This window comes from Phocoena phocoena, chromosome 2 (assembly GCF_963924675.1).
Source record: "Phocoena phocoena chromosome 2, mPhoPho1.1, whole genome shotgun sequence".
Classification (NCBI taxonomy): Eukaryota; Metazoa; Chordata; class Mammalia; order Artiodactyla; family Phocoenidae; genus Phocoena; species Phocoena phocoena.
Window position 1 is genome coordinate 27,567,787 of NC_089220.1, and position 69,879 is coordinate 27,637,665.

Sequence of the window (69,879 nt, forward strand, 5' to 3'; positions counted from 1 at the left end):
GATCTAACCCGGGTCCCCACATTGGGAGCATGGAGTCTTAGCCACTGGACCACCAGGGGAGTCCCACAATAAATTTTATTAAAAGATTGAATGGTTTAGTAATGATTTTGAGATCCCTTCCTGCTTAGGCACTCTAAGATCTTATACAATATCCCTGTGTAGTTTCTACTTTCTCTTCCCAAGGCATATCCATCTTTTTTTTTTTTTTTTTGCGGTACGCGGGCCTCTCAGTGTTGTGGCCTCTCCTGTTGTGGAGCACAGGCTCCACACACGCAGGCTCAGCGGCCATGGCTCACAGGCCCAGGTGCGCCACGGCATGTGGGATCTTCCCGGATCAGGGCACGAACCCGTGTCCCCTGCATTGGCAGGCAGACTCTCAACCACTGCACCACCAGGGAAGCCCATATCAATCTATTTTTATCCTTTAACAAATGCTAGTTCCTTTTGGACTAGCCTTAAAGACAAAGTGAAATAAAACACTTTAAAAAGCATTTAAAATACATTTCTGTTTTGAAAAATTGGGATTGGCTTAAGTAGATGACCTGTCTTTATGCTTCTGTATGTCTGCAAGGCCATCTGATTCCACTAGAACCATACAAGGAACATGAATTTGGTACCCCACATAACCCACCCAACAGACACTAAGCCCACTACTCCTAGAAACCTACTAGCCATACTTAATTCTCTGTCTTTTTTTGGCACTTGTATAAGCTCCCATGTCCACCCCAAGAACTTTGACAAAGCAAGAGAAAATACAAGTGCTAGTAAAAGTAATTACATAGTAAAAGTTGCTTTTACATTTTCAAGTTCCTTAAATGCTGGCATACTGTGGATATAAAAGTGCAGAGGATTCTTTTGGTTGATCTCCCCCGCTCCCGACCCCTAGCATCCATTTCCTCCTTTCTCCTAACAGGCTTTTCTCCATGTGTTCACTTTCCTCCCTTGCAGCCACGTGCTTCAGGGAAAGCCAACCACCTCTTCACGCCAAAGGATGGGGCTGGTTGGCTAAGAATAATTCTATCTGTCTTTACCAGTCTCTAATTTAGGAAAGAAAATGTAATTCAATCTTGGTCAATGACGTGAGGGATTAAGTTTGCTGTAGGCTTCTGGAAAAGTCCTTCCTATGCTTTCATTGTATTTTCTATTCATTATTCTTTTTGATCAGAGATCAGGTAAAGATATTCTAAGAATATACAAGATACATTTTCTGTTGTGTCCCTTTGTTTTTATCCATAGATCCAGCCCAGGTTATTTTAAACCCCTGTCTTGTCCACTTAGGGAAGTTTAACTCCAAGGATACCCCTTGGTGTATGTGGTGAAACTATTAGGAAAACAGTTAAAACCTCCCAAGTGTGATCTAGTTTTTCATATCTTGGTGAAGACGGAAACCCAACTGGGCTGCATAAATGGTTTATATCCATAGAAAAGGATCGAAAAGGTTTTGAAAAAACGTTTTAACCAAGCATTACCTAAACTGGGGCAGTGACTTGGGAGGCATGATCAGGATCCTAAGGGGGAGTGAGAATGTAAAGTGGGGAACCATATGTACTTTTTTTAAAACCAGATTTTACGTTGGAAAAAATTTAAGTTCATAGAAAAGATGCAAAATAGTACAGCAAGTTCCTGTATACCTTTCACTCAGATCTCTCCCTGATGTTAACGTCTTACATAATCACGGTACATTTTGTCACATCTAAGAAATTAACATTGGTATGACATTGGACTACAGACTTTATTTAGATTTCATAAAATTTTCCACTAATATCCTTTTTCTGTTCCAGGATACCACACTGCTTTTAGATCATGTGTAATTTTGATAAATTAGGGTTTCCAGTGAGCTTTTTCTGTGCCATGTATGTGGTCCAATAATCCCCTCTGACCAGTGCTGAGGAGAGAAAGTCATTGACCATGAGAATAAACAATACCACATAGGTAGTGTTTTGTAGCTTTGATTCCCAGAGCACTGTTAATTCAGTGGGAGAGTTGGCTTTGCTCCCAGGAGAGTGGTGTGAAGTTTCCTGAGAAGCTTAAGAGCTGATCCTGATTGAGGGTCCCTTCCCAGCCTCCACTAACACTGTGTGTTCACCTCATAGATTTTTTTTAATAGTGTTTATTTATTTTTACTTGTTGACAGTTTGCTTTATTTATTTATTTATGGCTGTGTTGGGTCTTCGTTTCTGTGCAAGAGCTTTCTCTAGTTGTGGCAAGAGGGGGCCACTCTTCATCGCGGTGCGCGGACCTCTCACTATCGCGGCCTCTCTTGTTGCGGAGCACAGGCTCCAGACGCACAGGCTCAGTAACTGTGGCTCACGGGCCCAGTTGCTCCGCAGCATGTGGGATCCTCCCAGACCAGGGCTCGAACGCGTGTCCCTTGCATTGGCAGGCAGACTCTCAACCACTGTGCCACCAGGGAAGCCCCACCTCATAGATTTTACTATATGGAACTATCACCAATTATTTACTTGTCTGTCTTCTTTACTAGTTTGTTTCTAAGGGGTCAGGGACTATCTTATTTTGGAATCCTAAGCATCCAACATATTGCTTGGCATGTAATAGGTTCTTTTTTTTAAAAATTTATTTATTTTTGGCTGTGTTGGGTCTTCGTTGCTGTGTGCGGGCTTTCTCTAGTCGCTGTGAGTGGGGGCTCCTCTTCGTTGCGGTGCATGGGCTTCTCATTGCTGTGGTTTCTCTTGTTGCAGAGCATGGGCTCTAGGTTCATGGGCTTCAGTGGTTGTGGCTCACGGGCTCTAGAGTGCAGGCTCAGTCAGTAGTTGTAACGCATGGGCTTAGTTGCTCCGTGGCATGTGGGATCTTCCCACACCAGGGCTCAAACCCGTATCCTCTGCATTGGCAGGGGGATTCTTAACCACTGTGCCACCAGGGAGGCCCCATGTAATAGGTTCTTAATACACATTTGAAGAAATTAATAAACCCTTGTTTGGTAACATTGATTATTAGGTCAACAGAAGTTTTGTTTTGAATACCATAAGTGTTGAGTTTCTCCTTCAATTTGAGCCATCTTAAGTTGAGTTTTTCTTCCCAGAATCTTAAACAAGGAACTATGAAGCATTCATTTAAGGTTCCTCTTTCTTCTGATTATATAAATAATTTATTTTCCTTAAAAAATAAGAGTAGAACTGAAAGTTATAGATGGTAGTAGAGTTAGAAATTGTGTTAGCTTTTGAGTATATGTGTGACAATTCCAGTTTCACCCCACTGGGCTGTAGATCTGGCTGTTTGCCTGCCACTTCATGCACAGTTAATGAAATAAAAACTTCCTAGACTTATTGAGGGAGACGGCTTGTCAGATTCAGAGAATTAGTTTAAAATTTTTCCCGTTACAGCCAAGATTCAGTGGCCCAGGGTCACCTAAGCATAAAAGCTGCCATGGTATGGGAACACAGGGGCCTGTTCTACATCTGTGGATTGGGCACAGTAGAGTCAGTTTGGTAAATAGAAAAAACATCAGGGTAGGAGGGAGTTGTAAATAAAGCTGCTGTTTTCTTGATTTAGAGTAAAGACTGTGACAGGGACAGAGATGAGCCAGTCTTCTATTTTGTTTTTCTCCAGGCATCCCATGAAGTTACAAAATGAGCAATGATAATTTCTTGTTTCATTTCTCCCTGTTTTACTAACATTAGCTTTATATACCTTTCTCCTACTTTCTTTGAACTATTCTCTATTCCAGGGGGCATAGAATAGTTTTATATATACTGTTCATTTAATTTTGAGTCTGAAGAACTCTGGATTATTTGAAAGAGACTGATGTAATGGAATCCACATTGAATTAAGAAATGTAGAATTACTTTTAAAAACAAGCATCAGGGGTCCAGAAATTTTATGTCACTTGAGGAGAACTGAGGGACTAAGATCTTGCCTACATTTAGAAATGCCATTTATTAGATTGAAGAAGTGGAACATCTGTTAAAAGATAAAAATCTTTCCAATTCTGAAATAGACTATAACTTAAATAGTGGTTCTTAATGTGGGAAGCTGATTTTGAAAGAAACAAAGGGATAATAAAACTGTGTGACTAATTATGAGATAAGTGGAATGCAGGTGTTTCTTAAAAAGTCTTGCTAAAAACTTTGACAGTGGATTTCCCTGGTGGCACAGTGGTTAAGAATCTGCCTGCCAATCCAGGGGACACGGGCTCGAGCCCTGGTCTGGGAAGATCCCACATGTCACAGAGCAGCTAAGCCCGTGTGCCACAACTACTGAGCCTGCGCTCTAGAGCCCGCGAGCCACAACTACTGAAGCCCGCGCGCCTAGAGCCTGTGCTCCGCAACAAAGAGTAGCCCCCGCTTGCCCCAGTTAGAGAAAACCTGTGTGCAGCAACAAAGACCCAATGCAGCCATAAATAAACAAACAAACAAACAAATAAAGAAAGAAAGAAAATTTTAAAGAAAACTTTGACAAGAGATTTTCTTATGCAAAACTTTTGGGTAAAACTTACAGAAGAAAATCTTTGTGACGTTGAGTTAGGCAAAGATTTTTTTAAAGAAATAAGACACGAAAAAGCACAAACTATAAAAGGAAGAAAAAGATTAATAAGTTGGATTTCATCAAGTTAGGAAAATTAGAAACTTTTACTCTTTAAACAACAGTTAAGAAAATGAAAAAGCAAGCCAAGAAAATATTTGCCGAATGTATATCTAATAAAGGACTTGTATTCAGAATTTATAAAGAACTCTTACAACTCAGTAGTAAGAAGACAGCTCAGTTTTTTAAAATGGCAGAAGATTTGGATACCAAAGAAGCTTTATAAATAGCCAACAGGCCCATGAAAAGATATTCAATATTGTTAGTCCTTAGGAAAATTAAAACCACAGTGAGATACCACTTCACACCTGTAAGAATGGGTAAAATTTAAAAGATTGATAATACCAAGCATAAGTGGGTATAGTAACGGGACCTCCCATACATTGCTGGTGGAATTGCAAGGTGGTACAGCCGCTTTGGAAAACAGTTTGGCAGTTTCTTGTAGATTAAATATATACCAACCACACGACCTGGCAATCCCACTCTTAGCTGTTTACTCAAGAGAAATGAAAACGTGCATCCACATTACACTTGTACTTGAATGTATACCCATAATAGCCCCAGCCTGGATAGAATGTCCTGTACTGGTGAATGGATAAACAAATTGTTGTACGTCCACGTAATGGACGACTACTACCAGCAGTAAAGGGGAATGAACAACTGATACAAGTAATGGTATGTATGGAGCTCAAAAGTGTTATGTCACACACAAAAGACTACATTTTCTATGTGATGTCATTTCTATGGCATTCTGTAAAAGACAAAATTATAGCAAAAGAAAGTATATCAGTGGTTGTGCAGGAGGGTGGAGGAGGGGGCTGACTGCAAAGGATCATGAGGGAACTTTTGGGGATGATGAAATGTTCTGTATCATGATTGTATTTTATATCATAACCTTATACAGTTGTCAAAACTCTTAATTGTATGCTCTAAATTGGTGACTTACTAGATATAAATTATACTTCAGTGAAACTGATTTTGACAGGAGATTTGACAAGAGATTTTGTGATTTATATAGGATTAGAGAATGGATTTAAATTAGTTTGGACCTGAATTTGTTATAGGCATTAAAATAATTTTGAAATAATAATATCAGTGAACTGAGTTACAAAGAGCTTACTAGTTATCAGTGTTGGGTCAAGTTGAGGTTAATATTATTAATGAAAATAGATGGAAATAAATACAAATTTTATTTGAAGAAGTTGCTAGATCAGAGAATGAGAGTTCTAAAGAACTAAGGGAAAAAAACTTGAGAGCTGATTTTGAATTCCCCCTCTGGCCTAAATCTTTACTCGGTCTAATACGGTTGACCATCAATTTCTAGAAATAGTCACTTCCTTTTGCCTCCAATAAATTACTTTTATTGGGTGGACCAAAAAGTACCTTCAGTTTTTTAAGTAAAAATAAAAGACACAGTTTTCATTTTCACCACGAACTTTATTGAACAACATTTTCACCCTTTTGTTCCACTACCTTCTGCCATTTTTCAGGCCATTTCATAATTCCATCTTCCCAAAACTTTTTATCTTTTTTGAGCAAAGAACTGTTCCAGGTGCCTTTTACAGTGTTTCAGGGAATTGAAATTTTTTCCATTAAGAGAATTTTGTAAAGACCAAAATAAATGGAAATCGGAAGGTGCAATGTCTGGTGAATACAGCGGATGAATCAGAACTTCCCAGCCAAGCTCTAACAGCTTTTGCCTGGTCATCAGAGACATGCGGTCTTGCGTTATCCTGATGGAAGATTATGTATTTTCTGTTGACTAATTCTGTATGCTTTTTGTCGAGTGCTACTTTCAGTTGGTCTAGTTGTGAGCAGTACTTGTTGGAATTAATCATTTGGTTTTCCAGAAGGAGCTTATAATAGAGGACTCCCTTCTAGTTCCACTATGTACACAACATCACTTTCTTTGGATGAACTGGCCTTTTGTATGGTTGGTGGTGGTTCATTTCGCTTGCCCCACCATCTCTTCCATTCCACTTTGTTGTACAGTATCCACTTTTCATCACCTATCACAATTTGTTTTAAAAATGGAACGTTTTCATTACGTTTCAGTAGAGAATTGCATGCAGAAATATGATCAAGAAGCTTTTTTCTCTTAACTTACGTGGAACCCAAACATCAAAGTGATTCACATAACCAAACTGGTGCAAATGATTTTCAGTTCTTGATTTGGATATTTTGAGTATGTCGGTTATCTCCCGCGTGATATAACGTTGATTGTTCTCAGTTATTGTTTCAATTTTATTGCTATCAACTTCAATTGGTCTACCCAACAGTGGAGCATTGTCCAGCAATAAATCTCCAGCACGAAACTTTGCAAACTACTTTTGACACATTTGATTAGTCACAGCACCTTCTCCATACACTGCACAAATCTTTCTGTGCATTTCAGTTGCATTTTTATCTTTCTTGAAATAATAAAGCGTAATATGCCGAAAATGTTGCTTTTTTTCTTCTGTCTTCAATGTTAAAATGGCTACACAAAAAATCACCAATTTTGATAAGTCTTTTTTTAAATGCACACTGATATGACAGCTGTCACATACAATCTAACAAAATTGTTTCAAATGAAGTTAAAGACAGCTAAGTGCTACTAGAGCCATCTTACGGAAAAAACAAAATGAACCTTTTGGACAACCCAATACAATTTTTCTCCTCTGAGTTTCTTCTCATTTTGATTTGCTAGCTCTTTTTGTGGGGCGAGGGCAGGGTATATTTAAAGTTGATCCCCTCAGGCTTCTATGATTAGTCTTTTTCTTGGTCTGCCTGCTTTCTCTGGCAGTCTTTTCCCATTCTCCATGTCTTTTAACTGCCCTCAGGATCCTGGTATCTGTAGCTTCAGATGCTGATTTCCACTCATCTTGTGGATATACTCGACTGGATATCCTATAGACACTTTAAACTTAACATGTTCAGTTCTGCACTCATTACTTTCCTTACATATTTGCTCTGCCTCCTTAATTCTCTACCATTATTCATCCAGGCTCCCAAGCATAGAAGATCCTGATTTGTCCTTGGCTTCTTGCTCTCCTTGATCTTTTCAGCCTTGCAGATCACCAGTCTGTTGCTTCTAACAGAAATAAAGCGTATGCTAGTCTCTCCCTCTCTACATCACAGCCAGTGCCTAGTAGCTCCCTTGGACCAGTATCCTCTTGTCTCTCAGCCATTGATCTGTCTTTCTCTTCAGAGTCTCTTTCACATTGCCCCCAGAGTTACTTCTTTTTAAATGTGTGATCCTCTTACTCCCTTAGTTAAAAAACATCTCTTGGGGCTTCCCTGGTGCCGCAGTGGTTGAGAGTCTGCCTGCCGATGCAGGGGACACGGGTTCATGCCCTGGTCCGGGAAGATCCCACATGCTGCGGAGAGGCTGGGCCCGTGAGCCATGGCCGCTGAGCCTGCGCGTCCGGAGCCTGTGCCCCACAAGGGGAGAGGCCACAACAGTGAGAGGCCCGCGTACCGCAAAAACAAAAAAAACAAAAAAAAATCTCTTGTGGTTTTGTTGTCATTGTTGCTTAGAGTCTAATAAAATGAAGTCATATTCCTTTAAAATTACAAATTAAATATTTCTGAGCTCTCATTCTTCCTATCCCAAGAATGTCTTTCCCTCCTGCCCCTTTTTGGAGGTTCTTCTTGATGGATCAGTATTCCTGGGTAAGAGGGTAGGCTCTGGAATCACACTGCCTGGTTCCTTCAGTTGTCAGCTTAGTGACTACAGACAAGTTATTTGAGCTCTCTGTACCTCTGTTTCCTAATCTCTAAAATATGCATAATAATATGGTTACCTTATATGGTTGCTGTGAGAGTTAAATGAGATAATATATGAAACACTTCAAACAGTGCTGGCATATAGTAAGTTCTCAATGCAGATGGATTCTTCTTTTTATCATTATACTTAAAGAAATCCAGAAAGCTTATTATTTTGGATTGTTGCTGTGGTTGTTTCCAAATGAGATTTCTCTGGATCTCTCATCTTTCCTGATGAGGAATGAATATAAATGAAAACTGTATAACTTGGCTGAACCAAGTTCCCTCAGGTACACTCTGTGCCATCTTCCTCATTTATTTGGGTTGGGCTGCTTGGGCATAAATCACCATCATAACCTGGCAACCCCACAGCTTGGTTTGCACATAAAGCCGTATCCCCCAGGGCTCTCGTGTGGTCCCAAGTCACCTGGGTCTAGTTGCCAGTCTCAGCTGGTCCTCCCTTCCCTTATATTCCAAGTCTTGCTTCCCAAGCGCAGCTGAATTCCTTTCTTTTCTCAGTGCATCTCCATTTTATATCTGAGGCAGCTGAAGATGAGCTAAGTAGCTTGTCCAGGATTGCTTCGTTGTGAGATTCATGCTCTTGACCACTGCACTGTACTGTACTTAGAATCAGTCACCCTGTATGGCCCAGGTGGTTTTCTAAACACTTTGCTTTTGTAATGCTTAACTTTTTATCGCTCTCTCTCGACTCAGTACTTTTACTTACAAAGTTTTAGCAAATAATTTTTTTTTATAATTGTATGCAGTGTTTCACAGAACTAACCCCCGAGGGTTTTTTTTTTTTATATAATTCTACAGCATTTCTATTGACTGATTGATTGGCTGTGTTGGGTCTTCGTTTCTGTGCGAGGGCTTTCTCCAGTTGCGGCAAGTGGGGGCCACTCTTCATCGCGGTGTGCGGGCCTCTCACTATCGCGGCCTCTCTTGTTGCGGAACGCAGGCTCCAGACGCGCAGGCTCAGTAGTTGTGGCTCACGGGCCTGGTTGCTCCACGGCATGTGGGATCTTCCCAGACCAGGGCTCGAACCCATGCCCCCTGCACCGGCAGGCAGACTCTCAACCACTGCGCCACCAGGGAAGCCCAGCAAATAATTTTAAGCTAAGAGAAAATACAGATATCTAGGGATGGAGGAACATAGCAGAAAAAATAAAATGTGAGTATGTGAAATGGGTGGTAACGGGGTAGTGTGTCAGCAGTTGAGGGGAGGCTGCAGTGCTTTTCCAAATTTTCGGCTCAGGTACCTCTAATGGTAGAGGATAGGGGGCATGTCACCCTTTGGGGGCTGGGAACAGAGCCCCAAGGAGCCTTTCTGCCTCAACTACAAAATATATATGAACGTTTTGAACCTACCCATGTTTTATCTTTAGGAATTCTTGCATATTTTGCATTCTATTTTATTATCTATGAGTTTGTTTTAACATGAGAATATTTTTTCTCCCCATTACCTCATCCTCTAATAACTAGATGCAGTGGGAATGTGTCTATTTATCCTCTGTCTTCTAGCACATTCTGGCATGCCCCAATGCCCACATCTGGGGAGCATGGAATGGGGTTATAGTCTAGTACAGCAGCATTCTAGCTTTCTGTTTTGGGGGATAGTCTAGTCAGGAGTATTATGTCACGGAACCGAGGAGGGTGAGCTCATCTTGTTCTGACTAACGAGGCTGTTCCTGGAAGGCTGCAGTCAGTTGGAGGCACCTCATTATCAGATCGCTGGGGACCAGCTGGAGAGAGTTCACAGAAGACCCACAGGAATGATTAAGAGACTGGAGGGGCTGACGGATGAGGAACGGATAGAAATGAAAATTGCATAACTTGGCTGAACCAAGGTAGCAGGAATATACAACTGTATAAATATCTCAAGAGTATTAACTTGATGGGGGAAGGCAATCTTTTATGGTGGGATTTCGGGGTGGGGAGAATAAACCAAGGGTGAAATTAAGCAAAGGAAAATGTAAACTAATAATCTAAAGTGTCTGTTGGTACACTTTGTTTCTTGGAACCTCCTTAGTTGGACCACTCTACCTTGTGGGCCTTTTGCTAATTGAATGATTTGTTTTTTTTAGTTTGACTTCCGTGGACTTGCGGCTGCTGCTTCTCTGTGTAGAGAACGCTGGAGACTACTTCTTAACAAAGCGAATGTCTTTCTTTTGTCCTGTCTTGTTTTGTGGGACTCAGTGGTTGATATTTGGAGCTCCTATGTGCTGCCACTATCTCTTTATGCACCAGAAGTCTGAAGTGGACTTTCACATAGTTTTCTTTTTTTAATTAATTTTTTACTGGAGTATAGGTGATTTACAATGTTGTGTTAGTTTCTACTGTACAGCAAAGTGACTCAGTTATACATATACATATATCCACTCTTTTTTTTTTTTTTTTTTTTTTTTGCGGTACGCGGGCCTCTCACTGTTGTGGCCTCTCCCGTTGCGGAGCACAGGCTCCGGGATGCGCAGGTTCAGTGGCCATAGCTCACGGGCCTAGCTGCTCCGTGGCCCAGACCGGGGCGCGAACCCGTGTCCCTTGCATCGGCAGGCGGACTCTCAACCACTGCGCCACCAGGGAAGCCCTATCCACTCTTTTTTAGATTCTTTTCCCATATAGGTCATTACAGAGTACTGAGTAGAGTTCCCTGTGCTGTATAGTGGGTCACAGCTTTTTAGAATAGCACTGTAAAAGTAGAAACTCAGTATGTATTGTAGTAATTTTAGAAACCCAGATACAGTATTTGGTCCCTGTGGTACTGGTTGGTTTCAGGAAATTATAGCCTTGATGAAATCCAAGCATGATTATATGAAACACGTACTTGGGAAATGATTGTATGAAATTCCTATTTGGAGTGTGGAAGGCATAAAACTTTTAAATAACAGTTGAAATTAGCCAGGAGAAACATTGGCATAATGTTGCCAGTTTTATAGCCCTTTTCCTAAGAAGGGGTAGTAGAACTGGAAGAAAGTGATTTTTATGCTTTTTTGATATATAAAAATGAGTTCATTTATACAACACATTTATGTACTTTTAAGACTAAGTCACCTATACCAGAGATTGGTAAACGTTTTTTTGTAGACGGTCAGATAGGAAAGCTTTGTAGGCCATACATCTCTGCTGCAACTACTCAACTCTGTGTTGTAGTTCAAAGGCAGTCAAAGGCAAAATGTAAACGAATAAACTTGGCTGTGTTTATTCTTCTTTTACAAAACTTTTTGTTTTTTAAACAAAAACCAGTAGCTGTCTGGATTTGGCCTGATGGCTGTAGTTTGCCAACTCCTCCTGCAATAGACCCTTGCTCCTGAAAGCATGGTCTGCAGACCAGCAGCATCAACATTACCTATGAACCTGTTGGAGATGCAGAATATTGGGTCCCTTCTCAGCTGACTGCTCTAGAGTCTAGACCATGTTTCCTGAACTTTAACATGCATAGGAATCACCTGGGTAGCTTGTAAAAGTATGGACTCTGAGGACTTCCCTGGTAGCGCAGTGGTTAAGAATCCGCCTGCCAGTGCAGGGACACGGGTTCAATCCCTGGTCTGGAAGATCCCACATGCCACAGAGCAACTAAGCCCGTGCGCCACAACTACTGAGCCTGCACTCTAGAACCGAGAGCCACAACTACTGAACCCATGTGACACAACTACTGAAGCCCTCGCGCCTGGGCCTGTGCTCCGCAGCAAGAGAAGCCACCGCAATGAGAAGCCTGTGCACCGCAACGAAGAGTAGCCCCCGCTCGCCTCAACTAAAGAAAGCCCGCGCGCAGCAACGAAGACCCAGCGGAGCCTAAGTAAATAAACAAACAAACAAACAAAAATATTGTTTCCTTATTTGAAAAAAAGGGTAACTTGCCTTTTTAGGGAGAAAAAAAGAGTATTTAGAAACTTTTTATGTGTTCCCGCATCATTAAGAATTTGGGGGACTTCCCTGGCCGTCCAGTGGTTAAGACTCTGTGCTTTGGGCTTTCCTGGTGGCACAGTGGTTAAGAATCCACCTGTCAATGCAGGAGACACAGGTTCGAGCCCTGGTCCAGGAAGATCCCACGTGCTGTGGAGCAACTAAACCCATGCGCCACAGCTACTGAGGCTGCGCGCCTAGAGCTCGTGCTCCGCGAAGCCACCGCAATGAGAAGCCTGTGCACCGCAATGAAGAGTAGCCCCCGCTCTCTGCAACTAGAGAAAGCCCATGTGCACAGCAACAAAGACCCAACACAGCCAAAAATAAATAAATAAATTGATTAATTAAAAAAAAAAAAAAGACGCTGTGCTTCCACTGCAGGGGGCACAGGTTTGATCCATCCTGTATGCCGTGTGGCACAGCCAGAAAAAAGAATTTGGAAAATACTAAAAGGTACAGGTAGAAAATAAAAACGTCTATAATTCAAAACACCTAGAGATAACCACATTTTTATGTTGCTCCTTCCAGTCTCCTGTATGTAATATAATATTTTAAAAATTGGGCTCATGATATGTAAATAAGTTTGTGCTTGCTTTTTCATTTAACATTTTATTTGTGAGTGATTCACTGTGATATTCCTTTAAAGTGTAAGTTTTTTAATGCTTATATAGCATTCTAATGGATCTCTTATAGTTTATGCAGTTCTTCTCTTCTTTGTGGCTCCTTTAAACTGGTTCCGATTGCTAGTTGACCCAGGTTTTGGCTGATGTACTTGGCGAGTCTATGACCATATTTAAAAATAATTACACATACTTATTTATTTTTAATTATAAAAGTTTGACAACTTGTTGGATCTGGTGGCTTTCACCCATTCTGTTCTTCTGGTCTTGTTAGCATTTTGTGTTTTCTTTTTTGGTCTCCCATGATAGAGAAGCAGTAGAGTGGTCATCAGAAGCATGGAGTCTGAATCCAGGTTGTCTGGGTTTGACTCAACTCTACTATGTACTGTGCGTAATCTTGAGAAAGTACCTTGAGAAAATGCCTCAGTTTCCTCATCTGTAGAATAGGGATAATTGTATCTGTGTCTTAGGGTTGTGAGTTAATACACATGAAGCACTGAGAACAGTTCCTGCCATGTGGAAAGGGACTGTCTCTTTTCATTTAATGATCAGTAGTTTCTTCTCGTGTTCTCTGGTGGCTGTTCTTGCCAGAAACCCCTTTCTGCTACATTTAGTTCATGAATATCTTTGAGTTACAGACTGACTTTACTGAACTTTGTTACTCAGTGACTTTATCTTGAATGTTCACAAAAATTTTCCCCTTACTCACAGTAGCAAATTTTACTGTTTTAAAGATAAAGTCAGTATTGTTTAACCGTGTCTTGGAAATGCATACATGGGCACAAAGGGAGTAGACTGCATAGGCTGATTGATTGGGTTTTAAAGCTCTTTGGTGGTTTCCTCTTTCCAGCTGAGTATTACCTTGATTCCTTATCAGGGCATACAAGGCCCTCTGCAGCCAAGCCCTGCCTGTGCTCTCCTTTCATTTCTCTTCACCTTGTTCCCAGCCCCATTAAAGTGAAACTGGGTGTGTGGTTGTGACGAGGCTCACTCTAAATCTGTGCTCTACTCTGCATCTACTGAAGGGTTGGAATCCACTGAAGTGCTGGAGCTGTCTTCTGGGGAGTGACACAGCTAAGCCCGTGAGATCGCCACTTGGCTTTTCTTGCGGACTTTTAATTGGGAAAACTTGGTCAGAGATTACCTGCCCTTGGTTATTTTTAGTGCCACAGGGTTTCCATTGTCTATTCTATACCTCCTCTTTGTTGTTTTCTGGGGGTTCTCTTTGAGAGATAAAAATCTATTCCACTGACTCTTTTTTTCTTTGTAGCATAGGATCCCGAGACAGCAGAACAGATGCACCCTTTGGCAGCCAATTGCACCCTGCACTAGAGAGAAGTCCAGGGATGTTATATTTTGGGATTATATTTCTCCACCGTGGAATTCATGCAGTTCATTCCAGAAACATTGACCCTCTGCTTCTGTGACACACCCTCGCTGAAGGTCTGATGGACAGACACTTTCTCTTGACCTTGCAGCTGTTTTCTTTCATGTGGAAGTTGGAAGACAAGGTGAAAGTGGCCAAAATTTACCTGCTTTGGTGGATAGGTGTGCTCCCCTTGGTTCTCAGAACATGGGCCCTCGTTTAAAGGTAAGGTGACAGACTAGTTAAGATTTACTTATTATTGGGATGTAGAACATGGATTCAGTGACCAGTTTCTAAGCCCTCTCAGCAGGGGATAGCATTGACGTGCACAGCTGCAGTTGGAATTGACTTTGCTCCCAGCAGAGCAAATTTGAGTATGAAGAAATCAATTCTCCATTTCTGGGAATAGACTTTTTCACAACCAATCTTCAATGTTAGGGCTAAAATTTATTTGACATTGTAATTATAAATCTTTTACTAAAAAAAGAACGCAGAGAGTTTTAGAATATGTATGTCAATCAACTTTCTAACATTCCCTTGAGACATTTCCCCTTTCCCTTTTTTGTAGGTAGTGTGAGCCAAAGGTCTGTAGTATTGAGCAACTTGCCCAGGATCTTTTAGTAAGCAAGTGATATTTTTGCATTAGATAATTGGTACTGCATTCCATTTTCCTTTGTAACGTTTTATTTTTATTTCAAAAGATTTAAAAAGGGGCTGTAAGCATTTGTCTTTCTAATTTTATCCTTGGTAAGATTGGGTAATGCTTTTCACACTTTCTTTTACCGGTTTCTTAAATCTTTTCTCTTCCCAAATACTTCACTATCCCTATGACTCCACTCTTTTTTATGATTCACTGTTACATGAGGTTAAGAACACTGGGCTTCAGAGTTAGACAGGCTTGAGTCACTTAACCTGCTGGAAGATGTTCAGCAAGTCAACTTTTCTAAGCCTAGGGTTTTTTTTTTTTTCAAGTCTCTAAAATAAGAATAATAATGCTTATTTACCAAGTTGTATTGGTGACAATTACTTGGGCTAACATGTAAAACACCTAGTACATTGTTTGGCCTGTGGTAAGTGGCTCAATAAGGGGGTTGTAAGTTATGGTGGGGTGGGAGCCGAGACAGGGCAGAGAGGGCACGACAGGTACAGTAAGAGGACAGAAAATGCCTACAGAAGAGGTGAATCTGGAATAAAAGTGATTTGAGGGGTCACCCTAAAAGGAAACCCTGTACTTAAAGACAAAGGCATGGAAGCTTTGTGATAGCATCCAGAAAGGAGGAAAATGCAGAAGGAAGGCAAGTTTAGAATGTGACCATGGGTAAAATTGAGAGATGGGTAAGTATTGTTGGGGAGTTTTTTTGAGAGGTATTGTAGAGAAGTGGGACAATTTATAAAGATCACATCAATGAGTGATGAATTGACAGAGCTAACTCCCTGATCACAAGGAGGCTTCACAGAGAAGAGAGGAGAGTTTGGAAAAAAGTAATAATTGGTATGCTGAGTTTTAAATAATAAAGGGAATTGGAGTAGAAATGTAGAATTGACCTTTTGGAAAAGGTCTAGGTGATCTAGATCAGTGGTGATGATTTGGTTGAGTGACGAGTGAATGGGGAAAAAATGGACAAGGACTTAACAAGGTCAAGTTCATTATTATCAGCCACGAGGACCAAGAAAGACTATGGCTGTTCCACACCGTTCCCCCAGTATCTGGCATATTAAGTAGGTACTCAGTATTTGTTGGATGAGTTATTTTAGTATTAATTTTTAAAATCTTCATTATAAAAGTTTTCAGACATAAAATTAGAAAAGTTTAAAGAACTCCCACATAGGCAGAGATTTTAAGTATGGTAAGAGAAGCCTTGCCTTTTGTAGTTCTGATGCATTTCTCATTGAATGAAGTGTGGACCAATAGAGAGGTTCCCTCAGTTTCTTACTGGCTCTGAAACAAAAGAGTAGTGATGCTGCTACTACTATTGATAATAATTATAATAATAATTAAAACTGAGAACTCACTGTGTGCCAGGCACCATTCTAGGCTGTTTACATGTGTTAACTCTTTTCATCCTCACAACACCCCAGTGAGGTACACACAGATATTAGTCCCATTTGATGGATAGGGAAACTGGCAGATTATAGGGAGATTAAATAAGTTGTCCGTGGTTACCCTGTGAGTGGCAGAGAACGGATTTGAACCCAGGTAGTCTAGCTCTAGTCTAGTCATGCCCTCATCCTCTATATTATTCTCTTTGCTCTGCTGTTTGATTTGAGAGTCTTGATGGCTATGGAGAGTTATATTGAAGTCCTATCACACTAAAGGAGATGGTGTCATAGAAATTATTAAACTTCATCTCTGTTTACGGCAATGAGAATTCTGAAGCTTAGACAGGTCACACAGTTGCAGCCCTGGAACTGGTCTCCAGGTTCTGACTTACTGCTTGTCAGCTGCCTCTCACAGAAAAGGTTGTTGTGGTTGTCAGAGACAGTACATAGGAATTTTCGCAGCCCTCATGATGTGTGCCATAAATTTAGCATTGCTCTATTCCTCTAAGGAGTAAGAGACTTAAGACCACAAGTCTGTAACATCACCTACATATACTTCATTTTCTACTGAGTGCTGTAACTTTACTGAGGGCTAAATGTTCACGTCCAGGATCAGATTGAATGACGTCCAACTGAGGGAGTATTTAAGACAATTAAACTGCTGGTTTCGGTTCCACCAAGTCACCTAGTATATCCTATAAGGCACAGAGAGTTGCTTTTTGAGTGATGATAGCAGCTTTTCAGCATAAGGTCCCAGGAGATGAGATCCTTGTTTGGGAAGGAGGCTCACTAGTTGTGATCTCAAATATTGAGTTAGTATATTGTCCTCTGGAGAGCAGCTTAATTCATGTGTATTGACAGTGCTAATGTTCCCCGTGTGGATTTCTTTTCTGGTAGGACTTTGGACACCAGTCTAAATGGGGATTTCTATGAAACTTGACATGGTCATTCCTCAAATTACCTACTCCCTGTGGATTCCATTGGATATATTGTTATCAAAGGATCTAATGGTCATTTTTGGTCACTCTTTCTCTTAAATTTTCCCAGCATAATCAGACATAAAAGCACACTTGGTTGGGAAAAAAAAAAAAAAAGTTGTTTTGGTCCCTCCCAAATCTGAGCATAGAAATTTTCAGCTGTCTTGTCTCTAAGTTATATATTAGTGCTGATAAAAGGTGCTGGGATGAGATAACATTGATAACCTTAATATATATTGACTTGAAAAGAAAGAATGAATCTAGTGCATTGTGGATTGGAGAGCATGTACAGTCTGTGCTAAGGTCAAAACTCAGTGGTAAGATAGGAATGTCAGTGTGCATTGCATTTTTCCTTGGCAGTACCGTGGGTGGTTCAAATGAGTAATAAGATTGAAGTCTTATTCTGGAGATAAGTCTAATAACAGTGTAAGTTTCCCCTCAGACTCTGGCCCCTATTTGAATTGTTCTGACTCTGGCAGGCATCACTTAGGATGAGAAGTACAGTCTCCTCCTTTGCTTCCTTCCTCTCCTTGGCCTCTCTGCTGAGCTCATCTTCCACAGGGCCTGTTGGTTTGTCTGATTGGTAACAGCAAAAGAAAATGGTTTCTCTTACATGCCCATTGCTTATTATTGGGATGACCCAGAGTTCATTTTAATTACATAATGCCAACATGATGATAATAATCCTTTTAAACATTTTATATAACTATTTCTACTTAGATGAATTACTTCCAGAAGGCAAACATAAGGGGAAAGTGACTCCATTATCTTCCTTGCCTGTGTTATTTAGTACCACTTTGCATGGGGGAGGTAAACTGTCTTGGGGCCCTGGATCCAAGAAGATGAAAGCCATGCTATTACATTTTGTAATTAGAAGTGGCTGTTTGTGGTATTCCTAGGGTGGTCGGTAGATTGGAAGTCTTTAGGAGGGGGAATGACGGTCTCTCTTTCTCTGAAATGTTGTAGGGCACCTGTCAAGCTAGAGAGAGAGCAGGGATAGTAAGGCTGAAGATGGTAGGCTCAAGCCACATGCTCTGCTTTGTCTCTCTCTGAGACAGCTGTAAGGAAGAGTTAGAGGAAAAACTAAACAAGTTTTCTTTTGCAGCTACAGCTGTGATCCTCGGCTGTCTGTTGGCATTGAAGGGACCTGATGTTTTACGTCATTGGTACGTTATAGAAAGAGCTCTCTATTATTTCTTTGTTAGGGTTGCTTATATCATTTTTTGCCTCCTTACCTCCCCCTTTCTCCTTGAAAATAGACTTAGAAATATTTCCAGGCATGCCAGAATGTACCTTCACAGAGTCGGCAGTGTTATTCATTCATTTGGGAAATATTTATTGAGTAATTATGACCAGTGCCAGATGCTGTTTCCTGTTGAGTCAAAGTCGAATAAGGCAAAAATCTGCCTCCATGGAGTTCATAACATGAAGGGGGAGAAAGGTTATAATAGATGAATGCATGCACGGGAGTTTGAGGGAGCCCAGAAGAAGGAGCCCCTAACTGTGGCGGGAATTGGGGAGGGCTTTTGCCAAGTGGCCAAGGAAGGGGAAGGCTTCCAAATGGAGAGAGCAGAGTGCACGTCCTTTTTACTATGTTAGGACCCAGTACACGACGGGAGGCTGGGGGCAGGCATCGTGTGTGGACCGTGGTGTAGAACAAGGGTTGGTAATCTTTTTCTGTAAAGGGCCAGGGAGTAAATATTTTCAGCTTCCCAGGCCATACAGTCTCTGTCACAACTACTGAACTCTGCGGCTTTAGGGCAAAGGCAGCCCTAGACAACAGTAAATAAGTGGGTGGGGCTTTGTTTCAGTAGAATTTTATTTACAAAAACAGGCAATGGGTGGGATTTGGTCTGAGGACCCTGGTATGGAAGTTCCTCTCTTCACCCACAGAGGTAGTGACCCAGGAGAGGGTGTCTTTGGAATTCTTGCTGGACAGATGACTGGCCTGTTCCACAGTGAGAAGCTGTAATGTGTAATTGGCGGGTGGTGTGTGTGTTTTCTCTTTTACATAGGTGGCATCACAGTGTCTGTGGTTGCATTCTTCTTCACAATTAAGTTCCTCTTCGAGCTTGCCGCACGTGTAGTCAGCTTCCTCCAGAATGAGGACCGAGAACGCCGAGGGGACCGGACTATATATGACTACGTGCGGGGAAATTACCTGGATCCCCGGTCATGCAAAGTCTCCTGGGATTGGAAGGACCCCTATGAGGTGGGCCACAGCATGGCCTTCCGAGTGCATGTAAGGGAATGTTTCTGTCTCCGTACCCACTGGGGTTTCTGAGTCAGTTGCCTTCCAGAATCCAGTTCAGTCTGTTGGTGGTGCTGGCCTGAAACGTTCATGTTCTCCAACACCTCCCCACCCCCACCCCCCAGGAACTTGGGAATTGTTGACATCTGAAGAGTCATACATTTCTCTATCATTTTGGTTTAATAGGTGCTTAGCTTGGAAGAAGTATAAAGCTTAATGTTACATTTTCAAAGTGAGAAAAATATTACTGAAAAGAGTAGGTGCTACAGATCAGGGGTTGGCAAACCGTGGCCAAAGGGCCAAATCAGGCCCACTTCCTGCTTCTATAAATACAGACTTACTGGAACACAGCCACACCCATTCATCTTCCTGTACTGCCTATGTATGCTTTCACGTTTGAGGAGTTAACCACAGTTGAGTAACTAACTGTGTATGACCCGCAAACCAACAGCTTTACTCTCTGGCCCTCTGCAGAAAGTTTGCTGCCCCTTGCAATGACTTCTCCACTGTAGCCTTGTGCTTAGCTCCATAGTCTGAACCCCACTAGCCCTGCCTAGTGCTTTTGTTCACTCAGTGCCAGTGGCACCCACTGACTTACCTTTACGTTTGGGTTAGCAGTGATAATATAAGAAAAAAGGGCAAGTAAGACAGGGTAGGCAGCATCTGTGGTTCAGAAGTGTCAAGTTGAAATGGACTCAATGGTGTATTTTACCCCTCTCCTCAGAATACATTAAGAATTTGTTCGTGACTTAATGGTTTTCTTTGAAGCATTGAGAGAATTTGTTCCCTCGTGTGTGAGCAGGACTGTAGGAGTGGGTGGATACAGAGATTTACCAGTCACCTCCTCCCTCCCCACACTCTCTCAAGTAACACAGGAAATGATTTTCTCCCCCTGATCAATAATGGGTGTCCCTCTTCTCCCCACTGCAGTTATTCTATAAGAACGGGCAGCCCTTTCCTGCACATCGGCCTGTAGGACTAAGAGTTCACATCTCTCATGTTGAGCTAGCAGTGGAAATTCCAGTGACCCAGGAAGTCCTCCAGGAGCCCAGTTCCAATGTGGTCAAGGTGGCCTTCACTGTGCGCAGGGCTGGGCGGTACGAAATCTCAGTGAAGCTTGGTGGATTAAATGTGGCCTATAGTCCCTACTACAAGATTTTTCAGCCTGGTAGGTTGTTTTTTCTTTCTTTCTCTCCCTCCGTTCCTTCCTTCCTTTTTCTTTTCCTTCCTTCTTTTCTTAAACAGTGCCTTTGTTGAGATTTAATTCACACGCTATATAATTCATACATTTAAAATACACAATTTAGTGGTTTTAAAACTTTGTAGACTTGTATAACCATCACCACAGTCAATTTTGGAGCATTTTCGTCACCCCATCACCCTGTACCCAGGTCACTCCGTATTTTCCCCAAATCCCTTAGCCCTAGGTAAGCGCTGGTCTGCCTCTCTGGATTTGCGTACTCTGGGTACTCCTCTACCACTTACATTGCATAAAAGCGTGATCGTAACACAGGTGGCCGTTTGTGTCTGGCTTGTTGCACTTAGCATAATGCTTTTGAGGTTTGTCCACACTATAGCATGAATCAGTACCTCATTTCTTTTATTGCTAAATAATATTACATTATATGGATATACCACATTTTATTTATCCATTCATCAGTTGATGGACATTTGGGTCGTTTTCCCTTTTGACTACCATGAATAATACCGATGTGAACATTTGTGTACAGTTTTTGTGTGCACATATCTTTTCATTTCTCTAGGAGTGGAATTGCTGTGTCATCAGCCGGGTAAGTTCTTAAGGGGTGAGGGTGCCAGAATAGACCAGTCTTCTGATTTTTGAAACCTTTTCAAGTAAAATCACCCTAATCCTACCCTTGCTGCCAGTATGTGTTTTACTTCTTACTGAAGAGTGTCTGCCCAAGCTTCTAGCATCTTAAGAATTGAGGCCTCTATCTCAACTTTTTTTACCCCCTTGTGTCCTTTGTGCCAGATAATAGATGTTCATGTGCTTTAAAGCCTAAAAGTATAATCTCTGACTCCTGGTTCTGCAACATACCGTTTAGTGTGCTGAGATCCTGGCTGCCCTGTTTGCCCTGCCTTGGCTTCCTTTGACGGTGTCATTAGATACTAGCCAGGTTGGTGTCCACTTTGGGAGTCAAACCATAACAAGAGGGGTCTTGAGAAGATTTGCATATGTTTGCATGAAAGGTCCTCAGTTTTCTTTCTCTTATAACAGAGGAAGCCTCTGGACAAGGTAGCTCCCAAGCCTTCTCTCTCTCCAGGTATTTCCTCCTTTGCTTCAGTGACTCACTCACAGACTCCTTTCCACACGAAAAGGAGTTGCCTCACCTTGCCTCCTTGCCACCAGTGGAGAACAGTTCATATCCTTATAATGTGTACCAGCCCTTTTCTTTTTAAACTAAAACTGAACTGTTTATTTTGACATGATTTTAGATTTTCCTACAGTTGTAAGAGATAATACAGAGAGATGCTCTGTACCTTGACCCACTTTTCCCAGTGGTGACATCTTACAGAACTAAAGTACAGTATCACAGCCAGGTTATTGACATGGATACAGTCAAGACACAGAGCATTTCTATCACCACAGAGATCCTTCATGTTGCCTTTTGACAGCCACACCCACTTTCCCTCCCTCACCCACCTGTTTTTTAACTCCTGGCAGACCACTAATCTGTTCTCCATTTCTGTAATTTTGCCATTTCAAGAATATTTTATAAATGGGATCATAACAGTATGTAACCTTTTGGTTAACGTACCTTTTTTGCACTCAGCATATTTCTCTGGAGGTTCATCCAGGTTGAGTATATCAGTAGTTGGTTCCTTTTTATAGCTGGGTAGTATTGCTTGGTGTGAATATACCATACTTTGTTTAACCATTCACCAGTTGAAGAACATCTGGGTTGTTTTCAGTTTGGGGCCATTATAAATGGTGGTTTTAATTTGCATATCCCTAGTGGTTAACAATGTTGAACATCTTTTTATATGCTTATTTGCCTTGTGTGTGCCCTTTTTTGATGAAATGTCTTTTCATGTATTTCATCCATTTTCTAAATGTATTTTTTGTTTTTTACTATTGAGTTTTGAGAGTTCTTTAAGTCCTTTGTTAGAAATGTGGTTTGCAAATATTTTCTCTCAAGCTTTAGCTTTCCTTTTCATCCCCTTAACAGGGTCTTTCACAGAGCAAGACTTTTTAATTTTGCTGAAGTCAATTTATTGTTTTCCTTTTATGGATCATGCTTTTGGTATCTGAGAACTCTTTGACTAGTCCTAGATTCCAAGGATATTCTCCTATGTTTTTCTTCCTAAAAGTTTCCTAGTTTTACATTTAATATTTAAGGTCATGATCCATTTTTAGTTAACTTTTGTATATTAGGTCAAGATTTTTTTTTTCTTATAGATGTCCAGTTGCTCCAGCATCTTTTGTTGAAAAGGCTAGCTTTCCCCTATTACATTGCTTCTGCACCTTTGTCAGGGATCAGTTGGGCATATTTGTGGGGATCTACTTCTGGGTTCTTTGTTCTATACCATTGATCTATGTGTCTGTCCCTCCACCAATACCGGAATCTTAATTACACAGCTATGTAATAAGTCTTGAAATTGAATAAACTGACTTTTTCCACTTTACTCTTCTTTTTTATAATTGTTTTAGCTATTCTAGATCCTTTGCCTTTCCATATAAATTTTAGAATAATGCTGTCTAAATCTACCAAAAAATCTTGCTGAGATTTTGATAAGAATTGTGTTAAAATTATATATCATTAGGGAAGAATTGACATCTTTGCTATGTTGAGTCTTCGAATTCATAAACATCGTATGCCTCTGAAATTCTTTTTCTTTTTAAATTAATTAATTTTATTTATTTATTTTTGGCTGCATAGGGTCTTTGTTGCCGCGTGTGGGCTTTCTCAAGCTGTGGCGAGCAAGGGCTACTCTTCATTGCAGTGCGTGGGCTTCTCAGTGAGGTGGCTTCTCTTGTTGCGGAGCACGGGCTCTAGGCATGCGAGCTTCAGTAGTTGTGGCACGTGGGCTTAGTAGTTGTGGCGAACAGACTTAGTTGCTCCACGGCATGTGGAATCTTCCCGGACCAGGGCTTGAACCCATATTCCCTGCATTGGCAGGCGAGTTCTTAACCACTGCGCCACCAGGGAAGTCCTGAATTTATTTCTTTAATCAGCGTTTTGTAGTTTTCAACATACAAATCTTATACGTGTTTTGTTAGATTTGCACCTAAGTGTTTCGAGTTTGTTTGTTTATTTTGCAATTATTCACTTATTTTTAAGGCCTGCTTCACTTGTAGGTTCCCAGGGGGGTTCTTGGTACTATATCTATAACTCTCAGTTCTGTTTTCTCCAAGTTTGTCTGTCATTTTGTTTAGTGCTTGCAGTGGTTAGGAATTTGTAAAAATGAGTTCCCAGAAGTTCATTTGAATTAATCTCTTTGTTTTCTTTCTTTTTCTCTGCCTCATAATGGTATTGTTTATCCCTAGGAACTGGGCTGGCACCCAGCTTTCTAGGACTCACTGACTGAGTAGATCTTTGTGCCCTAAAAATCACCTCTCTGACGTTATGTTCCATTGTCTTTGTTCCAGGAATGGTGGTTCCTTCCAAGACCAAAATTGTGTGCCATTTTTCTACTCTCGTGTTGACCTGTGGGCAGCCACACACTCTTCAAATAGTGCCCCGAGATGAGTATGACAACCCTACCAACAATTCCACGTCCTTGAGAGATGAGCACAATTACAGTCTGTCCATTCATGAGGTAAGCAGGCTCCCATCTTGCCCTGCCTGCTCCCACCTGGCACTCTCACCCTCTCTAGTTCACTTCCATCCATCTCCTTCTCCCTGACTGTTGTGCCTGCCTTCCTTCATCTGACAATACCTATCTCATTAGTAACTGTGAGACTTCGATTAGCTCGTAGATAGGAAAATTCTTTGTAGGAGTAAATTACTGTGCAAACAGGGAAAATTATGTACGGTTCATGTTGCTTTGTTTTCCTCCTGTAGCTCGGTCCTCCGGAAGAAGAGAGCACTGGTGTCTCATTTGAGAAGTCAGTGACATCCAACCGGCAGACCTGCCAGGTGTTCTTGCGGCTCACCCTGCATTCTCGAGGCTGCTTCCATGCCTGCATTTCATACCAAAACCAGCCAATCAATAATGGCGAATTTGACATTATTGTCCTAAGTGGTGAGTTGAGAGAAGAGCTGTGATTTAGTCCTCTTCTCAGGCCACTTGTTCTTTGCACGTCTGCATTCTTCTGACCAGCCCCACAAATATTAGATACTTGAGCCAAACTTGGTTTAGAGCTCTGTGGACTAAAGGTCTAGTGATAGGTAACTTTCTCCCCTGTCTTGCACTTTAAACCTTATTCCTTGTTATACTTCAGAGAATGAGAGGAATATTGTCGAACGCAATGTGTCCACCTCAGGAGTGAGCATTTACTTTGAAGCTTATCTGTATAATGCTGCCAACTGCACCAGCACGCCATGGCACCTCCCGCCCATGCACACAAGCTCTGCCCAGCGCCGGCCCTCCACGGCTCTGGAGGAGGAAGATGAAGACTCACCCTCTGAGTGTCACACGCCTGAGAAGGTGAAGAAACCGAAGAAGGTGTACTGCTACGTGTCACCAAAGGTTGGAACTCTCATTCTTGGGCCCCCCCCCCCAACCGAGCCTGCTTGTAATTGGTATTTGGTTACAAAATCCACAAAGCAACCGTCGGAGAATCAGAGCGAGATCATTGCCGTGTTGGGGTTCAGGGATACTGAGGAGGCTGCTTCAAGTTGAGCAGAAGGCCGTGCCTCCTCTTCTGTTGCCCATGTCTGGTTTGGCTGGATTACATCTCTGTCTAGAGAGTCTGTGCCTTGGGACTTTAGAGCACCTGTGGCGTTCTGCTGTTTGATTGCTTCTGGGAAGATTTTTCAAGGCATGGCTCTCAGAGTTTTAAAGAAAGCTACTTTTAACCATTAACAATTTCTCACTAGTGTAAAAATTACTGTTGGACCCTTGTACTGTTTCAGAATAATTTGATCTTTCATTCAGTGATTTGTGAAACCACAACAGATGTCATGATCCATGTACAGGATTGGAATAGAGAAATTTTGGCAGAGACAAGGAGGTGAACTTCCCAAGGCCCCTGAGCTAAGAGGCGCTTTGTCTTAGGGGTTTTCTTTTTTAGTGTTTGTATTTTGCTTATTCATACAGACCTCAGAAAAAGAGACTCTTGAAACATCCCATTACATTCCTTTAATTGCATAACCAAACCTGAGTTCTAATTCTGTTCTACTTTAGAACACTTTGCTATGCACTATTCATCATTTAAAAATCTAGCCTTAATTTGGCCTGGGGGAATGGCAAAGAGGGAAATGGTCAAGTAGAGATAAAACAAGATTGGCTGTGACCTGATAATTGTTGAAGCTGGTGATGACTTCATTGTACTGTTTTCTCTTCTTTAGTATGTGTTTGAAATTTTCTTTAATGAAGAGTTCTTTAAAAATCAAGAAAAAGAATCTGACCTACTACATGTTCAGATAACAGGGTTTTAAAATTTTTATTTATTTTTCAATATTTATTTTATTTATTTATTTTTGGCTGTTTTGGGTCCTCGTTGCCACACAGGGGCTTTCTCTAGTTGTGGCGAGAGGGGGCCACTCTCTTTGTTGCGGAGCACAGGCTCTAGGCGTACAGGCTTCAGTAGTGTGGCACGCAGGCTTAGTAGTTGTGGCTTGCAGGCTCTATAGCACAGGCTCAGTAGTTGTGGCACACGGGCTTGGTTGCTCTGCAGCATGTGGGATCTTCCCGGACCAGGGCTTGAACCCGCGTCCCCTGCGTTGGCAGGCAGATTGTTAACCACTGCCCCACCAGGGAAGCCCCACAGGGTTTATTTTTATTTTTTATTTTTTTGCGGTACACGGGCCTTTCACTGTTGTGGCCTCTCCCGCTGCAGAGCACAGGCTCCGGACGCGCAGGCCCAGCGGCCATGGCTCATGGGCCCAGCCGCTCCGCTCCGTGGCATGTGGGATCTTCCTGGACCGGGGCACGAACCCATGTCCCCTGCATCGGCAGGCGGACTCTCAACCACTGCGCCACCAGGGAAGCCCAGGGTTTTTTTTTAGATTAAAAAGTTATTGCATTGTCTTTTCTTTTATTGTAAATGGCAACAGACCTCTTTTTATTCTGACATAAAGGATTTTTATGAACTTTTTTGTATGAGACTCCTCCCATCCCCAACCCCCTCTTCCCCAGCAAATCCTTGGTGCCATTCAAATAGAGATAAAGCAGTGGGTGTGGGCCACTGGTGTTCCCTGTCCGCTGACTTGGAAGAAGTCTCTCTGAGCAGCATCTGGCTAAGCAGAAGATTTTGATTGTTTCTAGGTGAAATGTTATCTACTTATAAAGTGAAAACCTGATCTCAGATATTTGGAAATGGTAGTAAGACTTGAGTATTAAGATTATGAAATATCTATGTGAAATTGCATGGTGAGAGTAATACTTTAAATTTGCCTATTTTAAGATAGAGTTGATGTTTTCTATTTGATTTCAGTCCTAAGTTATCTTCTTTGTTCAGAGAGGAAAAGGGTTATCATGAGAAATGTAGATGGGGACTGATATTTGAATTACTATACTCAAATAGAACCTCTTTATGTATCATTCACTTCATTTTCTATATGTTGGTCCTCCAGCAATTCTCAGTGAAGGAGTTCTACCTGAAAATCATTCCCTGGCGCCTTTATACCTTCCGAGTGTGCCCAGGAACAAAAGTAAGTTGAACCTTACATCCGGTTCATGTAGAGCAGGCTTCAGCCTCCAACATCTCAACCTTTTCTTTTTTTTTTTTTTTTTTTTTTTTTCCAACCTTTTCTTTTTTCCTTGAAGGACTTTTGGTGTTTCTGGAAGTTCTCATTGTGCACACAGGATTTATTGCCAAATAAAGAAAGAGTTGTTACCTCCTCGTGAAGGATGTAGTTCTAGGAGGACACGTGCCTACAGAAACAGCAATTGGTAGCAAGTCAGAATACTTCAACAGTTATCTTTTTGTCCCTAAGACTAAGTTAATGGAGAGGGTGCTGGTAACTCTGACCTGAGCTTGGCTTCCCAGCGTGCCAAAGATAGCTCTTTTAGCACCAGTAGTCTCATCTATTAAAAAAATTTTTTTTTAATTTAAAAAGTGTTTTTTTTTTTTAAACTCTTCTGAGCTTTTGGAATCTAAAGGCAAATCATTTTCCTCCAGCCAGTTTGCCCAACCTATTCAGGTGCTCATTTGCTATTTTACATATCCTTCCTGCTTTCACCCTTCTTATATTTTACGTTGGAAAGTCTGTAGTGTTGCCTGTGATCCTTACTAAAGGTGGTCTCTGTGACTCGAGTAATTTAAAATAAAATCTGAATCATAGAGCACTGAAGTGAAAAACAAGGAGATGTACTCCTGGTAGGTACTTACTTGGGGAAAACAGGCTTAACTTGTTTTTGTTTGTTGGTCAGAAGGGTAGGGATGTGAAGGTTTTTTGCTGGATTTGAGGGCTTTATAGATTAACTCCTTTTCTTTTTTTTGTTTTCCTTTTGTTAGTTTTCATACCTTGGCCCTGACCCTGTCCATAAGCTGCTCACACTGGTGGTGGATGATGGCATTCAGCCTCCTGTGGAGCTCAGCTGTAAGGAGAGGAACATCCTAGCGGCCACGTTCATCCGCTCACTCCATAAAAACCTAGGTGAGTTTGGACAGAGATTCTGATGGGGTAGGCATTGACCCCAGATATCTGGGTGCCTCAGGGTGTAGAGGTGGCTGCACAGGTGTCTTATAACGAGGCTGTAATCATGATGGATCTTGCTGCTCCTTAGGAGGCTCTGAGACCTTTCAGGACAAGGTGAACTTTTTCCAGAGAGAGCTTCGGCAGGTACATATGAAAAGACCACATTCCAAAGTCATCCTGAAGGTCAGCAGACATGCCTTGTTGGAATCGGTGCGTAAAGTTTCATCCCTGTCAAAAGTTTCCAACTAGAAACCTCTGTGATATTTGGTTATATTCTGCAGGTTATCTTTTTTTATGAAACCCACATCTCTCTCTTCTTTAAACGTATTAAAGATGGTGTTCTATGCATTTGATTGTACTGCATTTGGGGCAGATTTGTTGGAGGTATGTTATCGAAAGGAGAGACTAGTTGACACATTGGCTTTAAAATCAGACTGAACTAGCTCCTAAACAATTTCATGGAACTCTTACTAGTCTGAACTAATCAGATTGCTTCCCTCCTCTTTGCCTTCATTATGTCATCTGTAAAATAAGAGAAGATGCAGACAGATGACTATTTAACTTAAAAGCATTAAGGGCAGGTGTTAAGTTGTTGTTATAGAAGAAAGTTCCTGTTATTGAATCCCAGGAATAGAAGAGCTCTTGTGGGATTAAAGGAAATGATTTTTGTTGTCACTCTGGCCTGATGGAAAAGGAACACCTGATGTGTGTCTGACTCCACTACATAGACACTGGCATAGTTCTTACGTTCCTTGAGAATGAGAAGGCCTTGGTCCCTGTCCAGAAAGTGTTTGTGATATTTAGCTCTGGTAGATGCTGCTGGGAACCCCTTTTCTCAGCCACATTCTCCTTGTGGCATGGCTTCCTGTTCTGAACCTAGCCTTGTGGCTAAAAATGTCTAGTGGATAGACTGTACTTTACTGAAAACCAGGACTCCTTGGTTCTGTTGCTGACAGCTTACTGATCTGAGCCATTGTTACTTCTTTATTTAAGAGTTTTCTCATTAATAAAATGAGGATTATTAAAAAAAAAGAAGTTTCAACTTTCCAGTAAGGCAATGGTATAAATATGAATTAGATTATTTTTTTAATTTTTGATTTCTTCTGGAGATATTTACATTTTAAATATAAGATGGTGGGCTTCCCTGGTGGCGCAGTGGTCGAGAGTCTGCCTGCCAGTGCAGGGGACATGGGTTCGTGCCCCGGTCCGGGAAGATCCCACATGCCGCGGAGCGGCTGGGCCCGTGAGCCATGGCCGCTGAGCCTGCGCATCCGGAGCCTGTGCTCCGCAACGGGAGAGGCCACAACTGTGAGAGGCCCACGTACTGCAAAAAATAAAAAATAAAAAAATATAAGATGGTAGTATTAAAGCTTATTTATGAGTAATATATTGCCTCCAGGTACTTGTGGTTATTACATGGACAATGGCAATGTTCTTGTGTTTTTGTCTTTAACACCCAAGAGAGACTGGCCAGTGTTCTGACAGTTTCCTTTCTTTTTCTTTCACTGCTTTTCAGTCTCTGAAAGCCACTCGGAATTTCTCCATCTCAGATTGGAGCAAGAACTTTGAAGTGGTTTTTCAGGACGAAGAAGGTCAGTTTTGAAATTTCATATTCATCTTTTTTAACTCTCCTTCCCACTCCTCCTTGTCTCCTTACCCCGCATCCACAAAAACAAAAGCAACCCCCCTACACATACTCGCCACCCCTGCCCCAGCTTCTTTTTCCTTGGGAAAAAGAAGTCATGAGTCAAGACAAAAAGGGTGGCGTTTAATGGCTAATAGCGTGGTAGACCTTGTAAAGCACATACATACAGGGACTTGGAGGGAGAGTTTGAAGCAGAAGGGTAAAGTAACCTTTGTAGAGAAATGTCAGTTTCCTAGGCTCTCTGATCTGTATCCCCACACTAGGAGGCATTAGCTTAGTGATCAGAATACCTTTAATCCTACAGAAAGAGGGGATTTCAATAAAAGTCCATAGCTGAGGTGGGATGGAATGGGGGACACCAGGGTGGTGGAATGCAGGAAGTAAGGATCGGAGAGTATAAAATGATGAATAAATGAACAAAAGTGATAAGAGGTGGTAGGCCAGAGTCACTTTTTATTTTTATTATACTTTCAGCTCTGGACTGGGGAGGGCCTCGCCGGGAATGGTTTGAGCTAATCTGCAAAGCACTATTTGACACCACCAATCAGCTCTTCACCCGATTCAGTGACACCAACCAAGCATTAGTGAGTCTGTGACTTCCGCGTGGGTGGGAGGAAAATGTGGATTGTGTTATAATGAAGAGACTAATAATAAGAGTTTGAACTAATCAGATTGCCTCCCTCCTCTTTGCCTTCATTATTTCATCTGAAAAATGAGAGAAAATGCAGACAGATGAATATTTAACTTAAAAGCATTATAATACAGTGGCTATTCTACTCCTTAGTGTTTTAATAATTAAGCCACTTTTCTCAAAACATACCTGAGGTCTTCCCTGGTGGCGTAGTGGTTGAGAGTCTGCCTGCCGATGCAGGGGACACGGGTTCGTGCCCCGGTCTGGGAAGATCCCACATGCCGTGGAGTGGCTGGGCCTGTGAGCCATGGCCACTGAGCCTGTGCGTCCAGAGCCTGTGCTCCGCAACGGGAGAGGCCACAACAGTGGGAGGCCCATGTACCACAAAAAAAAAACATACCTGAAGCAATTGAACTCTGTACAAGGTCTCTCTTTTTTAAATTTATTTATTTTATTTATTTATTTTTGGCTGTGTTGGGTCTTCGTTGCTGTGCACGGGCTTTTCTGTAGTTGTGGAGAGCGGGGGCTACTCTTCGTTGTGGTGCACGGGCTTCTCATTGCGGTGGCTTCTCTTGTTGCGGAGCACGGGCTCTAGGAGCGCAGGCTCCAGTAGTTGTGGCTCACAGGCTCTACAATCGTTGTGGTGCATGGGCTTAGTTGCTTCACGGCATGTGGGATCTTCCTGGACCAGGTCTTGAGTCATGTCTCCTGCATTGGCAGGTGGATTCTTAACCACTGTGCCACCAGGGAAGCCCCTGTACGAGATCTTTGACTAGGTGGAGTAGAGAAGTAGACTTTGGCTGAAAGAAGTTCTGGTTTAGGGAAAAGGCATTATATCATCCAGTGATTAACTTCTGTTTGCAGCCAGGGACCGTGAAATAAATATAAGATTCTTCAATTTAATGTAAGTCCATCTTTGCCCTTTATCCTCCAATCACTTGTTTTAAAAAAAATAAATTTATTTATTTATTTATTTTTGGCTGTGCTGGGTCTTCATTGCTGCATGCGGGCTTTCTCTAGTTGCGGTGAGCGGGAGGTACTCTTTGTTGCGGTGCGCGAGCTTCTCATTGCAGTGGCTTCTCTTGTTGTGGAGCATGGGCTCTAGGCATGCGGGCTTCAGTAGTTGTGGCACACATGCTCAGTAGTTGTGGCTCGCAGGCTCTAGAGTGCAGACTCAGTAGTTGTGACGCACGGGCTCAGGTGCTCTGCGGCATGTGGGATCTTCCCGGACTAGGGCTCGAACCCATGTCCCCTGCATTGGCAGGCGGATTCCCAACCACTGTGCCACCAGGGAAGCCCCATCCAATCACTTTGAATTACTCAATGGTGGCTACCAAACAACTAATGCCATTTGGATGGGCTCTTTGATCTTAACACTGAAATTTTTGCTCCTTTGGGATAGAGTTGGGGAGGGAGGATCTTCACAGAACTAGTCTTGAAGAAAAATGGCCCAGGGCCTTTTAATCTTTCTCTTTGACAGGTGCATCCCAACCCTAATCGCCCCGCTCATCTGCGCCTAAAGATGTATGAGTTTGCAGGGCGCCTGGTGGGCAAGTGTCTCTATGAGTCCTCTCTAGGAGGAGCCTACAAGCAGTTGGTCCGAGCTCGCTTCACCCGTTCTTTCTTGGCCCAAATCATAGGACTGCGTATGCATTACAAGGTAACTCTTAGGTGTGCATTTTCTACTAAGGCCCCTGGCCGTTAACTCTGGAATCTCTCCACCCTCAGCTTATTATTCTTAAGGTTGAATGGGTAAGTGGTTCCAAGCAGTTACAAATTTTGTTTCTGGGTAAGAGTAGTCATGTTCTGTTCCGTGTCTTTCTGTCTCCTCAGTACTTTGAAACAGATGACCCAGAATTCTACAAATCTAAAGTTTGTTTCATCCTCAACAATGACATGAGTGAGATGGAGCTGGTCTTTGCAGAAGAAAAATATAACAAATCAGGTCAATTGGATAAGGTGAGAAAGAGAACTGAAGCCTGTGGGTCCCATTTCCCACCCTTCTCTAGAGCAGGGCTCTCTAGTATAACTTTCTGCAATGATGGAAGTGTTCTCTGTGCTTTTGAGCACCCAGAATGTGGCTGGTATGACCAAATAACTGAATTTCTAAATAACCACATGTGACTAGTGACAACCATATTGGAGAGCATAGCTTTGGGGCACTGCATCCCACACTGTATGGTCTTGGCCTGTTTAAGTGGAGCCAAAGGCACGTATACCCATCCATCCCACCCATTCCTACTTTCCAGTAGAGAAAGAACTAAGTGATAGTGAAATGTCACTGCACAAGCAGCTTTGGAAGGGATGACAGTGTCTTTCTTAACATTAGGGGCAGGGAGGTAGATGACTCCTATTTTAACACTGTGCTTATATATTTTTAAAGTTTTTACTGGAAAATTAATGGCCAAAAGTATTTCTGATGCAAGTGTGGTTTTGTTTACATCCTCGGGTTAAATAATATCAAATGGTAACGATGAAGCTAAAGTTGCAGTTATAAATAATTGAAAGCAAAATAGCGATGACTGAAAACTTGTGATCACTGATAGCACTGAACTGATAATCAGATACCTTTGGGAGCATTGTGGGGATCCCAGCTGATGGCCTTTGCACGTGTGTGGGCGGAGCCTGTCTTCCTGACCCAGCACTGCAAGGTGTCTAGAGTCAGTGGAGTACTGAATTAGGGTCCACAGGCCTAGGGGAGTACGGATTTTAAATGGATTTAATATGAATACTAAATCTTAGTAATTTACTACTTAGGCTACTAGTTAGAAATGCTTACACACATAAAATAAAAGTATCCAGAATTGTGCACAGTCACAGAAAAAAAGTCTTACACGTTTAGATCCATTGAGAATCCTTGCTTTGGAGCAAAGTTCCGTCCCTACCATGCTGTTGTCAGGACCTTAAAATCTGATCTTGTAACTAAATGGAGGCCTTCACTACTCACCTATGAAGACAGCCATGGTCACTGTACACAGGTTTTTCTGGGGTTGTGGCATTAAACTGTGCTTCAGGGCTTCCTCAAAGCTTTGAGGAGTTATTTATTGGAAGGAGTGTGCCAATTCTGTTTGAGAATCATGCAGTTCAGCTTTTTCTTTGCAGATAGAAAAATCGGGAGCCCAGATATCTAAGTGACTGAAATCCTGTAGCAAGCTAGTCTCCAAGTATCAAGCCGTGGCTTCTTCTATTGACTCACGTTGGAAATAGAAGAATGTAGGGAACATCTATGCCCATCTTAGAATTTTTGAGACCTGAGAAGACTTCTTCACTACTTATATGGTTTTATTTATTCTCAACTGGCTCAGGGGTTTAAGAGAAGAGGTCAGTAATGGTTCAGTTTTGGATCATAGAAATGTTAAAATATTGCTAACAAGGAACCACAGTATCTTCCTGTTGCATCACCACTGTTTGACCAGGTCAGAGGAGACTTACTGAGAGACCCACTTCAGAAACAGTAGCGAGGAGAATATATAGCAATAGCGGTAGGAAACCTTAAGCTTAGTAACTAAATAAAACCAAGTGTGTTGAAAACCTGAACGCACAGTAGGAACTTGTGACCATGGTGGAGTTCAGTAATGCTGTGTTTGTGGGACATACTGGGCAGATGTCATCTTATAAACTCCAATCCACATCCTCTCCCTGTCTTTTGCCTCTTCTTTCAGGTCGTAGAACTTATGACAGGTGGAGCTCAAACCCCAGTCACCAACGCGAATAAAATCTTCTATTTAAATTTGCTGGCCCAGTATCGGCTGGCCAGTCAAGTGAAAGAGGAAGTGGAACATTTCCTAAAAGGTGGGATCCTGTCTACTCTTGGCTTTGAGGTGAAAATACTTGTATCCATGGTGTGGATATGGCTTTAACTTGGCTACTTTGTTTCAGGCCTGAATGAGTTGGTCCCTGAGAACCTTTTGGCTATTTTTGATGAGAATGAGCTTGAGGTAAGTGCTTACAATCGACACCCCCTATTCTTGGCTTGCTTTTTATTATGCCCACAGGAACTGGATTACTGCACCTTTTGTTATGAGATGGAGTAGGAAAGCCCTTTAAGTGTTGGTTTTACTTTTGTCACTCTTCCATGCATGGACCCTTTCTCCACCTTTTAAAAAATTTGAATGTGAAAATTAGGAATCAGCAAATTACTAATTATGAATATTAATAGTTAATATTTATTCATCAAATATTATTGATACTGGTCAAGTAGTAAAGAATGTTGGTATCCTGTACAGTCTTTGTAAATCCTGTGACCTTTAAAGTTGATTTAAGGGAACAATAGAATTTATTTGTTCAGACTGTTTATTGAATGTCTTCTATATGCCATGTGCTTTTGAAGAACTGGGGAGCTAGGAATGAATAAGACCAAGTCCCTGTCCTCGTAGAGCTACATTCTAGTGAAGGAAACAAACCAAAAGATGTGATGCATTTCACAGCTTTGTGTTGCAACACTGTATAGTTAATATATTCTTATTTTAGATCCTGTAACACCCAAAATGTGGCTATAAGATGGTAAATACCTTGCTATAATTAGCAAAATTGAAGTTCCATGAACTTCAGGTATAGACAAAAAATAAAACCAGTTTGCTTTTACCTGCTGCTCACAGATGATACACACAATGCAGGTTACTAGCTTTAGCTTTAACTTCCCGTAGCCTTTATGAGGGGCATGTTTCTGTAAACTATTTCCTGTAGGGAGGAAGTTCTTCTTTAAAAATGGGGAAACAAAAAGTAGTTTCAAGTAGTCTTGCACAGTTTTTATCCTTATTAATTGAATTGGCTTCGAAACAAGAATCAAAGTCTCATGCAATTTTCAACATGTTTTGTACCTTTAGATATGAAATCTGAATAATGAACTCTCCATCTCTCAGCCTGAAGTTTCTGACAGACCTGTCACCTCTTGCTGTCATTTTCTGGGCTGAGGAATAGCTTCTGGTGTAATTTGTTTTATCCTGAAGCAAAGCATTTGTAACACTTCATGGAGTGCATAGGAGGGAGGACACAGTCTCTTAACGGTTGTTCCCCAACCTGCTCTTAGTTACTCATTAGTTTAGCCAGTTCTTTTTGAAGGAGCCAAGCTTCTCAGGCTTAATTTGGACTTTTCTTTTCTTTGATTAGGTTGTTTCATTCTTTATAGCTATTGGATGAATACTTCGAGTCTGCTAAGTAACTTGCTGGATCTTGAACCAAATTAGAACATCAACAAGATGTTTAGGGTTCTGATGTCATTAATGTTCTCATTTTTTGGCATTCTTTTTCATTTATCTGACCAAGTAGAGGCAGGGCTGAAGGGACGGTAGTAGAAGTTCAATCCAGAAAAGAAGGATGGATCCTGGGAAAAAGGAATCATAAATGCGGCTGGGGGGTCTTCATGAAAGGGGAAGGGCCTGCTTTTTCCCTTGGTATTCCCAGGCCACATGCAGAGCGGACAGTCAGTAAATACTTGGTTCCCTTTCTGTCCTCTGTTTCAATTCAAAATAATATATAGCAGCAGTTCTTAATTAGGGGTGCGCGTCAGAAGCCCTTGGGAAACTTTTTCAAAATACACAAGTTTGTAACCTGTCCCCAGAGATTCTGATTCCGTAGGTCTGGGGTAAGGCTGTAGGCATCTGTCTATCTATCATTTTTTTTTTTTTTTAAGCTGTGTGATTTTTACCACACTGGTTAGGAACCATTGGCCTATTATAATGGATTTTCCTGAAGCATTCTGGCATTCTGACCTCACCTTATGTCTCTTTCTTGGTGTTTTCCGTATTCCACATTTTGCATGTTAACATCCTTTGACCTTCTGGTGGGACTTTGCCCCTCTGACTATCCTAGTAACACCTGGCTGTTCTGCAGCTGCTGATGTGTGGGACTGGGGACATCAGTGTGTCCGACTTCAAAGCCCATGCGGTGGTCGTTGGTGGCTCATGGCATTTCAGAGAAAAGGTAAGTGGGCCAGATTTCTTTCAGTCGAATTTGTGCTGTCTTGTAAGGAAAAAGTTTCAGAAGGAAAAAGTCGAGTAGTCGGAGAAGCAGACATATCAACTGGGATATATGTGGGAAAGGCAGGTGGTCATCCAGGCAGATGGGAACCCTGGTCCCTAAGGGCTGTCACGCTGCTGCCACAGAGGCAGTACGTTGGAAAGGCAGAGAAATAGAACCAAGTAATTAGTGACTACCCTCCTGACCGTGTAACAGTATCAATTCCTTTTAAAGAGGTTGTCGACTCTAGCCGTTCCTACCCGCATGCAGTAACTGGGGCCCGCCCCCACTTCCGGATATCCTGTTCCTTCCCCAGGGGTCAACTCCTAAGGTGCACATAGGTGTGACCCCAGCCTTGTGCTCTCCCTGCCAGGTCATGAGGTGGTTTTGGACCGTGGTTTCCAGTTTGACGCAGGAGGAGTTGGCTCGGCTGCTTCAGTTCACAACAGGCTCGTCTCAGCTACCACCTGGAGGCTTTGCCGCCCTCTGTCCCTCATTCCAGATTATTGCCACTCCAACCCATAGCACGCTACCAACTGCACACACGTGGTGGGTATCTGACTGCCTGGTGCGTGCTGTCACGGGGGATTATCTTTGCAGCCCTTGCCGGTGTTTCTGGTGGTGTGAGTTAATCACTTCTCTCCCCTTGGCCTTCCAGTTTCAACCAGCTGTGCCTCCCTACGTATGACTCGTATGAAGAGGTGCACAGGATGCTGCAGCTGGCCATCAGTGAGGGCTGCGAGGGCTTTGGCATGCTCTGACCACTCTCTTGGCATCCACTTGGCTCCCGTGCTTTCTGGAGCATCCGGGTGCACATAACAGACACAACCACTGACCCTAACGTGCACAAAACCATCAGCCAGAAGCTGCTGCGTGCTCTCCGTGTCTGGAGTATTCAGTCACCTGCAAGCCTTGTCCTTCCCTCGCCCCTCCTTTCCCATCCCCACCCCCCCACCGCCCCCCCCCGCCACAAGCCACTTTGGCAGGTACATAATCTGAGCAACTCACTCAGTCACGCGAGGAGGGCCATGCTGCTATGCTTGCACTTGGTTCTTAGAAAGCTCTCAGTAGCTGGAGTGGCACTGGACTACCTCTCATGGTGACTGATAGCACAAAAGGATCTTTTCTGTGGTGTCAGAACTGGAAAAGGAGCTTTCCTTGCAAGCGTTTCTGGAAATGATCATTAATCAACAAAGAAGAACTCCCTAATAAGCTTTTTCTTGAGTATAAGCCTGTGAGATAGACAGACCTAAGAATGTGAAAGATAGCTGGGCTGTTGCCCCCAGTGCTGAATGTGACTCTCCTTTAGGGTATGGGGCATGTCTAGGCACGTGGCTGGCTTGAAGACTACTGATGCTTGTCCCTGAGTTTGTTCTTTACACTGAGGTGTGGCTGGGCTCGGCCACTCACCTCCAGCTTATGCAGTCTGCTAAGAGCTGGGGGTTCTTTAGATTTCTATTGAAGAAACTTTTGGAGCAAGAGATTGGGACAGTATGATAGCATGCCACCGATCCCTGGTTCTCTCTTTGCTTGGTGTTCCCTGGCAGCACTAAGGCAGGGGAAAAGGAATCAGTAATTTAATTGCTCCTCACAGGTCCTTAGGGTCAGGACACAGGGAACACACATAGAGGAGATACATCAGATGATAAATAAACACCTAGCTGTCCCAGTTACTTCCTGTCACTCCATCAGTTACCAACAAGGGCAGCTAAGGAGGGAGGAAGATAAATTAGGTTCACTGTTATGTGATGATTGAAGAGAACCTGCAGCTGTTTCTTGGTAGATGACAACCACCTTTTTCATTACGATTTGAATGAAGACGTTTTCAAGACTCAAAATCTCATAGAATTCCCAAATTTCTGTTTCTAAGAAGGCTTTGCTGCAAGCTACCATTCCCAATGGGGCATTCGACTCTGAAAATATTTACAAGCCATCTTTATTGCCAAAACCAGCAAGTACAAAGAGTCCAGAGATGAGGCGGGACTTGCAGCAGTGCCTTGGCCTCCTGGAAGCACGCCTGAGCCCTCCTGTTCCCAGAGATCACGAGGAACAAGCCTTCCTGAGCTGCTACAATTCCTGCCTGACCTCACTCCTTCGCAGTTGTCATTTGTCCTTCTTGGCATGGGTGCTGACCTCACTCATCCTTGGGGTCTAGGATCAAGCATCAGGGCCTCTGTACCCCAGGGTCCTCCATGCCACACGGTCACTGCTGTCCTCAGGGACCAGGACAAGGTGCTGCTGCCTGCCCCGGTGTTTTCCTATGGGACATGTACAGACAAGTTCCATCATCCCCCGGGAAACCTGATGCTGCCCCTCGGGCCCAGAGAGGGTTTCCAGCTGGGGGGCACGTGGGTTGGTTCTGCTGTCTTTGGCTGTTGTTTCTCTCCTGGATTCTGCATTCTCCTCTCCAGAGACTCATGCTGGAGCTCCAGCTGATTTTCTTGGTTAGATCTGTCCTTTTAAGCTCTAGTCATAGCACTTTTCAGAGCATCCTGGGTACCATTGCAGCCCAGCTGCATCCTGCAGTGGTCCTTAGCCCCAAGGTCTTTGTTTATTAACAAGACCCTTTGGTACTGTTGTGGTTTTCTGTTCTTCCCGTTTACCCTCTCTCTCCTAACTATTTAAAAGTATCTTTGCTCTTTAGGCCTTTCCTTTGACCTTTTTTTCTAATCCTGCTTTGGAACTAGCCAGTGTGGGGAGAGGTACACCATGTCGGAGAGAAGGAAGAGTGTCTGTTACTTCTTGAGCAGTTTTCTATTCACGTTTCTTATTTTGGCCAGCTTGTTTTATTTATGCCCTTGTGACCCAGATGCTTGGGGAGCCAGCTAACCTCCTGGCCTTTAGTCTCTTCAAAGGAGACCAGGCACCAAGTGAACACCAAGGAAGATGTCGGCATGTTTCTAGAACTTCAGCAGAGACCAAGCCCTGCTGCTGCAAACTTGTCAGGCCAGACAAAAGGGCCAGACAGTTGCAGCAATAGTGTAAATATTTTGTACAGTAAATAAATGAATGTTTGAAAGGACTAAGGAGCAAGCGACTGCTTTACGTGATGATTCAGGGCTTAAATTGGAGGTGGGGAAGGAACAGAAAAATTTAGAAATGTTTTTGCATTTCCCCAGTAATGCCTCAGAAGCAGTCAGCTTGGGGTTGAATGTACTCCCGGAGCCCTGGCCTGGCCCAGACTTTCTTGCCCTTTCACCCTTCTCTGATTGCTGTCCATGGTGCCAGGCAGGGCCACAGTGCTTGCTTGCACAGAGAGCCAATGGCTGGGACAAGCAATTGTGCTCAGCTCCAGAAGGAGAAACCAGTTTGGCAAAAGTAGAGGATGTCTGTTCTCATCAGTCTTTTAAACATTAATTAGTTGTTGTTTTACAACATAAGAAACTCAGTGTAGAAAATTTGGAAATTAAAAAAAAGTACAAGAAAAAAAGTTACTTGCCATCCAGAGGGAATAACACTTCGGGGATGGCCTTCTTATTTGCATATAATCACACATGTATTTCTCAATGTGCCCTTGACCCTCCCACAAAAGTTTGCATATGGCAAACAAAAACCCTGTTCCACAAAAGTTTTTGGGTGGCAGGCGGGACCAATTCTTTTCTAACCACAGATAAGCTTGGCAGAAAGACAAGATCAGACCTCTGATTTGAGCCTTGTAGGAAAAGTGTTAGGGACCCTGACTTTCTTGGGGAAGTAATCATGGTGTCCTTGTGCATTGGTTCCCATTCTGGAAAATCAAAACAAAATCCCCATTATAATTGTTTTTCTTTTTGTTTTGTTTTTTGTCATTTTTTGTTAGTTTTTCTTTGTTTTGTTTGGCCATGGTGTATGCCTTGCGGGATCTTAGTTCCCTGAGCAGGGATTGAACCCTGGCCTGGCAGTGAAAGCGCCGAGTCTTAACCACTGGACCGTCAGGGTTTTTAAAATACAGATTATTTTTTCTCCCCACCCCCACCTCCCAGACCCAGTGGATTGGAATCTTAACTTGAAAATTACTCCTTTAGAGTGCGTTCAAGGTACTCCCACCTCATCAAGCCCCCTTGAATGGTATGAGATGTCTTAAACACACAAAACAAAATTCTATCCCTCCAACTTTACACTTATAGGTTATTTAACAGTCCTACATCATTTACACATGCTGCTCTTGTGGCTTTGAACGGGTCACTATGGACATTTGTCACTGAGTGATTTCATCCCATCATGCAGTTATTTATAAGACTCAAGAGGCTGGTAGAATTGTTCTTAAATTAGCACAGTAAAATACTGCCTTCAGCTTCTCATGCACTGTTACCTTTGAGCCACTGCAGCTCAAGCTCTGAGACCTCTGCCCAGCTACACTTCTCTTAGGACACAGTAGAGATTCTCCAGCAGGTGGCTTGACCAGAGGGCTCCTTACCTCTGCTTTGGCTTCGCTTAGGCCCTCAAGCATAATAGACCAGCTCCAGGTATCCTGTTATTCTTTCTTTTAAAAATGAATAATTCTTTTTTCTTTTATTTTGAGAAGAACATATTTTAAAAAAAGGCATACAAGCATGTACATTTTAACAAATAATTATAAGGGAAGAGCACATGTAACCACTATCCAGGAAAGAAAGAAAACATTACAGCACTGCAGAGCAAGTCTCCTCCCACCCTTCTAGAGGTAACTTTTCCTGACTTTTAGAGTAATTGTTTTACCAGTTCCCTGTTCAAACAGCATGCCCTAAAAAATCACAGTGGGGAGGGGGAAAAAAGAGCCCATGTGATCTTTTTATTTATTTATTTATGGCCGTGTTGGGTCTTCGTTGCCGTGCACAGGCTTTCTCTAGTTGTGATGAGCAGGGGCTACTGTTGCAGTGTGGGGGCTTCTCATTGCAGTGGCTTCTCTTGTTGCGGAGCACAGGCTCTAGGTGTGTGGGCCTCAGTAGTTGTGGTATGCGGGCTCAGTAGTTTGTGGCGCACGGGCTTAGTTGCTCTGCGGCATGTGGGATCTTCCCGGACCAGGGCTCGAACCCGTGTCACCTGCATCGGCAGGCGGATTCTTATCCACTGCACCACCAGGGAAGTCCCCCCATGTGATCTCTTGATAAGATGCTAACCAAAGTCAATTTCTCCATAGTAATTCCTGTACCTCACAATTAGTTTTAAAAGTCTTCTGAAACCACTGTTGGCCTGTGAGAATCTAGTTCCCGTTCCTGATGCTGAATCTGAGGAATGATATTCAAAGACCACCAGGTCTCTGCAGAGGTCTTTCCCCAGATACCGTAAATTGGACACTCCTTTGCTTTCATACCCCGAAGAGGTTTTATGGATCGATCTGATGTGATCATGATTCTCTTTGGTGGTCAGTAGCAGGTTCTTGAGTGTAGTCGTATTGAAAATGACTTGGTACTAAATCGTCCCCCAAACTGTGGGATGGGCTAGTATTTCTGATTCAGAGTACTGAATCTGTGCACCTTCTAACAGAAAGCCATCCCAAAGTTCTTGGAGAGCTTAGGCTTTCGCTTGGAGTACAAAGGGAGGGGATTTAGAAATCTGCAGAGGCTATGGTGATGATCTTGGTCTGTATGTGATAGAGGGGTGCTGCTAGTTGGGATATGCCTTGCTACAAATACCTTCCTTCCCAGATCAGTTCACTTTAACGTTGCTTGTATATGAATACTTTGTGGTAGCCACAGCAGGGACCTGGTTCGCTGTGGTGAACTCAGGTGTGGTCTCTACAAGATGCTCAGTGAATTCCTGGTGAGGAGATGTAGAGGACACAGCCTCTTTCGAGAAGTTAGAGGAGTGTTAGCTATAGTTCTTTTTTTGTTTTTCGGTACATGGGCCTCCCACTGCTGTGGCCTCTCCCGTTGCGGAGCACAGGCTCCGGACGCGCAGGCTCAGCGGCCATGGCTCACGGGCCCAACCGCTCCGCGGCATGTGGGAACTTCCCGGGCTGGGGCACGAACCCGTGTCCCCTGCATTGGCAGGCGGACTGTCAACCACTGCGCTGCCAGGGAAGCCCGCTATAGTTCTTTTGATATGGCATCAGAGGTGGCTTTAGCAGTTGTCCAGGTTGTCGGTAGGGTCCTGGCTTGTTAATACCAGCCAGCAGCCACAGCTTCTTAAACACAAGGTGGAAATAATGTTGATACGTCTAAGGGCAGGGATCAGACACACTAGCACAGAACCAGAGCATCTAGTCACCTTGTAAGAACAGTAAGAGACTCTCCTTGTAGTCTTTCTTCAGGGAGATGATGGATAATTTTTCCAGGATGAAGCCTGTGGATATGGTTGCTACTTCCTTGCAGTCCCCAGTTAGCAGGCCAGCACGGCCTTTGTAGTCTTTGATGGCCATGAATGCCTTAAACCATGCTTGGCCGGCCAGCCAGGCAACTTTCCGAGTGAGCAAGGTCTTAGGACTTCATCTCTTAGGGGTGAAGAAGTCAGTCGAGCTAGGTGAGGATACAAATTTCTTTTACAAACTTCATTGTGTCCTAGACCAGGTGGCTCCTCCTGATGACAGGAACCCACCTGTATCCTGTGTTTCTGACTCCAGAGACCCTGGGCCTCCAGCCTCCCCTGCGGGACGGTCATCTCCTGTCATTTGGCCTTTTCTAAAAGAAGATGCCCCTGAATGCTTTTGCATCCAGTGTGCAGAATGGAACCCTCAAAGGGTAGAGAGCCATGAATTGATGAGCTTGGACTTTCATATTTTATTTTTAACTCCCACGGTTCAACCTTGGGCAAGACAACCTTTTAGTATTAGTTTTCTGACCTGCAAAATGATGTTGTTCACTAAAGAAAATTGACTAATAACTTGGAGCCCTTGGAAAAGTTTTCCTATATATAATATGTGTGACACCATATTGATTATGGCTTAGGGCCCTGGTAACTTCCACAGCAGGAGACTGTATGGGTCTGGGGGCAGTAGGGGATGCTAGAGTGGATGACTGGTGTGCGGTGGGGCTCTGGCTCCACCTTGCCATGTCCAGGCAGGCCAGAGAGAATGGGTATTCAGGATACCTAGTCCAAACACCTGTGAAGAAGAGCCCAGGTCAGAAGAGACCACCTCTCTCTTCTTCATGTGACCCTCCAAAGGCCAGAGGAAGTATTTGAAGGGACTGCATCTCAAGCCGTGTCATGCGGTAGGCAACCTAATACCCTTGACTTGCCTTAACTCACCCGATTACTGAATCATAATAATAGCTACTGATTTTTGAGCTCTTCCCTTATGCTAGGAGCTTTAATATATATTGTCTCATGTTGACAGTGACCCTGCAAGGTAAGTCTTGTTTTCTCCATTCTACACGAGACACAGTTGAGACTCAGAAAGGGTAAGTAGCTGCCAAGGTTCCTTAGCTAGTAAGTGGCAGAGCAGTATTTGAACTTGGGTCTGTTTTATGTCAAAGCCCAAACTCTTTCCACATTGCTGGTTTGTCTCTAGCAGGTTAGCTTAGACTAAGAAACAACCCAGGCACTGGGCCACCTGTGTTCACTGACTCTGTCTCACATTCACTTGGTGACACTGCGTGACAGATGAATACTTTACCTTTGTTTACCTGTCAGTCATTTCAGGCTTTGGGGTTTATGAGGAGAGGACCCTATTGATTCAGCATAGAGAGCTTCTAAGAGATAGAGCTATTGGCAGTAGCTCTAACATTTTTTTGTGTAGAAAGTTCCAAAGAAAACCAGCTAATGACTTGAGTGAAGTGACTTCCAAGTTTAAATGAATCCTGCATAAAGTGTACAAGACACCGTTGAGGATATAACTGAGGAAGAATATCCTGAAATTTTAATATCCCCACTTTGGTTGAAAATCCATAGGTTGCAAGCAAATGAAATACTAGAATGAGGTCCGACATGCTACCCAATACCCTGATGTTTATCTCTGGTAACTAAGTCTGCAGAAAAAGCCTCATTTAAAAAATCTTTTGTCTCTAAACTCTCCTGACATGAAACGCAGCACCGTTTGGCATAGGCCAAATCTCTGGTGGTTATCTTGCTGAGGAAGTAAACATTTTCAAGAATGCCAGAGTTAAAGGGAGACACACACCTCAAACAAGACTGACTCTATTGGAACTATAAACATAGTATCTTCTGCAGGGTGAGGGGTCCTGTGCCTCTCTAGGGTGAGGTCACTGTTTCTATGGATTTGCACATGGAGGAGTCTTTCTGAATCTTCCCATCTTTAGATGGACCAACAGTGTTCCCTCTCTATGCAGAACTCCCACTCGAAGGAGTTGCCAAGACAGTCTTCTGTTTGCCCATTAGCAGAGTCAGGGATCTCAGTATTTGCAAGCCAGCGGGAGAGCCTTTGATGGTGTTTATGTTATGTTGAAAACAAAATGTTGTGTTATTATGTAAGAGGAAGATTATGTGTGTGTCATCATTTTGTGCTAGTTCTCATAAATCCTGGGTCTAATCCTACTCTCAAGTTGTCATTTCATTTCCTATAAGTGTACCCCTTGCCCCCACTACCAAAAAAAGAATCTGATGTTTCTGTTCCATCACTGGGTTTATGGCCTCCCTTTTCCCTTTAGTTCTTTGCATCTCTGCATTTCAGCAAACATCTGTGGATCAGGCACTATGCAGGGAGCTGGGGACACAAGATAGAATGTGATCCCTGCTTCTGAACAGCTCACAGTCTCATGGGGGGAGACAGACACATAAACAATGCATTTTCCTTAGAGTTTCCTTCCCCCAAGGCTTGAGCACCCAAAGCCATCACCACCTACCCCCATAGTTTCTCTCATTCCTGTTTAATCTGGTGGGGGAGGGGCATTTCTGTTTATGCATTTAGAGATTTCCCAAAGGATAGAGTAACAGCTGCAAGTGAAATTTGTTGAGCTCCTTACACATATACAAAGGGAGAGAAGTTAGTCTCCCTGTTGATCTTCAGAGAAGCAAGAACCCTTGCAAGGATGGATTCCAAACCAAGACCCCAAGCAGCAAGCCCCTAACTGTGCCATAAGTCGGCCATCACGCCTGAGCCGTTCCCAGAAAAGGGAAGTCGGTCATCTTAGGACCCCACTCCCCCTTTAACCTTCTCTCCCAGACAAAGCAGACCTGAGGCGTTGACTTCGGCAGCAGGGGACTGGCTAGTAGCCTGCAGATCAGTGAATGAAGGTAAAATCTTGAGTGAATGGGGAGAGGGACGTATCTCCAACACTAACAGCAATCAAAGGGTTCCTCCTATGGTCAGAATAACTAGGGGGTGGCAGAGGAAAGGCAATGTTATTTCCCAGGAACCGAGAGGCATGAAGAGGCAAGTCAATTTCACGAGTAGCCATGCAGTTGGTTGTGGCCACTGTAGGTGGAAACACCTTCACTCCAGTTTCCCCTGGAGTTTCTCAAGCCCAGGAAGCTGGAGTCCTTGGTCATGTCTTTGTAGCGTGCTGCAGCTGACACTTAGCCCTCTGTGGTTTGGGCAGATCTTAAAGGTGATCCCCCTAGCTTCTGGGCTGCATTGCAGCTGGATGGGCCATTGCCTTGAGGATAACTTTCAGGCTGCTTTTCCCAGAGTGATTTCTCTGATACCTTGCCATGGTCATGCCAGGCTGCATCTCCTCAACAAGTCAGAGCAGCGGAATTACACTTGGGTGTTCTCCTATAATCTGACATTTGCTATCCCGGTAGGGGTAGACAGACGTGTTGTCGGATCCTGGCAGGCGCACGTGTGGCGCTCTGGAGAGGTCTGGAGGTGGGTGTGGGTACCACAGAGACGCATCTGCCTGCTCCATAAGGGTCTGGTTTCAACAATTCTGACTGAGATCCCGCTACACCTTGAAAGTTCTGTTGTTTTGGCATGCAAAGCTGTGTATTCCAGACAGCCTCTCATACTCGGAAGCAGCACGAAACTCTTTTGTCAGATCATATCTTGGGTTTTGGCTCCAAAAATATCACTGGGGATTAACTATGGGAGGATGAAAAAAAAAAAAGCAAAACTCCAGTCCTGACTTTTGGGGGTCAGGCTGGGCTTAGGGGCTTGGCATGGTGGGGAAAGGGGGCCAAGACAGTGGTTGGCACAAGGATATGGAGAACTTCGGAAGCAGAGCCAGAGACTCTGAGGACTGAGGCCCAGGAAAGCCTGGCACGAGTAAACGCTGGGTATTTAACCAGGAACAGTCGCTCTGTTTTTCTCAGCCTTGGCAGTAAGTCAGGGCAACAAGCAGTTCTAGCAGGGTCCACATCCTTCCTGTTGTCTCCACCCCAGCCTCACTCCTCATCCCAAACATCTGCTTCAGATTTGGGCCCTTTCCTTCTCCCCGATTCCTGTACCAAACCACGGGTGGCAAGGGTGAGGGGTCTGCAGGTGTGGGACAAGGAAGAAGAGGAGGAAAACTCTGGGAAAAGCTTCTGAAACAGAAAAGTTCTGTTTCAGGTGCTGCAGAAGGGTCTGACCTTTTTTTTTTTTTTAATGTGCCTATATATCACCAGAATCTTACCAGTAAGTTGTTTCCCTCTCGGGGTAGAGGGAGCAACCAAGGGAGGGAATTGGGACCAGATGGGGAAATCTCCGGGCATCACATGGCCTGCTTTTCAAAGGCAGCTCAGGGTCACTGCAGAGGGAGCAATAGATTAGTTCCCACGATGAGCAGTCGAGTGGTGGGGAGGTGCTAACGGGCTATTAAACACCTCTTCTCTGGCGAGCAGCTGCGATGACAGCCTGTGAGCCAGAGCAGCAGAACTAGCCTAGGACTGGAGGCGGCAGGAGAGAAGAAACAAGCCAGTGCTAGCCGTCAGTCACAGAAGCCTCAGAAGTCTCACTAGAAGGGATCTAAGTTTCTCCGGTACTTGCCCTGAAATCCCAATCCATTTTAAGTGACAGGGACACCCCAAGAGAGAACGCTGGGACATCTAAGGGAGTAATCTCAAAATTCTTGTAAAAATAACAATAGCCAGGGCTTCCCTGGTGGCGCAGTGGTTGAGGGTCCGCCTGCCGATGCAGGGGACACGGGTTCGTGCCCCGGTCCGGGAAGATCCCGCATGGCGTGGAGCGGCTGGGCCCGTGAGCCATGGCCGCTGAGCCTGCGTGTCCGGAGCCTGTGCTCCGCGACGGGAGAGGCCACAACAGTGAGAGTCCTGCGTACCGCAAAAAAAAAAAAATTAATTAATAAAAATAACAATAGCCAGCATCTAACACTGTGCCTTGCCCTGTTCTAAGCACCACCTATATTAACTCATTTAATCTTCACATTGGTCTACAAGGTAAAGACAATTACTATTCCCATTTTACGGAAGAGGAAAATGAGGCACAGAGAAGCAGCTCGCCAAGGTTACATGTCCAGTGATGTGTCTAGGTGTCAAGCGGGCCCTAACACCTTGTATCACACAAGGTCAAAGGAAGTGGAGTTTGGGGGCAGGACAGTCAAATCCAGAGTGTTCTGTTCGTCCTCCAAACCAGAGACAGGTTGTGTGGGCTCTGATTTCTGGGACCACAGGGAGCCCGTCTGGCAGGCACTTCTCCATCCAGTCCCACTGTTCTGTGCCTCGTCAGCCTTCTGCTGCCCTTTGAGCCTTTGCTTTCTACCTCCGCCTGCAGGGCAAGTGGCACCCCTCCATCTCCAGACCGAAATCAGCTGGGGGAGGTTCCTGAGGAAGTTGCCTGGGCTCCTGGCCCCTAGCGGGGAGTGGAAGAGGAGCTAAAGTGCAGGAGCTGGCCAAGGTCTGCAGACCAGGAGTCCCATTAAACTTCAAAGCTGTGGGGTAGGAGCCAAGCCCATCATTTGGCCTCACTGACATCCAGCTCACCCTGGCAGGCCTCTATCTTGTATAGTGACAGGCTGCAGGCCTCTTCCAGCTGCTGCCGCCAGGACTATGCCAGAGCCCACTTTCCACTTTATGTGGTTGCAGCCCCTTTCCACCAAGAGGGAAGAGTGCGCTGGTCCTAGGAGGCCCACCTGACTGGCCGGGGGCCCGAGGACAGCGGTTCTGCAGTCATGGTGAATATGGTCTGGCCAGGCCCAGCTCATCCTGCCTTCCAGCCTTTGCTTATATTGTGGCTCCATGAGGACTGCTGTCCTTCTCATTCCATCCAGTGACCCCGTCCTTCAAACCTAGCGCGTGTCAGAGAATGTGAGGATTCATGAAAATGCGTGAAAGCGCTAGCAGAGCCTGACACATATCAAGCCTTAAAAAATAACAGAGAGGTATCATCATGATCATTAACAATGGTAAACCGATATCCATAGCTATCTTTGGCTTTATTGTGGATTTGAAGTTGGAAGATCTGGGTTCAAATCCTGACCTTGCCACTTCTTGGTTGAATACTCTTTGGATAAATTGCTCAACCTCTCTTAACTAGAAAAGATGGATTCTAACACCCACACAGTGTACCCCACAGAGGGAGTAGGAAGCTCAGATAAGATAAAAGATGTGAACAATATTTTGTAAATCACAGAACCTGCTGCAAATGCTGGCATTGCCTTTCTTACCTCCACTGGCTCACAGGGACCTCTGGTGCTTGTGAACCTCCTGCCCGCACCATGCCTGTCCCTTGGGATGATCTCATCCCTGCTACTGGCCTAGCCTGGGGGTGGCTAAATCCATTTGTCCTTCTAGCCAACAAAAACAAAAGTGGAATTTTTTCAGAAGAAACTTTGGTTTCAAAATTAAGGAGGTAGGGACTTTTCTGGTGGTACAGTGGTTAAGAATCCGCCTGCCAATGCAGGGGACACAGGTTCGAGCCCTAGCCCGGGAAGATCCCACATGCCGCGGAGCAACTAAGCCTGTGCGCCACAACTACTGAGCCTGCGCTCTAGAGCCCATGAGCCACAGTTACTGAGCCCACACGCCTAGAGCCCGTGCTCTGCAACAAGAGAAACCACTGCAATGAGAAGCCCGCGCACCGCAATGAAGAGTAGCCCCCGCTCGCCGCAACTAGAGAAAGCCTGCACGCAGCAACGAAGACCCAACACAACCAAAAATAAATAAATAAATAATTTTTTGTTTTATTTAAGAAGGTAAATGAAACCAAGAAAATGCAAAAGAAGAGGAGCAAGTGGACTTACAAATACTGATGTCTCCTGCTATGAAGTCCAACCTCAGGGGCCAAATTCATTGTGAGCCCTGACCCCAGGTCTCAGCCTTGCCTGGTGGATTTGGGGTTGAAAAGCACCAAAGGAAAAGAGAGCCCAGAACAACAGTGAACCACGCTACACACACACACACACACACACACACACACACACACACACGGTGGGGATAAAACACACAGACCTTACAATGTTATGTGTCTGAGCCTCAAGTGAGTCTGGCCACCAAAGGCAGATGTCCTGAGAAGCTAACGAGGTACACAAGCCCTTTCCAAGTTTATGTATTTTTTCAAGGTCATAGATTTTATAATACTTGCTAAAGTTAAGATTTTTTAACTGTAGTAGGTTTAGAACACTGTCTCCACCCCAGTTTCTCCTCTGTCACGCCTCCCTTTGTGTCAGTGAGGGGAGGTGGCTGTAGCATTTGGAAGTGTCACTAAGGGAATTTGAGTTGGCGATATATTCAGTTGGATTTACTGTCATATATTCATTGGTTATTTTGGGAAAACATCCATTTGGGTCATGTGTAATACATTTATGTCTTGTAATATATTTACTGCTAGCCAACCTGGTTAGAAATGGCTTTCTGGAATATTCCCACCGCACATTCTGGGGGTATTCTTACCTGATGCTGTGACAGGTGCAGAGCCAGAGCCTTATCACATCTGGCACCAGAAGTCTGCAGGCAAGGGAAGAGAAACAAGGGTTGAGATGGATGGAGCAGAAGCCAGTCTGTGAGAAATTCTTCCACGCCTCAGATGGTCAAAGCATGTTGAGGTTTTCTGTTGCCTGAAGCTTATAAAATTTGGGGAGCCTGCTTTAAGAAAAAATACAAAATTAGGTGTGAATGAGAATATTTACTTAGAATAAGAAAAAGAATCACAAATTACAAAATTTTTAAAAGCTAGTAAATACCACAAACATCACGAAGTCCAGAAAAATAATCCAGACCAGCGTCTGGATCTGCCCCTGCCAGTGCTGTGTGTAGATCTGCCATTTCTCCTCTGATGGGATGTGGGCAGAGGGACAATAAAGACAACTTCAGCTTACCCATTTAGGGTTCCCAGGAACGGAGAAAGGTGGCAATAATTAAATATGAATTTTATGCCATCTTTTGGCACCCTGTGCAGGCCCCTGGAGGGAGGACACAAACACTCCTGAAGCCAGTGGCTCAGACAGTTTCCCGAATTGAGGGCTGAGAGCTACAGGCCAGCGTCCCACGTCACTGGCCTTTGCCATGTTCAGATGCAGGGAGCAGAGATTTCCTCTGAGTTAGAAGGCTACAGTGACTGATTCCTTAGGAACTTGGGAGGACCTGCCTAGGCCAGAGGGTGGCTCTGCAGGAAGACTGGGTCACACAGCTTAGCGGACAACTCCTAATGTTTACTTGGCACTTCCCTGTGTCTTAAATCGTGTCCCTCAAAAGGAGACCCTGCAACAAGGATTTGTGTGAAAGTGAAATTCTTAGGAGTCTTCCCAGGAGTTGGGGAGGGAGACTGAGAGGAGAGAGAGGCCAAGCGAGGATGTGATGTCAAGCAAGAGGTCACGGGGGGTGGGGAGGGGGGGAGTGGTTCAGTGTGCAGGGAGCTTGGGAGATGGAGGTGTTTATAAACCCTCACTCAGAGCCGTTGTTGTCGGTTAAGGGCTGCCTGGGGCCTGAGGGAAGCAACTTCCCACGCACTTCCCTGACCTCCATGCAGGCAGCCAAAGCAGGTTCCAGCAGCTGCGGACAGGTGCTGGCAGCGGGGGATGGGGGCGGGGCGGGTCCTGAAGTGATACGGGGACCTGAGGACCCGTGGGCAGAGCACCGACAGCATATGCTATGCCCATGCCCTGTCTGCTGCTACTAGCCACTGTAGCTGCCTGGTCCTTATCTGTGCTTTGTTATCACTACCAGTTACCATGCATTGATCTCAGTGACTCCTCAAAACAGCCCCATTATCGCCCCCACTTCACGGGTGAAGCAACTGAAGTCAGAGACAGCAGCTGTGACCTGCTCCAGGCCCTTCCTGGCTGCCACCCCAGGTCTTACCACCCCGTTTGCTTCCTTCAGGAGCTAAGACACCCTGTCTGGTTTGTGCACCACTCCTACACACTGCCTAGTGTAGCATCGGCACGAAATAGGTGCTCAATGCATAAAGGATTCCAGAACAAAGGGCTCAGCCGGGGACCATGTCTCATGATACAGCACTGTGGTGATGCCCCCTTGGTGCCAGCCCTGTGCCAGGGACTACAGGGTGCCCCTGGGGCCGGGAGCAAATGCCTCAGGGCAAAGGCAGCCCTGAGCACAGGCTAGGAGAGTGCCAGGCTGACGGGCCCCAGCTGTATTCTGATAGCACCCTCTTTCGCCTCGGCAGCAGCATTTGTGAAATCGCCCTCTAAACGATTCCCGTCTCCTGGGAACGGCAGCAGCCTACTTGGGGATGGTTTTCAGTGTGTCCCTCGAGTTTCCCCAAAAAGTTGTGTCACATTCTCAGCCTGTACATGAGTTTAACGTTAACGTGTGGGACCATTAGTGGTCTCTGGAACGTGCCACAAGTGGTCCCAAGATCCTGCCTGAGAGCTCAGAGGGCTATGGACAGCCTCATAGGGGAAAATAAGGCAACTGGAGGTGGAGCCCATATCAACTGGATAAAGTATTTAGACTGTACACAAGCCAACGAAAAAGCACGTTTGCCTTTGGAGGCTGTCTGAGGCCCTGCAGGGGTTGAAAGGGAAGAGCAGTGAGGAATATAAAATACCCCATTCCGTCCTGCTTGCAGTGACCATGGTGCCCGGCTGTGCTGCCTCTCCCTGCTGCTGGAGTGGGTAGGGTCTGGGCCAGGAGGGAGAGAGAAATGTTACACTGAAGGGAACCTCAAGCTGGGGAGGGGCTGCAGCCGAGCTGCTCTTGCAGGCTCGGGAGCTCCAGGCTGGTTGCCACCTGCCCTCCCCAGCTCAGACTAAATATCCAGCCCTGCGGGTAAGTGAGAAATTCTTGGCCTCGGCCTGCCCGGGCCTCCCTGGCTTAAAATCGCTTTCCTTCATGGAACAGGGGCTGCCGTCTGCCCTTGGCCTGTTCTTCCTATTCCTCACTCTGCGGGCTCAAGCTGATTGGCAGACTTAACCAAGCATGGAGGGTAGGGGCACTGCCCTTGGGAAGCAGTCAGGAAGAGTGAGGGAGTGAGATCCAGAGACCAAGCACAGACATGGGGTCAGAGACTGAGACAAGAGACAGGGTAAGACAGGCAGTGACATGAAGACAAAGAGATGGAGTGAGAGAAACGGAGAGAGACTGCAAGACAGAAAGAGAGACAGAAGCAGAGAGAGGCAGAGGAGAGGTGGGGAAATAGATATATCGCATAGGACTGCCAGAGAAAGAGAAATGCAAATGAAGGAGAAAAGAGGGGGCAACAGCTGAGCAGACTAACTGGGCCCTGAGCTGAGATTCCCACATCTGAGCGCAGCCTTGCCCATCAGCCTTCCGCAGGGACAGGAATGAGTTCTCCAAGGTGGGCCTTAGTGGATGGAGCGGGGACTTCGCACATCCCCACATCTGCTTCCCATCTGAATCCCACTCGTGGATTTGCATCCCCAGGCTTTTTCTCCAGAGCCACAATCCATTCAAAACAAACCTCGGCTTTTCATCTGTAGCTGCAAATCCATGTAGAAGTCTGTGGCTCTCTTGAGTTGTAGGGGGCCCCGCAGGCTCTGGCAGCGCCAGTGCAGAACCAGGGAAGGGGAGGAGAGGCTGGAGGAGTGGAAGAGAGAGAGATACTGGCCCCCTGGCTCTGACCTGGAGAGGACTTGGAGTCCACGCTGAAAGGCTTTTGGGAGGCGCCCAAGACCACCAGACCTCCCAGGCCCCTCCCCAGAGGCTGTACCTGCTGTGCTGGTGACATGGCCAGCTGTCCTTTCCACATCTAGGGGAGAGATACACCAGAGCAGAGCCCTCAGCCATCAAGACTGGCCACGTCAAAGCAAGATGCACAAAGTTCTTGATGAATGACACTTATATTAAAAAAAAAAAAGTTTTAAAAGCTAATAAATGGGCTCTGTAAAGGAGTCCGGGCCCAAGCCCCAGCATCTGTCTCCATCACGTCATTCTGCCATGGTAGCTACCTATCCTCTCCTGTCTCCTTTCTCTGCTCCTCCCTTCTCTGGGCCCACCCCCTCTAGGGCTTTTTGATCCTTCTATCATGTCACTCCAGTCCTACTACTGCCTCTCCTCATTAGTCCATTCATTTAGTCATTCACTCACTCATGTCAACCATTCATTCAATAATTCACATATTCAACCACTGATTTCTTCATTCAGTGCTCCCTGAGCACTGCCCTAGGCTTACAGTCCCGTTGCTGTGGATTGAATGTTTGTGTCCTTCAAGAATTCATATGTTGGAGCCCTAATCCCCGGTGTGATGGTACTTGGAGGTGGGTTTGAGAGGTAGTTAGGTTTAGAAAAGGTCACAAAAGTAGAGGCCCCATGATGGAATTAGTGTCCTTATAAGAAGAAGAAGAGACCAGAGCTCACTCACCCTCTCTCTCTGCCGTGTGGGGACACAGCAAGAAGACGGCCATCTGCAAACCAGGAAGAGGGCTCTCACCAGACCCTGAACCTGCTGGCTCTCTGATGTTGGACTTCCCAATCTCCAGACTGTGAGAAATCAATTTCCATCGTTTGAGCCAGCCAGTCTGTGGTATTTTGTTATGGCAGCCCGAGCTGACCAAGACACCAGTCAGTCAAAGAGGCAAATCATATACTGAGTGAAAGTTAACAGGAGAGGGGTTAGAGGACAGCACAAGAAATGTCATAAGTCAAGGTATGATGATGAAGTAGTTTAGACAGCAAGTTCTCTAGAATATTGGAGAAGGGAGATGAAAATTTTGTGAAAGGAAGTGGAAGTTTGGATTCCCCTGGTCTCCCTTAGGATACGGCTTCTACCAGGACATGGAGGGGGAGAGCTCCAACATCCTCAAGTCAGCCCTGAAGCTGCCCAGGCCTAGAGTTACAGGAAGACCCCAGGGACAGATTAGGTAATGAAGGGGGGCCTTCTGAGGTGGGAGTCTTAGTGTGACTCCTGAGGTTGCCCGCGGCACTCTCCCACTGACCATAGGGGACTGCGCAGGGCTCCCTCAGTCCTGCCGGAGAGGCAGGGCAGGGCCACAAGAGGCAAGACTGAAGGCTGGGAATTCAGCCAGACTTGCCTCCAAGGAGAGGCTTGGGCAGAAGAGTTTGGGGGGTGGGAGGGTCTAGGTGAGCAGCGGGAGAGACTCCAGCTCTGGAGGATGGGGGAGGGGAGGCTGATTATTGTCCTGGGGCTTTCCTGGGGAGGAAGCAGGGGTGGGTGGGCCAGGGGTGGGAAGCGGGATGGAGTGGAGATGTGTGGGGTGGGGGGGAGCGGTAGGGGGTGGTGGTTTACACTTGGGGACAAGGCAGGAGATGAAGCACTGCTCAGATTGGGAGAAGGAGCTCAGAACAGCGCCCAGCTTCCTGCTTGGGCATCAGCTTTCTCGGGGATTGAAGCTCAGGACTTCCTCAGTAATGAATAGTAAAAGAGAATGTATTGGGCTTCCCTGGTGGCGCAGTGGTTGAGAGTCCGCCTGCCGATGCAGGGGACACGGTCCGTGCCCCGGTCCGGGAAGATCCCACATGCCGTGGAGCGGCTGGGCCCGTGAGCCATGGCCGCTGAGCCTGCGCGTCCGGAGCCTGTGCTCCGCAACGGGAGAGGCCACAACAGTGAGAGGCCCGCGTACCGCAAAAAAAAAAAAGAGAGAATGTATTTGCTGTGTACCTGAAAAGTACAGGTTAGGACAGACTTCAAACCCATTCTCGACATCATCAGGACTTGGTTTCCCTCCACTCTTGGCTCCACCCTATGGCAGTGGCTTATTCTCAGGCCAAGTCCCCTGCCCGCCGGCTCTTTGCTCATCGGTTCTAACCGTTAGCAGCCCCAGTGCAAAAGTCTCTCTGGTGCTGACTGGGTGTGTCCTTGCCTCAACCAATCCCTGTGGCTAAGACAATACAATGCTTTGATTGGTTAAGACCTCCATCCCATGATACCTTGGGGAAAATTACTTTCACCAGAAAAGTGTGAATGGTTTAGAAACACAATTGTCCCCATCCCCTCACTACTGTCTTAAAAAAGTATTGCAATCTCTTGTAGGGTTGGATTACTTTTATTCCAGGAGAATGTAAGCTCCATAAGAACAGACTTTGTCACTTTTGTTCAGTGTTGGAAACACAGCACAACAGTGCATGCTACAATGCTCAGTAAATAACTGCTGAATGGATTCACAAGGCTGAGTTCATTGCTGTAAACACCAGACTCCTGGCTAGTGATTATTCAGCGTTTAGTGTACCATAGACTGTTCTAAGCAGTTCAAACATTTAAACTTATTTAGCTATTACACAATTCCATGACAAGTACTGTTATTATCACCTGCATGTTACTGATGGGGAAATAGAGGCATAGGGAAGTTATGCAGCAAGTGGCAGACCTAGACTTCAGACCCAGGCATATGGTTCCAGCACATGTGTTCGTAAGCACTACCTCATCTGCTCAGTAGATGTGGCAAGTCCACGAGTTGGATTTCCAAGGCAGACAAATTTCCCAGACTATAATTTCTACAGATACTGTTTCTTTTCTCTTCAGGTTAAAAGTTCCTTCAGCTTTCCTTGACCCTCATAGGGCAGTGGAAGTGAGTGAGTCTGTGGGACTTGGGAACAGTACCTGTTCCTCCTCCCAGCTGAAAATTGAGTTGGATACAGCTTCCTAGTTGGGGAATCACAGAGGGGCTGAGTTTCTATACATGCACCTTCTTTTTCATTCTATCATTCAGTCATTCAAAAAGACTTACTGAATCAAATGAGACTGGAACATCTTGTGGTGCTAGAAAATAAGGAAGTGTTCGGAAAAGGATGGGGCATGGCAGAAGGACAAGAAACCAACTTGTGGGAGTTTCCAGTGGGCGGAGCAATTTGAACAACTCAATAAAATAATAGTAAGACTGGATTATAACCCATAGAATAAAATAAATAGCCATGAATCCCTACTGAAGTCAAAAAAATTGAAAGAAAATGAGGAAGAAGGAACAGCTCTTCTTTATAGAAGAATTCCAATTAATAAATATAGAAGTAATGAGGGAAATACAAAATCACCATTAGGCAAACACAATAGTAATAATCGTAGGCAAGATTCACCAGTGATGGGTGCTAAAATCAGTGGGGAAATGTTTGAGGAGAATCAGGATATTTGCATAGCTTCAAAAAATCTCCCCCTACCAAGATACTTACTAATTACAAAGGGAAGGAGAGTAGTGATTTTTACAGTAGAGAAACAGTTGAGAAACCCGGCAGACACAAGCTTAACCAAGTGATCAAGTTTAACATCATCAGTAATAGACATGTCCTCATGTCCTGATGAGGAGGGACCAGCATCACTTCCGTGGTATTCTTACCCAAAATGAATAACCTCAGTATAATCACAAAAAAACATCAGATATACTCAGGCTGAGAGATAGACTTAAAAAATAACTGAGGAGCACTCATTAGAAGAGTTAAGGTTGGGACTTCCCTGGTGGCACAGTGATTAAGAATCCACCTGACAATGCAGGGAACACGGGTTCAAGCCCGGGTCCGGGAAGATCCCACACACCACGGAGCAACTAAGCCCATGCGCCACAACTACTGAGCCTGCGCTCTAGAGCCTGCAAGCCACAACTACTGAGCCCGTGTGCCACAACTACTGAAGCCCACACACCTAGAACCCATGGTCCGCAACAAGAGAAGCCTGTGTGTCACAACTACTGAGCCTGCGCTCTAGAGCCCGCAAGCCACAACTACTGAGCCCACGTGCCACAACTACTAAAGCCCATGCGCCTAGAGCCCATGATCCACAAGAGAAGCTAACGCAATGAGAAGCCCGCACACTGCAACAAGTGGCCCCCGCTCGCCGCAACTAGAGAAAGCCCATGTGCAGCAACGAAGACCCAATGCAGCCAAAAATAAATTAATTAAATAAATAAAATAAAAGAGTTAATTTCATGAAAAACAAGAACAGACTAAAAAACTGTCACAGATTAGAGGAGACTGAAGAGACTCAACAACTAAATGCCACAAAGGGTTCTGGAACAGAAGAAGGACATTAGGGGCCAAACAGATGAATTCGAAAAGGGTCTGTGGTTCTGTTAATAGTCTCATAACTCTGTTAGTTTACCCATGTTAATTTGGTTGTTGTGCTATGGCTACATAAACTGTGACCATTAGGGGAAGCTGGTGAGGGTATGTGTGAACACTGTACTATTTTTGCAACTTTTCTCTAAGTGTAAAATCGTTTCAAAGTAAAAAGTTAAAACATATATTTATCAAGCACCTACTTACTGCCAAGCACCTGGGATACAAAAGCTTACTTGTACAAAGATAACTCTGCGGGGGACAACTCCTGCTTCCACGTAGCAGTGTTTCTCAGACTTCAGTGTGCATTCAAATCCCTGGGGATCTTGTTAATAAACAGATTCTGATCCGATGTGTCTGTGATGAGATTCTACATTTCTAACGAGCTCTCAGGTGATGCTGTTGCCGCTGGTCCATGGACCACACTCTGAGTGACAATGACTTGAAGTATAATAGGAGAGCAAAACGTGCACACACATGGCCATGATGAAAGCTGGAGAGTACGCTGTGTGATGATGGCTGGAGGGCACGTGGGCCAAGAACCACAGGCTTCTCACATGGGCTCCTGCACAGAGAAGGATCCTCCAGGCTACTCGCTCCTTCTGGCCTCAGCCTGCTTCTCAGAAGTATTGGCCACTTCTTTCCAGGCTGCCTCTGGCTGCAGCCTTTCTGGGCCAGGCCAGGCTGGAGCTAAGTGAGAAGGGACAGGTGCAGAGCTACTGACACACTCAGAAATTCCGTCAACGACACGAGAGCCGGGCCTGGGCCTGCGGTTGCACACACGTTCCCAGTTCATCTGCTGGCCAGCACCAGTGTCCCTTTCCCAGGAGCTGTCCCTCTGGTCAGCCCCTAGGCAAGGAAGTGCTGTGTGACACATTGGATTAAACTCCACCCCCGGCCCAGCCCCATCATTTTTATAGCTTAAGTGAAGTTCGAGCTTCTCCCTAAAATTTCTGTGAACTCCTACAGACTTGCAGACGCACAGATCCTTCTGCATTCATACTTGCTGGGGCAACCCTACCACAGTTATAGCAAAACAAAAGAGCTTCCTCAAAGCAAACCAGTGGTCAGTGTGGAGATGACGGAGCAGGGGTTGGTCAATCTGACTCTGGCCAACCCTCTGCCAGGGCCTCCCAAGGGATCTGTTGCCATTATTTCTCTCCATTCTGATGCTGGACTCTCTAAGCAGACCTCACAGGTTCTGGTTCATGCTCTGAATCCTTTCTTGGACAACCAAGTTGGCCAAATGACACTACATCAGAGGGAAGCAATCCCTTGTGTTCTAAGGACGGGGGACCTCCTGAGGTTGCATTTTTGAGTCCTATGAGACTTCAGGGATCATCATCCAGCTTAAAACATCTCTCTCTTTTTTTAAAATTGAAGTATAGTTAATTAACAATGTTGTGTTAGTTTCTGGTGTACAGCAAAGTGATTCAGTTATATATATAATATATATATATATTCTTTTCCATATTATTTTCTATTATAGTTTATCACAGGATATTGAATATAGTTCCCTGTGCTATACAGTAGGACCTGTTATTTATCTATTTTATATGTAGTAGTATGTATCTGCTAATCCCAAACTCCTAATTTATCCCCCACCCCTTTCCCCTTTGGTAACCATACGTTTGTTTTCTAAAACATGTCTCTCTTTTGCTTTACCCATTTGGTCCTTCCTTCAGGATCCTGTAGGGCCCACGGCCTCCAGAAAGCTTCTTTTGACTACCCCAGCACACAACATCTTCCTTCTATCCCCTGTAACGTAATTGTATTGTCAGATGCATCATCAGAGGTGTAGAGTGTAGAGCTTTCTAGGGCAGGTTCTGGATTGAGCTGTCTGGGTTCAGATCTCAGCCCTGCCATTTGGGAGTTGTGTGACCTTGTTGCTTAATATTTCCAGGCCTCGGTGTCATCATCTGTAAAAGGGAAACAAAAACAATTCCTGTCTCATCGAATTGTTATGAAGATTAAAAGAGGTAATGTATGTAAGCTACTCAGACTAAAACCTGGCATGCAGTAACTGCTCAGTAAATATTACTCATTAATAGCTATTGGTATCAACTATTCAATCAGTACCTAATTTTATATTGTTTTGTATCAAGGAAATCAGGGGTAACTTGGTGATGTGATCACAAGAAGAGTTCTCTTAATAATAATAATCATTGGACTTCCCTGGAGGCACAGTGGTTAAGAATCCGCCTGCCAATGCAGGGGACATGGGTTCGGGCCCTGGTCCAGGAAGATCCCACATGCCACAGCACAGCTAAGCCCGTGCGCCACAACTACTGAGCCTGCGCTGTAGAGCCCACAAGCCACAACTACTGAGCTCACATACCACAACTACTGAAGCCTGCACGCCTAGAGCCCATGCTCTGCAACAAGAGGAGCCACCGCAATGAGAAGCCCGCGCACCGCAATGAAGAGTAGCCCCACTCCTGCAACTAGAGAAAGCCTGCGTGCAGCAACAAAGACCCAACACAGCCATAAATTAATTAATTAATTAAAAAAAATAAAAATAAAGCTTCACTCACATTATCTCCCAACCTCAGGAACCATTTGTCCAATGATTAACCAATGAAATCCTGTGGAAAACATAATGTGTCACGAGGGTAATTTGAAATAAAGGACAAGTGCAAATACAAAGGTTTTAATGTTTTGGCTTGTTTTTGGTTCTGCTTTGTTTTGTTTTGGTCAGCATAAGTTGGAACAGAGAACTGAAAGGTACGGATTTGCCAAAGTTTTTCCATCCTTCTCCAGGAGGAAAAGTGTTATGATTCTTTCCTGAGGAAGAGCTGTAAATCTACCAGATGGTGCAGAGGGGCCAACCTGAAACCCTTCGGTGTAGATTCTGGGTAGCTTCATCAAATCCCTCCATCAGACCTAAATGAGGCCCGGAAGACAGAGGCCCGTCAGCTGGGAGAGTTGTGCTTACCATGCACATTCTCTACGATTAGGTAGTTAAAAGAAAGGGCTAGTTTGGCTCCCAGCTCCACTGCTTATAAGCTGTGTTACATGGACAAGTTGCTTAACCTCTCTGAGCATCTGTTTCCTTATTTGTGAAATGAGGCTAATAATACTTGTCTCATCGGTTACCCTTGAGGATAAAACGAAATACCATATATCAAGAGTATAGTGTCTGATACTTGGCATAACCAAAAGCTATCCTTACTTTCCTTATCTTAGAATATGAAAACTGCTTTATAAACTCCTCTCTTCCCAGATTCTTGGCTTTTTATATTTTAATTTTGTTCTGTTTTCTTCTAAGTTTTCTAGATAAGCTCCTTTTGAAAAATTCTGACCATGCCTTGGCTGGCCTTTGGGAAAATGAACACGTCTACCCCTAGAACCGTGAGGGCTGCCCTTTGAGCGGTCACCATGGTGGCAGCTGGAAACCTGTGGAAACTGAGGCAGATGGTGATGGGAAACTAAGAAGTGGGCTACTTGGGATGGTGGGGAACATTTCAGATTCTGTTCTCTTCTCTCATGGGGACATGAACCTGTAGTCTTGCCTCCCCAACAGATGATAAGCCCCTTGGTTAAAATTCTTACTTACCCCGTGCCTAAGTTTCTCCATCTGTAAAATAGGAATAATAATGATGTCAGCTACGTAGGGTTGTTATGGGGATTAAATGAGATAATACACATAAGTGCTTAGAGCCTGGCAAATAGAGTGTGCTCAAAAATATTCACTTTTCCTCTTTTACAGCGTGGTGATGCTGAGCAGTGCTGGGCATACAGCGAGGTCCCTGAGTCCTGGCTTCCACTCCCAGGGGTCGGTGCTGTCTGCCCTAAGTTCAGTCCCACCTTGTTGATCCAATTGGGAAACGATGTTGAAAGCAAGTGATGCTCTCTGTTTGAGGACTCTGAATTGTTTCTGGACCTTGTGTCAGCAGTGTTAAAGGGAGCCAGGTTACAGCCATACTTAACGAGGAAAACAGAAGCTGAGTGCCTGCCAGAGGGCAATGGAGCGTAGAACACCAGCTCTTCCTCCAGAGGAGACGCTGTCTGCCTGGGCTCTTGGCTGAGGTGTGTTGTGAGGTCTGACTTCCCTCTTTCTGTTTTCTTTTTAAAAGAGAATAACTTTCCCTAACCTCAGGCCCTCACCACCCACTCTCCAGCCCAGCCTCTAGCTTGGAAATGGGGTTTAAAACCATGACTGGGGCTTCCCTGGTGGCGCAGTGGTTGAGAGTCCGTCTGCCGATGCAGGGGACGCGGGTTCGTGCCCCGGTCCGGGAAGATCGCACATGCTGCGGAGCGGCTGGGCCCGTGAGCCATGGCCGCTGAGCCTGCGCGTCCGGAGCCTGTGCTCCGCAACGGGAGAGGCCACAATAGTGAGAGGCCCGCGTACCGCAAAAAAAAAAAAAAAAAAAACATGGCTAACTAAATGATAGCTAACTAAGATCATTCTTTTGTTTCATCATTCAATCCTTTCTATGGTTCTACGAGGTAGGTCTTCTTCTTCTTCTTCTTCTTCTTATTATTATTTTAAACTCTGCCTACTGGACACCACCTCTTGGATGTCCGATTAGCATGTCATAGTCTAGAAGTATTCATCCCAGTTTTACAGAAGAGGAAGTGGAGTCTCAGAGAAGTAAGTTGTGATCTTCACTGAAGAGCACACAGCTAAAACGGGGAGCAGCTAGGGCTTGAAATCAGGCCTCTGACCCCTGCACCCTCGCTCCCCTGTACCTGCCTTCCTCTGCAGGAGGTTGGCAGGTGCCCGATGCTCACAGAGCAGGAGGGAAAAGTGGGAAGGAAGGAGGCTGATGTGGCACAGTTCTGCCTCAGGCCAGCCTTGGCTGATGTAACCGCCTTCAGGCCCCAAGGGACTTCTTGCCCTACGGCGCCTCCTTGTCTGGCCTGGGTGTGACTGCCTCTGCCTCCTCCTCCATCTACGCAGCCTTCTCACAGCCCTGACTTGCTTGGGCTTTGGGCCCTTGCAGGGCTGCAGAGGGCTCGGCCATGCTTGTGCTGCCTGGTCCTGCTGGGGGGGCTCTTGGTCCAGCTGCCGTCTCCAGACTGGCGGCCGCCTTTGGCTTCTGCCCCAGGAGCTGCGGAGGCCAGCAAGGGTCACCAGAGAGGCCAGACTCCAGGGTTAATTAGATGAGAACTGGCTGGCTTGGGGCAGGAAAATCCCCACCTCAGCTCAGATCCCTGCCATGCGCCCCTTTTCCCATCACCAGCTTCTACTTCTACTTCCTTTCAGGCCCCTCCTCCCCGAAGCCCTCCCCGAAGCCCTCTTGGTGCAGCTCTGCAGCAAGAGCCAGGTGAATGCTCTCCTATCCAGCCTGTCTTCCCCGGTAGATGCCCTTCTAGGCCGGGGCAGTAGCTGTACATGTCAGGAGGCGCCTCTGCTCTCCAGGCCATGGGAAAATACCCCACATCTGACCCTGACCCCCGGGTGGAGAGGAATGTTGAGGCCGGAGCTTGAGTGGGATCTGCTGTCCTGGCAGGCGGCCTTTCCCTGCCTCGGGTTGAGTGATGGGGAAGGGCCCAGGGGGTCAGGGACTCTGGCAGCACGGGGGGGATAGTTTGAGAGCCCCAGGGGCAGGCAAGGGACAAAATCCCATCCTTGGGGCCCATCCCCCATGCCAGACACTGGACTGACTCTTGAGGCTCCTTCTTGAAACATTAAGATGTGCAGTGTTCTTGGAGCCTGTCCCTAGATCACACCCGGCCAGTCTTCTCTCCAGGGAGGCTGGGATAGGTGCCCAGAGTTAACAGAGAGGACCCTGGGGGTGGATGACCATCAAGTCTCACTCTTAGCATCTGAAAATGGCAAGTAGGGCTGGATTAGTGGTTTCCAAGCCATGTTCTGATAAGCTGTGTCGTTCGTCTGAGATCCCTCAGAGGCCACAAGTCAAGGGGATGAGTGTGTGTTGGGGGGTGAGGAGGCAGGGCCGGGCCCCTTTTCAGCCAGAGCAGCTCCCCAGTTTCATTTTCATCCTTGAGCCGGCCCATGAGGCCCTGTGGTCCGGTCCCTGCATCCTTCTGTCTTCATCCGAGCTACCCTGCCTGCCTGGCTTCACCACAGCCATCTGCAGTTTCCTCCAATACAAGGGCTTTCTTGCCTCTGGAATTTCTCTTGTAATATGTCTTGTCTGGACCTCTTTGCTTATTTCCTATGCACCCTTCAGATCTCAACTCAAAAGTCACTTCTTTGGGGATGCCTTCCCCAACGTCTCTCAAGGCTATGTTAGGCCCCCTAGCTGCATACATCTATTTCATAGCTCTACTCCAATTGTAGCTCATTATTGAGTCACAATTATTTGTTCAACGTCTGCCTCTCCCACCAGACTGTAAACTCACGAGGCCAGGAATCAGGTCTGTGCTGCTGCTGTGCCCCCTAGTGCAGCGCCTGGTACACAGTAGCCACTCAGTAAACATTTGCTGAATGCTGAAATACTGCACAAATGTTCTTGCTAATCTTTGAAAAAGTTTGGGAAGCGCTGACCTACAGTCTCCTTAGCCTTGTCCAGTTTTGCATTTACATCTTGAAAACTTGGATGCAGTGACTTTCACCACCAAAATATTTAATGGGCCCCCCCCCATTAAAACCTTATCTGGCCTTTTCTTAACTTCCAGGGTGCCCAGAAGGGAGTGATGTGGACTGTAACGGAAAGAAAAATAAAGGAATCCCAAGAAAGGCAGGGCAAGAGCCCCTCCCCGCGCCAACACTGGAGAAGCAGGTTGGGGTGGGGAGGACAGCCATGCGCAGGACCCAGGATTGAGTCCCAGGGCACACCTGTCCCATATGCATCAAGCTGCCTTGTGGGGGAGGGGTGGGCAGCCCCTCAGGCCACAGTGACCACAGCTCTCAGGCCAGCTGTTTGCTTGCCTTTGAATCAGTGGCTGACCCCATGCTGTCCCCAGTCTGTTCCAAGCATCTGGGGAGACTTCCAAGCATGTCTTTTGCGAGCCAGATGTGTGTCCACTGGCTGTGAATTCTTGCATGGAGAACAGGTGGGTGGTAATTATTCTAGCAGGAGCCTAGCGTGACTGGAAGCTAAGTAGACAATTCTGCCGAGCTCTGAAGAACAGAAAAACAGCATTCTTTCTCTGAGCTTGCTTTTATAGGGAGAGAGGAAGATGGAATCTAGGGCTGGAGCAAGAGCCTTGGTCCCCATGGCAGATTCTGGAGTGTCCTGCAATTTCCTATACCCCACCCCTTTCATCTCCCTCCTCTGTAAATAGACATGCCGTGTGTAGTGAACATCTGTTGCGTGCATATGCCCAGCACTCCTTCTCCTTCCTTAGATAATGGAAACTCAACTTTCCTTTGGGGAACTCTGCCTTGCCAATTCCAGGCATTCCTGGTGGGGCTGTCAGCCATTGGGACCCTCCCACCCATCCACCCCAAAGGGTGGGCACAGGACCCCAGGTACGTCCATGAAACTGTCTCCTAGGGAATTTGAATCTGGGATGGAGTTGCTACTGACTACGGAAGGCAGTTGGCTTAGAATCATCCAAAGCCCTGCAGCCCATGGGTTCCTGCCACATGGGCTCCCATAGCTGCCCTGGTCTCTGGCTTCCCAGGCCTGGCTGTTGATCACCTCCTTCAGGACCCTGTATCTTTCCAATAAATTCGTTTTCCCCAGTTAAGTTTACTAGAGACGGCTTCTAGAACTTGCAGTCAAAGCTGATGCGTAGCCCATATTCTTGTACCTCCCTGCTTTGCTAGCCCCTCCCCTTCCTCTCAACCTACCTGCAGACCCGTTTTCACTTTCCACACCCTGAAAAACCTGATGCTCCCAACCATTTTCTCCTGTCCAGGTCTTCTCTCAGGAAATGGTCTACACCCATCACTACACTTCAGAGTGAATGAAAACTTTGTCTTGCTCTTCTAAGAGAAGATGGATTTCCAGCCCTGTGTCTAAGTGTTCACTGAGTGCCTTTGTCTCTTGTTTCAGGAATGAGAGGTATTCATGAAGAGGTGGAAGAGATATTTTGGGGACAGAGTGGGCCTTCCCCCAAACACCCTGAAATGGGTCCTGACCACTTCTCGCTGGCACTCATCACTTGCATGCAGTGGGAACTGCCTTCTCCAGAAACTGCTTATATCTGCCCTCCACAAGTATCATGCTAAGTTTCGTCCCCACTGGAGTTACCTGCTTCAAGTGGTGAGATCTTGATTCAGTGCAAATGAGCACCTACAGTGCGTAAGACCCTCAACCATTTGTATCCAGGATACAAATGTGCTTAGTTGTTGATGGTAGTCTTGTTGAGCAAACAGACTCCACCGCACCATGTCTCCTACGTGAGTGGAATGTTGTTGGAGAGCTGAGCTAATGGCCCTGGCACCACAAAGGAGGGAGGACGGTAGAGAGGAGGGACCCACCATCTAAGCCACGCGGCTTCTCTCTCTTGGTTTGTGTATAAATTAGGATTCTTCGCTTGCAAGCAACAAAGAGCACTCTGACTAATTTGTACATTAAAAAAAAAGAAGAATAGGGTTACCAGAAGGATTTTAGGAGCAAACAGAATAGATCAAAGAACTGAATAGATAAGCATCAAGAAGGTCAGGAATCTAGGCAGGGACGGGGTTCTCAGGCCCAGAAACTCCTTGGAGCATGTCTGTTTTGGGAGCTGCCATTGGGTATTCCAATTATAAGCCATGTGTCTCTGGGTCAAATCATGAGAGAAAATCTGATTGGCCAGTTTGGGTCATGTGCCCCCTGGCAGGTATTGTAATTGGCTGCCCCATCAGAATGATCTAGAAAATGGAAGCACAGTTACCATTTAAAGGAAAAGGAATGTTGATAGCAGAATAAGAGAGAGGAGGAATGCTGGGCAGATGAAATGACAAAGCTCTCCTTAGTCATAGGCTAGAGGATGATACCCCTGTCTGCTGGATCCACCTTTGACTTGGGCTGTACCCACGGCGACCACAGGCTGAGCAAAAGGCTGTAACTGATGAAAATCATGTTGTATAGAGCAGACTCAGTCTGCTCATGTTGCAGGTGGATAAACTAGAGACAGGAGGTGACTTGTCACAGCCTCGGTTCTAACGGGCAGCCAGTGCTGAACGAGGAGCACACAGAAAGTCAGGCTGGACCCACAGGCTTCTGCCCCTGGTAGAAATTTTCCACGCCAGCGATGGAGTAGGGGTGAGGGTCCCTATAAACACCATTGGGAGGGGGTCCTAGGATCCTGCACGGGAAAGGTTAATGTGGGTGCTCCATAAATATTTGTCCAGCTGCCCTGGTTCCACCCTGGTGCTGGAGGGCAAAGTGGGCTCCCCCCACCCCCACTTCTAGTGCCATGCCCAGGATCCAGACAGACACGCCAGCACCGAGTCCCCAGATCCTGGGCCGCTGCAGGAGTGACTGTGTCTGGGGCTGTGTCCAGACCCTGACTCTGGTGGGGCTCTCTGAGCTGGCCTTGGGGCTCCCAAAGCGACGCTTCGTCCAGGGCCTCGGGACGGTCCACTGCAGAGAATGCCAGGCTCAGGCCTCTGTCTTGGTCCTGCCCCTCCCTGCTCAGCCTCGCCAGGTCCCTGCTGACCCAGACAAGGCCCGTCCCTCTTGGTGTTTACAGTCTGTGAATGCTTGTGGCCATTTCTGCCACCCCGGCAGGGCTGGGAGGACTCATCCATCCTGCCTGCCCTTATTAAGTCAGCCAACCGTCAGATTTGCCTCTTTTTGGCTACAGCTGACGACCGCCCTGGGGCCTTTTCCCTCCCCAGCGTTGGCAGGGTGCCTCAGCAGCCCCTTGGCTCTCTCTCCCCCTATGCCACCGACGCTTGGCATCTTTCTAATCCCCTTTCCCCTAGGAGGTCTCATTTTAGCCTTAGCCGATCTGCCCTTACCTCCCAAGTCCGCTCTCTTGGAAGTTCCAGCCTCCAGCTTGAGAATTCAGGGTGTGGAGAGGGGATGGGCCCTGTTCCCGCCCGTTTGGTCCTCTCCTGTCCAGCTGGCATGGGGAGGCCCTTCCCTTTGCTGGCCTTCACATGCTGGGCCATTTCCGCCTGCTTCTAGCTCATTAGCGCAGGTACGCTGGGAGCCAGACCTGTCTCCTGCCTAACACTGAGCTCACAGCCCTGCTCCTTCCTGGACGGCCCCTCCCTGCTTCCCTGTCCCTGTACCCTGCATTTCCCACCCAGTCTGGAGTGCTTGGCACGTGGTGTGCCACCCTCCTCCCCTCCCCCACCCCCACAGGTCCTCTCTCTCTCTCTCTCTCTCTCTCTCTCTGGTTTTCCCTGGCCTGGCTCTTTCCAGTGTCTGGAAATGGGGAAGCCTTTCTGCTTGGGGATCCTACGGATCTAGCCCAGCCTTCCTTGGCCAGTATGGAACCAGTGCAAAAGTCCACGGGCAGGTTTTGTGGGGTGAACTTAAGAGGTCATGACTCCTAGCGCTGGATGGGACCGCCTCAAGCCATCTAGCCCTTTCCCTGTCTTCTGGAAAAAACGTTAAAACCATCCTGCTTCCTTGGCACTTGGGGGCAGTTCTGCTTGTACCTCAAAATGAACAGACTGCGGGCTCTATGAGGGGGCCTGGCACGTAGAAGATGCCCCACAAATATCTTCTGGACGAATGAATTGTAAGTGTCTGTTGTGGTGAACAGGCAGCACCACAGTTTGTCAGATCCACTCTAGGGGCTGTTAAGAAGGAGCCCTTCCCTTTCACAATGGAATCAGAGTTCATGCTGGAGCAGTGCCAGCAGCTACAGTCATGACCGTAGGCAACCGGGGCCATGCAGAAGCTCCACACAGCTTTCCAAGTCCTTGAAAATAAGCCTCTTCCAACTTCTAGATGCTGGTTTTTATTTCTACACCATGGTGGCCATTCCTGGTGCGTGACGAAGACAGGGCATCAAATAAACGAAGCCCCTATTAAGAAATCTGCATTCGATTCTTCTTGAACTCACTCACATGATGGGTCCCCAGCTCCCTTTTGCCCCTCAGGAGATGCGCAGATACCTTTGTGTTTCATCTCCTCCTCTCCTTCCTCCCTCAGGAACCCTCCACGTGTTTACCAGGAACTTCATCTTGCATCCTCTCCCTTGCATATCTTACCTCTGGGGGGTGTTGGATGAGTGTGTCAGAGACAAAGGCAGCACTGGTCCTCTCATAGCATCTCTCAGGCAGTTCAGCCTACTTCCTCCGGTCCCCCAGGATTACTCATTTCTCTGCACTGACTTTGGTGAAACCTGCTGTTGTCTGACCACTGACCCGAAGCCAGCTCATGGCTCAAGGGAACTCTCAGCGGCTGAAGGACTCCTGGACCACAGCAGTGGGGTCCCTGGGGGTTCAGGAGGCAGAGCCACTCTGCCTTCCCAAAGGTCAACTCTCAATGTCTGAGATGAGGAGCCCAAGGCCAAGAGTGGAGAGGAGGCCTTGGGCAAAGAGAGGTAATGAAATCTTAGGAAAACCCTGGGCCTTTCATATACCTAGACGCTCCTTAGAGGTCTTCCTCCCGTGTAGAAATCCTTTCTAAACGCCCATCCAGCCTCTCTCTGAGCACTTCAGAGAGTACATTGCTCAGCAATGGTATCGGTCCTGCTGTTGGCCAACTCTGAAAGTTGCATTTACTGTAAGTGGAAATCTGTGTTCACATGCTTTTTCTTGTTCCTGACTCTGGATCTGGAACCACACTGTGAACCCTACTGTGACAGAGACAAGAAAATTAACCTTCCATTTTATGTGACACGTCAGTAGCTTTGACTACAGTTGGCCATGCTTTCTTTCTTTAAATCTTCTCTTTCCTTGGATTCTGTGCCACTTCCTCCTTCCACTTTGAATAATCCTTTACTATATCCCTTGTAGGATTATTCTCTTTCCCCCAACCTCAAAATACGAAACCCTTAACTCTTGAAAAATAACATTATTGACGCATATATATATATTTTTTTTTTTTGTGTGTGTGTGTGTGGTACGCGGGCCTCTCACTGTTGTGGCCTCTCCCGTTGCGGAGCACAGGCTCCGGATGCACAGGCTCAATGGCCATGGCTCACGGGCCCAGCCGCTCCACGGCACGTGGGATCTTCCCAGACCGGGGCACGAACCCGCGTCCCCTGCATCGGCAGGCGGACTCTCAACCACTGCGCCACCAGGGAAGCCCATTGACACATATTTTGTAATCATGTAATGCACCATGTTCAAATTTACAATTCAATTATTTTTTTAGTAAATTTACCAAGTTGTGCAACCATTACTAGAAATCAGGTTTAGAATATTTTTATCACCCCAATAAGACCTCTTGTGCTCATCTACTGTTAATACCCCTCCCCCTACTCCCACCCCTGTCCCTTGGATCTATTTTCTGTCTCCATAGCCT

The 69,879-nt window shown here is 45.4% G+C and overlaps 1 protein-coding gene across 2 annotated transcripts; it reads left to right on the plus strand.

Moving 5' to 3' along the window:
- The first annotated feature begins 18,345 nt into the window (after nt 1–18,345).
- Nucleotides 18,346–37,212, plus strand: AREL1 (apoptosis resistant E3 ubiquitin protein ligase 1). 2 transcript variants are annotated; one of them, XM_065872046.1, is made up of 18 exons: nt 18,346–18,361; nt 19,211–19,437; nt 20,377–20,614; nt 24,059–24,228; nt 24,474–24,654; nt 24,854–25,101; nt 27,150–27,227; nt 28,034–28,175; nt 28,306–28,427; nt 29,734–29,809; nt 30,337–30,446; nt 31,974–32,153; nt 32,327–32,452; nt 34,156–34,285; nt 34,373–34,431; nt 36,326–36,415; nt 36,825–37,000; nt 37,110–37,212. In XM_065872046.1, exons 1-18 carry the CDS (start codon nt 18,346–18,348, stop codon nt 37,210–37,212), a joined length of 2,472 nt encoding a protein of 823 aa, XP_065728118.1. The 2 variants fall into 2 exon arrangements, with proteins under 2 accessions (XP_065728118.1, XP_065728119.1); XM_065872047.1 differs by having other exon boundaries at nt 19,211–19,407.
- The last annotated feature ends 32,667 nt before the right edge of the window (nt 37,213–69,879 follow it).

What these genes read in the sequence shown, in the direction of transcription:
- AREL1 (XM_065872046.1), top strand. An exon ending in ACTGCTACGTGTCACCAAAG is followed by an intron (nt 25,102 to 27,149) that starts GTTGGAACTCTC and finishes TTGGTCCTCCAG; the next exon opens with CAATTCTCAGTGAAGGAGTT. An exon ending in AGTGGAACATTTCCTAAAAG is followed by an intron (nt 34,286 to 34,372) that starts GTGGGATCCTGT and finishes ACTTTGTTTCAG; the next exon opens with GCCTGAATGAGTTGGTCCCT.